Source organism: Lycium ferocissimum, chromosome 9 (assembly GCF_029784015.1).
Source record: "Lycium ferocissimum isolate CSIRO_LF1 chromosome 9, AGI_CSIRO_Lferr_CH_V1, whole genome shotgun sequence".
Lineage (NCBI taxonomy): Eukaryota > Viridiplantae > Streptophyta > Magnoliopsida > Solanales > Solanaceae > Lycium > Lycium ferocissimum.
Genome location: NC_081350.1, coordinates 12175036 through 12247124, shown reverse-complemented (window position 1 = coordinate 12247124; position 72089 = coordinate 12175036). Strand labels below are relative to the sequence as shown.

At 37.2% G+C, this 72089-nt stretch overlaps 2 protein-coding genes and 1 long non-coding RNA gene across 6 annotated transcripts; 1 reads left to right on the top strand and 2 right to left on the bottom strand.

Annotated features, from left to right (window-relative positions):
• Positions 1–24: 24 nt before the first annotated feature.
• On the bottom strand, positions 25–737 carry LOC132069216 (uncharacterized). The gene is made up of 3 exons (XR_009417701.1): positions 560–737; positions 248–383; positions 25–154 (listed from the first exon to the last, which is right to left on the bottom strand). It is a non-coding gene; the product is annotated as an uncharacterized LOC132069216 (long non-coding RNA).
• A 29347-nt stretch (positions 738–30084) lies between these two features.
• On the top strand, positions 30085–33928 carry LOC132069214 (transcription factor KUA1-like). Its single transcript, XM_059462633.1, has 3 exons — positions 30085–30609; positions 32780–32976; positions 33379–33928. Exons 1-3 carry the CDS (start codon positions 30297–30299, stop codon positions 33736–33738), a joined length of 870 nt encoding a protein of 289 aa, XP_059318616.1. The 5' UTR covers positions 30085–30296; the 3' UTR covers positions 33739–33928.
• An 11182-nt stretch (positions 33929–45110) lies between these two features.
• LOC132029644 (K(+) efflux antiporter 4-like) lies at positions 45111–57453 on the bottom strand. 4 transcript variants are annotated; one of them, XM_059418943.1, is made up of 21 exons: positions 57120–57453; positions 56879–56884; positions 56537–56580; positions 55503–55564; positions 55290–55368; positions 55138–55199; positions 54986–55061; positions 54778–54852; positions 54287–54358; positions 54082–54165; positions 50946–51014; positions 50778–50855; positions 50295–50383; positions 48994–49090; positions 48552–48605; positions 47860–47955; positions 47425–47613; positions 47260–47337; positions 47019–47063; positions 45781–45870; positions 45111–45665 (listed from the first exon to the last, which is right to left on the bottom strand). In XM_059418943.1, exons 1-21 carry the CDS (start codon positions 57328–57330, stop codon positions 45579–45581), a joined length of 1743 nt encoding a protein of 580 aa, XP_059274926.1. In that variant the 5' UTR covers positions 57331–57453; the 3' UTR covers positions 45111–45578. The 4 variants fall into 4 exon arrangements, with proteins under 4 accessions (XP_059274926.1, XP_059274922.1, XP_059274924.1 ...); XM_059418939.1 differs by adding an exon at positions 55799–55947 and having other exon boundaries at positions 55478–55564; positions 56537–57452; XM_059418941.1 differs by having other exon boundaries at positions 55478–55564; positions 56537–57452.
• Positions 57454–72089: the final 14636 nt, after the last annotated feature.

The window sequence follows — 72089 nt, the reverse complement described above, 5'->3', positions numbered from 1 at the left end:
GGTAGGGCTACATTGTTCGTCATTGTTGTTCACATTTTCAGTTCGAGGGATTCCATTAACTTGTTCGGGTGTTGAACTAATTCCATTCACACCAGTCATATTGAGTTAACCAATTTGAAAAACTTGATATACACAATATTCTTGAGGATATACTCTTTGTTCAAAAACTGGACAAGAACTGTAACTTTTAGAAACAGGATTTTGAGTTTAATTTCGCGGAAGAATTTGATGAATCTGATCGAATAACTGAGTTATTACTCACTGCTCTGATACCATGAAGAAGTTTGTGATTTAGGAAGAATGAAGAGAAGAATAATATTCAATATTGAAGAACACAAGAATAGAAGGAAGAAGGTAGTTTTAAAGAGAGGATTTTATCTTCTCTCATTGATATAATATGATGAAGTGATCATTTACAATACATGTTGATGTATATATATATATATATATATATATATATATATATATATATATATATATATATATATATATATATAGAGAGAGAGAGAGAGAGAGAGAGAGAGAGAGAGAGAGAGAGAGAGAGAGAAGATTAAATCACTAACTAATCCCTCTAATCTAACCTATAATCAGTTCACTAATCTGTGAACCTAACTGCCTCCTTAACTAACTTTAGGAAGTGTTAATAACTAACTTCCTGATTTCCAGAATTTACACTTTGACCCCCGATCTTTCTTCTTTGTTCTGTTCAACAAGTTTAGTTTGACTTGGCTTGGTGTTGAAAAAAAACCCGACCATAATTGGTTTGATTTAGTTTTAACTAAAAAAAAGTCAAACCGAACCAAACCAACCCGACATTACATATATTCAATTTTTAAAATATTTTATACATAAAAATATTTATTTGTAATGTAATTTATAAATTTCTTAAATTTTTTTCGTAGTTTTTTTTTATCTATTATCATATTATTCAAGCTTGAACTTAGAATTTTGAATGTCAATAAGTTTTATATCCTATGGATGTTAGTAACTCAAATAAAGTCCAAACCAAAACCAACTCAACACTAATGATAACAAAAGAAATTCAATTTACCACTAGGAATGACAATAATGTTGGATATCTATTCTTTAGTTTTGCATAATTGATTTAGAGAGTAAAAATACATAACTTAAGTTTTTTTTCTTTGTCATGTAATTAATACTTATTTTAGTATGACTTAGTATTTTTATATTATGGTCATTTTCTTTTATGGCTTGTTAATTAGCAATATTTATTTTAACCGATTATATTAACTTTTGTTGAATATTTTTGTATACGGCTAAAACCGAGGACATAGGCACGCTCGGTTCCCGTCGTCATGGTTATGCTCGGTCACAATACGACCGTCTCACCGGGAACGAGGCTTCGAGCCGGGGCCAGGATGAGGCGATAAAGGAAGGGCGATTAACTGCCATTAGTGGGAGATCGAAATATCCGTCCTCACTGGGATATTTCGGCGTCGATCTCGGCAATACAGCTGTCACCAGATTTACTTGCTTTATTTAAAATTGTACTAGGGTTGAAACTCCTCTACTATATAAAGAGGAGGTCATCATTCATGAAAGGAGTTGGCGATAGCAAGGAGAGAAATAGTTTACATCAACAATCATAAGAATCTTGTTAAATCAGTTCCCATATGTTCTTAAGTTCATTTTTATTCTACCTCGTGAGGGCTTGTAACAAAAGGGTATCGACCTCGGTTTGTATGCCGCCATACGTATTTAACATTTGGTTAGATCTGCTTCTTTGTTTATTTTCTTGACATATCTCGCTATTTAATCTTGAATTGAATTTAGCTACATATCTTTGGCATCACGTACAAATTTAATTGTTCTACGTTTTAAAGTTAAACAGTTTGGCGCCTACCGTGAGGCCTTAGATAGTAGTGGTGGTTCAATACAACATTCTGGTCACACTCGATATTTTACACTTGTTCTTTAGGGTTTGATTTCAGGTATATCATAAATGTCGAATTCTCATTCTGTCAACTTTCAAGTGGAACCAAGTTATCATGAGCATGACGACGGGGACGTACCAAATAACAATGCGCCCCCCGTTAATCCTGTTCAAGTCGGATCATCGGTGGGCAACGTACCGGCCGGTGAGAACAACGGGGCCACGCCGCAATGTGCCTCCAAACCGCTAGACATGGCCATGGCTCGGTTACAGGCCCAAAGAAGAGATCATAGCGCAATTGCAAAATCGGTCGGTGCACCGATGTTGCCCCATCGGAACAGACCCAGGATACGGAAGAAAGACATGGCTCACGGGGTAACGAGGGACACCCCGGACAAAGTACCGAATTGATAAGAATGCTCGAAGAATTGACCAAACGGGTCGAATCCGGTGAAAAGAAGATAGAGGCGAATGATAAGAAGGTGGAGAACTACAATTCAAGGGTCGATTAAATCCCGGGAGGCTCCGCCAGTGTTGAAGGGACCAGATTCGAAAAAGTTTGTTCAAATGCCGTTTCCGCCAAGTGCGGCACTGATGAAAATCCCCAAGAGATTTCGCATGCCTGATATCCCGAAGTACAATGGGACAACGGACCTAAATGAGCATGTGACTGCGTATACGTGCGCTATCAAGGGCAACGACCTCGCCGATGACGAAAGGGAATCAGTGCTACTTAAGAAATTCAGGGAAACTCTGTCGAATGGAGCTATGATTTGATATCATAACTTGCCCAAGCACTCGATTGATTCATTTTCCATGCTCGCTAATGCTTTCGTTAAGGCCGTCTGGGGCTATCAAGGTCGAAACTCGAAAATTGGACTTATTCAACGTTAAGCAATGAGATGACGAGACCCTCCGCGAGTTTGTGGCTCGATTTCAAATGGAGCGCATGGACTTACCTCCGATTCATCGACGATTGGGCGTTCAAAGCTTTCACCCAAGGGCTCAAGTCGAGGAGCTCGATCACATTTATGGAACTAAAATAAAACTTGATAGAATACCCGACAATCGCCTGGGCTGATGTGCACAACAGATATCAGTCGAAAATCAGGGTCGAAGACGATAAGATTCTGAGGGCCGCTTCAGTGTCATGGAATTCCGATAAAGGAGGTGATCGCTCAAGGAGAGTGATAGATCGAGATTCCAGATCGTCATATGACAGATACCAGCTGTACCCGCTCGATCGAAGGGGGAATGAGCGTAACAAAGAAATCGGGCAAGAATGATAGGAGAAACGATCGAAGGAATGATTGAGGCCAAAATAATCGTGGTTTGGTAAACAGAAATGTTGTCGATAGAGCTCCAGGAAACAGAGAAACTCCAAAGTTATTCGAGTACAACTTTTGCATTGATGTAGCAACCTTAGCGGCAGCCGTTATCCGAAACAAAGAAACAAGGCATCCGAGGCCAATCCAATCTGATCCAGAGAAGCGGGACAAAAGTCTTATTTGTAAGTATCATCATACTCACGGCCATCGAATCGAGGATTGTCGATAGTTGAGAAAAGAGGTCGCCCGTCTGTTCAATTTGGGGCATCTTCGAGAATTCCTAAGTGAACGAGCAAAAATCCATTTTAAAAACCTGGATTCCAACAAGCAGGATAGGCCGGAAGAGCCCCAGCAGGTGATACACATGATCATGGGAGGAACTGACGTTCCCATTGGACCGGTTATGAAGCGCACAAAAATTTTCATAACGAGGGAAAAGCGTATCCGAAACAATGACCCCGATGGCCCCATCACGTTCGATGACGAGGACATGGAAGGCATCGCCCAGCCGCATAATGACGCACTGGTAATATCTGTCCTTGTCAATAAGTTTAGAATTAAACGTGTGCTAATTGATCCAGGTAGCTCGGCTAATATCATCCGATGGAGAGTCATCGAACAGCTGGGACTACTAGATCAGATCGTGCCGGCTATATGGGTCCTCAATGGATTCAACATGGCATGCGAAATGACTAAGGGTGAGATCACTATACCGATCAGTATGGCATGAACTACGCAGCAGACGAAATTTTATATGACAGAAGGAGATATGAGATACAATGCATTCTTTGGGTAGACGTGGATTCACCTCGTAAAGAGCTCCCCGACTATGCATCGTGTATTGAAATTCCCGACTTAAGGTATCAAAACCGTCCGTGGTGAACAAAGAGGCCGCAAAAGAAATGTTCGCGGTTGAAGAATCTGTTAAGACTATAAATGCGCCAGATCGGAGTGAAGGGAAGAATACCAAATAGCAATCACAGATCCCGATCCCGGAATCTTCGGAAGATCGGACTGGAGACACGCTAGAGAAGAGTTAAAATTCGGAATATCGAGAACCTTTGTGGTGCCCAATGATTCTGACGCCACTAAGTCCACCGTTGAACTCGAGCAAGTCACACTGTTCGTCCATCTACCAGAAAAGAAGGTATACCTGGGCACGAGGTTAACCCCCGAGCTCAGGAAAAAATTTATTAAGTTTCTTAAAATTAACTCAGACTGCTTTGCTTGGTCCCATTTAGACATGACAGGTATTCCACCGGACGTGACGGCACAGAAGTTGAGCTTGGATCCAAGTTTTTCCCCGGTCAAATAAAAGTGAAGGCCACAACCCGAGGTAAAGCATGCATTCGTCAAGGACGAGGTAACCAAGCTCCTTAATATAAGGTCCATTCGAGAGGTAAAATACCCAGATTGGTTAGCTAAAATTGTAGCAGTGGCTAAGAAGGAGAATAAGTTTAGAATGTGCGTAGATTATAAAGATTTAAACAAATCCTGCCCGAAGGATTCCTTTCCTTTGCCCAAAGATCGATCGCATGATCGATGCTACCGCGGGTCACGACACGCTGAGTTTTCTCGATGCATATTCCGGGTACAACCAAATATAAATGGACCCGGAGGATCGAGAAAAAACATCCTTTATAACTAGGTTCGCACATATTGTTATAATGTAATGCCTTTCGGAAAAAATGGTACCACCTATCGCCGTTTAGTCAACCGAATATTTGAACACCAAATAGGAGATCCATGGAAGTTTATATAGATGACATGGTCGTTAAGTCCCTGCGAGCAAGAGGACCATTTGAACTTTTGCGAAACTTTCAAAGATATTAAGAAAATACAACATGAAGCTGAACCCGGAAAAATGTGCCTTCGGAGTCGGATCGGGCAAGTTTCTCGGATTCATGGTGTCAAATCGGGGAATCAAAATCAACGCGGATAAGATAAAGGCAATCGAAGATATCACCATGATAAATGACATTAAAGGGGTACAGAGATTAACGGGACGGATAGGCCGGAGCCGATTCATCTCTAAATCCTCGATAAGAGTCACCGTTTCTTCTCGTTGCTCAAGAAAAGAATGAATTTGCATGGACCCCGAATGTCGCGGCTTGCGTAACTCAAAAGATACTTATCAAGTCCACCTCTACTCCACACACTAAAAGCGAACGAGCAACAGTATCTATACCTCGGCGGTGTCCGAGATTACGGTGAGCGGTGTCCTGGTTCGAGAGGAGAATGGTATGCAATACTCAATTTACTATGTAAGTAGAATTCTCGGTGACGCTGAAACCAGGTACCCACATTTGGAAAAACTCGCTTTGGCTTTATTAAGTGCATTTAGAAAATTGAAACCTTACTTTCAGTATCATCCCATATGCGTCGTAACGTCGTACCCCCTAAGGAACGTCATGCATAAACCCGAACTCTCAGGCCGACTAGCAAAGGGGGGTTGTGGAGATTAGTGGGTATGATATTGAATACAAACCCCGAACTGCGATCAAATCCCAAATATTGGCGGATTTCGTGGCTAATTTTGCACCGGACATGATCCCCGAGGTCGACAAAGAAATGCTTCTTGCCTCGGGGATTAGCACAGGTGTTTGGACCCTTCACACAGATGGTGTGTCTATGTGAAAGGGTCCGGGTTAGGGATCGTTCTCAAACCCCCCTCAGGTGACATAATAAGACAATCTATTAGGTCCGCGATTTAACTAACAACGAACGGTTTTGTACGAGGCTATGACCGCAAAGTTTAGAATCTAAAAGCTTGGGAGCCGAGATTGTAGAGGCCAAGTACGATTCTCTCTTGGTGGTCAACCAAACGAACGGAACCTTCGAAATCAAAGATGACAGAATGCGGAGATACCAATAGAAGTTGCAAGTTGTCCTTCGCCGGTTCAAGGAGTGGACTTTGAAACACGTACCTCGGGATCAAAATAATGAAGCGGACGCCCTGGCAAATTTGGGATCTTCGGTCGAATCGGAAGGGTTCGCTCCGAGCCGTGGTACACGGACAAAATCACTATAGACACGGCCATGCCGAGATAAACTCGACTAACCTCACTTGGGATTGGAGGAATAAATACATAAAATATCTCCAAACAGGGAAGCTACCATCCGATGCCAAGGAATCAAGGGCGCTCTAAACCAAGGCAGCTAGATTTTGTTTGGTCGATGGCCAATTTTATCGAAGATCATTCCACGGCCCTCGCGATGCCTAGGACCGGGGAAACCAACCATGCTCGAGGAAGTTCACGAGGCACTTGTGAAACCATTCGGGAGCCGATTCATTGGTCCGCGTCGATCGCAGCAGATACTACCGGAACAAGATGGAGGGGGATGCCAAACCTTCGTTCAAAAAATGTAACGAATGCCAGAGCACGCCCCGTCAATACATCAACCCGGGAAGACCTTCATCCGGTCCTCTCCCCCTACGGACATTCATGAAATGGGGTACGGATATATGGGACCTTTGCCATGGGTCACAGTAAGACGCAATTTATTTTACTTACGACCGATTATTTCTCTAAACGGGGTCGGCTAATGTGCACCGAGAAAGTCGGGGAAAAAGAGAGGTCATGATTTCATCTACGACCATAACTGTCGATTCTGGTACCAGCGAGACCGCATGTGATAACGGGAAGCCGGCTCATAGGTAGCAAGTTCGAAGTTTTTTGAAGAATACAAGTAATCAAGAAAAATCTTATCAACCCCGTACCATCCAAGCGTAACGGTCAAGCCGAGTCTACCAATAAAACCATATCGTTAATTTAAAGAAGAGACCGGCTTGGTTCCAAGCACCGACGGGAAGCCGAGGTTCGCCCGAGGTTTTACGGGCCTACCGCACAACGGTAAGATCAAGCACGGGGAGACTCCATTTTCCCTTGTATACGGAGCCGAAGCCCCGATACCCGTTGAGGCGAGCCCGAGCTTGAGATTCCGTTATGCCATTAAGAACTCGAACCATGAAGCAACGACCGTCAATTTGGATCTCGTGATGAAAGAAGGAAACCGCTCATATCCGGATAGCCACACAAAAACAGAGAGGATGCAAAGGTATTATAACCGGAGGACAAACCTCGACATTTTCAAATTAGGGACTTAGTATTGAGGAAGGTCACACTTCATACGAAGAACCCTCACGAAGGGAAACTAGCCCCGAATCGGGGAAGGTCCGTACCGAGTCACCGGAATAACCTAAAGGGTTCTTATCAGCCTCGAGAATGAAGACGACACCGGCGAAAAAAACAACTGGAATGTGGCACACCTAAAACGATATTACTGTTAAAGATATGAATAACTTTCTTTTGCTTTCTTCTCTCTCGATCTAACCATGCAGGGATACAACCCGAGGGATAACAACACAAAGACACCGGATACTCGGAAGTCATAGACTTAGGACTGAAAGCACGTGCTGCACTCTTTTTCCCTTCGACCGTTTTGTCCCGAAGTGGGTTTTCGGCAAGGTTATTAATGAGACAGCGCCGAACAGCGTGCTATGCATATAGAGCATACCGATCAGAGATCGGAGATCGGGGATTGCACATTCCAGCCTAATAGTACCCGAGCCCTCATACTTCGGACTCGAATACTAGGGGACTACTATACCATGAGTTAAGTGAGAACTATGTAAAAGCCAAGGCCTGAACGATAGGATCATATGTAAGGACCAAACGATCGATTGAATCGTGTCCACTTAGTTTGTTCTTGCCGCGGCAACAATTGCGAATGCATCTCTGGCCGATTTTTTCAATAAAAAACTTACTTCGATCAAAAGGATCCGATGTTGCCAAATACCAAAAAATATGGCATAACAAGAAAGACTACGGTCTAAACTATGGCATAAACAGTTAAAGACTACGGTCCAAAAAATAAATGCAAGCTCGAAAGCTGCAACCTAAAACTGTTAAAGACCACGGTTTAGAAACGCAAAATTGTCACGATCGGGTATGTCTTGAAAATTATGAATAAAGAAACAACTAATGACAACACGGACTAAAACCCAATCGTGGGTCGTTACCATTTGAATTTTATCCTGGCTGAAACAATACGGCAAATTATAATGAAGGCATAAACCGAGCAAACATTGAAACGTGGACTACTTTGCAAATATCAAACACAAATTTTAATTCATTCATATATAAAGTAGATTTACAAAGGCTCGGATAGTGGCCTTAAAACAAAGATGCAAAAACAAAAGAAGGGGCACAATGCCCCGAACCTAATCTTCATCCGACCCCTCGGCCTTTTCATCGGCTGACTCGAGATCGATATCCGAATCTTCGGGGTCAAACGCAGCCTTTGCTTCCACTTCAAGCTTTTTGGCTTCCTCGATCAAATTTGATAAGTCCACACCAGTGGCTTGAACTTCTTCGAGGGTCTTCCTTCGGGAAAAACACCGCTCGTACTCAGCTTTAAGATTTTTGGCCTTTTCGGCAGCAGTCACATCGGCCTTGTACTGCTCTAACATGTCGTCATAACCTGAGATCTGATCAAGAGCCTTTCCATGCTGAGCTTGTAGATCGGTGATGACCCGGCTCAATCGATCCCTTCCACTTTCGCCGCAAAGCAGCGATGCGCTAAGGCCATTCATTTGTTCCACCGACGTCCGAAGCTGCTCCCGGAGAACATCACGTTCGGCCACAGCACCGATGGTCATTTCGTGGAGGGCATCAAACTCAGGCCTGATCCCATCAAGCTCTGCCCGGAGTTAATCGATCTGGCTAACATAAGCCCGGGCCTGAGAAGCAAGGACATTAGCACGCCTATTAAAGATTTATTGTAAGTTTTGAAGGCCTTTACCTTCTCTGCCAACTGGTCACGTTCTCGTTTGGCTTCGGCAGCTTCTTTTCGAGCCGCTGCTAAATCCGATTTAAGGATGGAAAGATCAGGGAGAGACGAGATATATTGCAACTTCGTTTCATATAGTCCACCTCCTGACTCTTACTTTTGAGCTCCTCCTTGAGTCGGCCCACTTCATGCCTAAGCCGGTGGAAGCTTGCATGGTGAAGCACGGAGGCCTATAAGGGAAAAGGAACGGTTATTAAAATGAGGCATGAAATTAAAAGTTGAGTAAAAAGAATATAAGGACGAGACTTACCCGATTCAATGCATGCTGAGCCTCGTTGAAAAGGCACGATTCGTCAACTTCGGCCATTTTCTTACGGTCCTCTTGGGACACCAGAGGGTACAGATAGCTGGACACCCCAACAGGACCCGATAACATGTTCATATTGGTCGACACCTTAAAAGTAATTAGCCTCTTCCGACTCGGGTCGATACTAGGGGCAGGAAATGATTTCTCCAACTCCGGGGACCGCACTAACCCCGAAACGGCCGGCTACGTGGATGGGCAAATGCTCGAAACCCGACATACCCGAGCGGGTATTTCATAACCCCCATGACCGGCCGCCTTTGCTCGGTCACCTTGCCTTTGGCTTTTTCGTCATCGGCGGGAATATCCACCAATGGCGGCGGAGAATCCTGTATGCAAATTATCGTTTCAGATGAGGCCACAACTTGTATCGAAAGGATGGAACCAATACCGTACAAAGGCGGAATAGTAGGTACCTTAGAGCCTGATACCGATGAAGTTGCCCTCGATCCGCGCCGCGGGCCGGTAATTTTTCGATTTCGAGTGTAAGCGATCGGAGACCCCGACTTTCGACCCGACCATCCCTGCATCCATCGACTTCGAGATACCACTCGACTTAGCCGAAATTCGACCTGAACTTTCCACCAACGGTGGAGTAATTGCAACAGAACCAGTTAAATCATGCTCGAGGATCTCGTCAATAAGACGATGCCCACCCGACACCTGATCATCGTCGTCAGAATGGTCCAATAATTGACTAACGACCTCAGCATCCAAAGCACGGGCCGAGATATCTTCCGACGAGGTCTCTTGAGTGACGACCCTCGATCTTTTCTTAGCCTGGGAAGGAGCTCGAGATGATTTAGAGGATTTTCTTTTCCTTCTTACAACTAGGTCTCCCTGATCGGGAGCTTCGGTATCCTTCTCATCAGCTGAGGTCTCGACAGTTTTCTGGCCCCGAATTCTAGTGGCCTTTGACAAACCTGTGAAGCAAAGAGAAGAACAGTCACTACCTAACTAACATGGCATACTACACGAGTGAAGGACGACGCCGGCAGGATAAGACTTACCATGGTCCCGGCCTCCCAACGGACGGGATAAACGCCTCTGTGTGCATTCGGCATAAGTAAGTTGGGAATATATTTTTTCAATCCACTGGTTGAGGTTAGGAACCGCACCAAGGGTTCGGATAAGCGCTGTATACACATGAACAAATAAAAAGTTCAGTATCGGTGCAGGCACGCGGCCGAATCGCATCGATGTAAAATTACTTACGTTTTGGGTTCCATTTCTCGGAAACGATAATTTACTAGGCAGATCGCATCCGCCGTCCCGATTCGACAAACCCGCCTCCGCCTCGGTCTTATCTTCGTCCAAACCGGAGAAGGGCGCTTTTTACACTCATTTTGAAAAGTTTTATCATTCCCCTCCGAAGACACGGGGTTATATAGTCAAAGTAGGAGGTGCACCATGAACGGAATGTTCACGTTTGTAGCAAAATAACGGAGGAGCACAACGATCCTCCAAAATGACGGGTGAATTTGGACGAGGGTGATCTCGTACCGCTTGTAGAAATCGACCACCACAGAGTCGAGTGTGGTGAAGCTGAAAGGGTTGGTATAAACACTCAAGTACCCTTCCACGTGGGTCGATATGGCTTCATCTTGATCGGGAATAACGACCTCCTTACCTTTTCACCCACAATCTTCCTTGACTTGTTCGAGTTTATTCGGGGGTATCGTGCACAAATAGGCTGATATTTCGACACCTCGATCCCCCTGTTGAGAAGGTTTCTCGACTTTGAAGTCCTGAATTGTCGAATTTTGAGGAACGGTTAGTCGGTTCTGGCTCGGTTTAGGAGTCAAGACGTCTCACCAAATTTAGCCTTTGAAGATTTGCTCGTCATTTTGAAAGTATGAAAATAAGAAGTTCTAAAATGAAGGTTTGAAGATTAAACTGGAAATTAAGAAGAAGATATGAAGATATGGAGGTTTGAAGGTTTGAAGATATCAAGATCAAAGTATTCAGAGCACACGAAGGTAAAAATTCCCTTTGGTAAAAGTCGGAAAGTGAAAAAAGAAGGGGAAAACTTGCTTTTATAGAGGGGATCGAGACGCTTTACCTTTCGCAACCGTTTTCAGAGCCAACGGGGCTTCAACTCGTGTCGATGTCAGACGGATGTGATGGATGTGACCTTGATCCTATCTAATCATAGGAAGCGTACGAGAGAAGGAACCTGGGCGTCCGCTCAATCAACAGATCGTGCTTGAACAGATTGACCTTCCGAAGAGACCTAGATCGGAACCTCGTACGAATACCTCCATGATCGAGTAAAGCTTCCGAATATTTCGCAAAGGGTGTTGTTTCGAACCGGTCATGGCCGAGTTTAATAACAAGATGCTCGATTATGGAATAAATGATTATGGATTATGGAATTTAAACCGGTAGCAAAAACATGTCGGTTCTTTCGAATTATGGAATAAATGATTACCGATCGAATACAACAAAGGCATATACGAAAGTTTGGGTACAAACATTATACATGGAATGCTCAATAAAGTCCAATAACAACCTATTGCAAGATTCCATTAAAGATTTTTTCCATTTCATAAAATTTCGACTGTGCCGGATACATCGGTACATCAGAAAAAGCAGAAGAAACCCTACTCTATGACCAGTAATTGGAAAACAAAAGTAAAGCAACCACACCCTTGCTCAACCTAACAAGTCGGGGGATGAGATCTCCGAGTCTATCCACGGGATGCGGCAATGACGGGTGATACCGATTAGCTGTCCCCATGACTTGCACCAGAGGTGGACGACCCGGGGATATCCAATTCCGGTAAATCTTCCTCATCGAGCACAATCACTGGTGTAGTTTCACCCAAAGGCATCTCCCGACGAGTCCCCATAATATGGCGAGTTCGAACTCGAGATCCAACCCCCGAATGCACAATGGGAAAACTTCCGGCCTCCCTGCATCTAGGTGGCCTCGATGGAGCGGGTGTTCTTCTTCCCCAAACTACATCCTCGGCTACTGATTTCCCTTTGGAAGCCCTCCTCGGCCGAAGTCCTGGAAACCAAAGGTATTGAGTTAAGATGTAATGCAGGGAAATAGGGATCGAAACATTTAGATTAAGAAGTTACCATGGTCCTTGCCTTTTCACCCTTCGGGTGCCATTTTTCTCCAAGAACGGCTTAAGCTACGAGAAGTCCGGAGAAGGGCAATCACCTATTCAAAAATAGCAGTTTCGAGCGTGGGCTCAACTGGATTCAGTGAAGGGTTCCACACTTCGGGAAAATTGACAGACGATGGATGGTGAAATTGAACCGTGCGTATCATCACGAACCGGTTAAGCCATCCTCGATTATAATCGTCTTCAGGATCGATTAGGCTTCGGCTTCCCCTGAGAATCAACTGAATAATTCTCCCTCGGATCACCCGAGGTATATATAAATGAAGCAAGTGATCGAGGGTAAAAGCGACTCCGGCCGCGTTGGCCAACTTCTCAATACAGAACACGAGCCTCCAAATTTGCGGGGCGATCTGCCCAATACATACTCGATATCGACAGTAGAAGTCCTCGATTATTCTATGAACAGGGAGGGTGAACCCTATGGCAAAGGGATATGTGTATGACAACGAGTAATCGGGAACGTGATGATTTATTTTTACACCCTCCCCAACGAGGAGAAGGTCGAAGTCCACGCCTAGATGGCAATCTTCCTTGACCGTAGTAATGGCGCTATCACCGACATAAGACTCGAAATCTTCCACCGGGTCAAGATGGTGAAGGACCTTGCAGTCATTCGTATAAATAAAACCCGACGGGACAATACCAGCAGCAATAGATTCTAACTCCCTATCAGAACCAGCGGCTCCAGCCGATGGCATGAATGAAGGCTGATCTTCACCCTGAGTCAGTAACGGTACGTAGGCCATGATCGTGGAAGGTCCTCCTTAACAAAGGGTATTCTCACCCTGGAACAAGAAGATTGAAGATCCGAAGAGTATTTTGGGCTCAATGCAGGAATATCAGTAGGTTTAGAGGTGGAACAAAGTGAGATTTGAAGATGTGCAGATGCATGGAAAAGAAAGAAGACATGGGCTTTATATAGAAAGAGATTTAAGAGATCCTGGAGCGTATCAAGAATTCTGATACAAGGAGGATTCCCCAAAAGATTTGGCGGCGGGTAATAATGACCCAAAGATCGAGGGTGCGAGTGAGATTTGACTTAAAAGGTCCCGTCCCGGGTAATTGAGAGCGGCCGTTTCGCTTTATTCAGGGTCCATTCCCCGCCGTCAGTAACTGTGCCTCGGGAAATGGGGGGACTATCTGTATACGGGTAAAATCGAGGATACAGGCATGCTCGATTTCCCGTCGTTATGGTTATGCTCGATCACAATACGACCGTCTCACCGGGAACGAGGCTTGAAGCCCGGGCCAGGATGAGGCGATAAAGGAAGGGCGATTAACTGCCATTAGTAGGAGACCGAAATATTCGTCCTCACCCGGATATTTCGGCGTCGATCTCGGCAATAAACATAAATGTCACATTTACTTGCTTTATTTAGAATTGTACTAGGGTTGAAACTCCTCTACTATATAAAGAGGAGGTCATCATTCATGAAAGGGATTGACGATAGCAATGAGAGAAATAGTTTACATCAACAATCATAAGAATCTTATTAAATTAGTTCCCATCTATTCTTAAGTTCATTTTTATTATACCTTGTGAGGGCTTGTAACAAAAGGGTATCGACCTCGGTTTCTATACCCGAGGCAATACGTATTTAACATTTGGTTAGATCTGCTTCTTTGTTCATTTTCTTGAAATATCTCGCTATTTAATCTTGAATTGAATTTAGCCACATATCTTTGGCATCACGTATAAATTTAATTGTTCTACATTTTAAGGTTAAACAATTTTAATATAATATCATCACTCTCCTCACATTTTGTGTTATTTTCTTAAGAGACACCTTAATTATATAGTTGTATCTTACTAGGACTAAAGAAATAGTTGAAGTAAAAGTTATATGTTTTGTATCAAGACTATTCCGAAAAAAAACCCCCAAAAACCCAAGAAAATCGAATAACCCGAGAAAACCTGAGGTTGAAAAACCAGAATTTTATTGATTTGGTTTGGTGTATAAATTTAAAAACCCGATGCAATTGATTTGGTTTGGTGTTTAAAAGATCCGAACCAACCGGTCCATGTACACCCCTAGGTGTTAGTATAATGTCAAGCCGGTGTAAATCTCACATTTGAGAGAATAATAAAAATAGTTTCTTACTCTTTTATGTTTGGGTAACTTCAAAGTAGTCTATTAAATATAAGTAGTGGTCCCCATCGAATATTTAACAATTTATTGTTAGATTTGATAAAAACTGTGAAGAAAAGGATTTAGCAGGCTCAGGTGCGATTTTTACAGTTTCTACTACTTTTAGTCTATTTTCTAGAGCATGTTGCAACTGTTTGAGGTGCAACTTCTGCCATTTTTAGTGTGTCTAGTGTAGTTTTCTGTAATGCGGTTTCTAGGATTTGATGGGACTTTTCTTGTGCTTCTAGTTAAATTCTTTTTTTTTTTTGCGGTCACTCCTCAAATCTAAAATACAGAGTTTGTTAGAATATTTGACGGAAATAAAAAATGCTTATTTTTAATAAACTTAAAGAACCAAAATTGGTCTGAAGTATATCTAAGTGATTATTAGTATGACCTAACCCCCGACATAAGGGGCCATTTTTATCATTTTTCTCACGTTTGACTACTCAGATTAATCCATTCCGTTAATATATGCTAGTGAAAGAAAAACTAGTTATATTTTATGTGAAATTGAGAAGAAGTTTCAACCAATCCCCACTCTAAAGGGAAAGTACCGAAGCTGAAGAAAAACGAGTTCTCTTGCGGGCCTTAGGGTGTTATTGGGGTTTAGATTTTTCTAGGAGAGACCTTTAAGGTAGTAGTATAAATACATGTTGGCTAGGGCTATTATTTTCCTGAGGTATTCCATCTGGTAACTTCTTTTCTCCCTTGATAGTAAAGTTATGACCGTGCTTTGTGGATGTAGGATCTCAACGATCTAAACCCCGTTACTTATTGTTTTCGCATTAGCATTGTCTAATCATTTGGTATTCAAAAGTCAATGACTTGACTAGTCCGGATCCTCACCGTATTTAACTCAGTAAGGAATATGTTCCCTAACAGTAGTTTCTTTATCCCATGGATCAAACCCATGACCGTTGTTATTGATGAAGGAATCTCATCTATCCCACCACACCCTTTGTGGTGAAAAACTAGTTTATTAGTAAAACAATATTCTTAATCATATGCCTTTCGGAAAAAGTTCATAATTTAAGTACTTAATTTAGATAAACCAACCGTTTAACGCACTTAATTAGAAAAAAGGTCATCTTTTATCCAATAAAAACAAAAAAAAATCATTTTTGTTATAAAACTATATATAATTGGAAATAAATACGAGAAGCAAACTAAAATAACTTTGTAGAGAGGAGGAAGATATTGTATTATCACTTTTCTTGGTGTTACAAATGAGAAGGCAAAGTTTCTTATTTTTAGAAGAATACAACTTGTGCAAGTTGATGGATACAACTTGGTACAACTAAGATACAACTTGAAAGTACAAGTTGTATTTATCACTTTAAGTCAAGTGGTACAATATACACTTAGTTTTATATTCATTAATAATACATCCAAATTACAACTTGACAAATGGTTTATAACACTCCCCTTTGGATATTTATTAATAGATAATGTGTCTCGTTAAAACCTTACTAGAAAACACCCAAAGGAAAAAAATCCTAGTGAAGAAAAAAGAGTACACATATCTAGCAATAGACATTTCTTGCTGCCTCATTAAAAACCTTACCAGGAAAACCCAATGGGACAAAACCTTGATTAAGGGAAAAAGAGTGCAGCGCGTATTTTACTCCCCCTGATTAAAGCATCGTTTAATCCTTGAAGATGATGTACTCCGATCTTGAAAATCAACTTATTGTATGTTGAGGTTGGCAGTGCCTTTATGATCAAATCTGTCAAAATTATCATTTGAACGAACTAGTTGATCACCTATGCCACCATCTCTTGATAGAGTTGCATCGTTGTCATATAATATTGTTGGAACCACATCAAGACTATTCCTGGCTTGCTTTATAAACTGTTGTTATCTTGTCATCATGAAACATGATATGACAGTAACCTCTCATGGGTATAAATAACATGTTTGGATCAAACATTTACGTCGATCATATGAATAACCTGTATACAAGCTGGACAATATGTGTTAGGATAAACACATTCATGTTAGGACTTTCACTGCAAGATGCAATTGATCTTACTTCAATATCTCCATGTAGGAGTAAAAACTATATCATGTTCATAGTTATAGCAAGATATTTAAATGCATTAATTGCACAAAGATATGATACTTCAGGACCAATTCAATTTTCTCAGTTCTTTTAGCAGACAATCTACTGCTTTTAGAAACTCTTCAAGAGCTCAATAATATTTAAGTCATCAACTTGCAGAACAATATGAAATATTTTGATTATTATAAAGAGACAAGGGTATACAGAGTCATCTTTGTACCCTTCGTCAATGAATAATTCATTACGAAGATTAAACATCAGCCTTGATTCATTTAACCCATTTAAGGATTATAATAAATTTTCCAAGAACTTGTATATGCTTTCAGGCATTTTGAATCCCTTAGAAATTTTCATATAAATTTTGTCAAGTATGCCATATAGGCTGAGACAACTTTCATTTAGTATATAAATGACATGACATCTTCTGATACCTGGCTTGCAGGTTTAATAAACTTTATGCTTACCAAGATGCATCATTTCACTTGGTAATTATTTCTACGTCAGCATGCTTTAATAGACGTAGAACTTAGATCCTCACAATTTTTATAACATTGCGCTATATTGTATTAAAGATATCGTCGAGGAGATACCATTTATATCGGTTCACAATTCGACATAACTTACTGAGATATCATCACTTTATTATTTTCAGGTACCTGAACCTCTTATGAGGTTTCATGAAGTGTTATGTCATAGGCTCTTCAAGAGCACATTGCCTTATTATTATGATCCTTTAGATCATTTGCTTCTCACCTTTTTCAAGGTTATTGTAGTTGGAACCGATTCGTCTACCATGCTTCATGCATGTTGTAGACTTGTCCTTCAGGGACATTCAATAGGAGCATTTGCAGCAGAAATACGAGATTAACTTTGGGTCAAGAAATGCTTTCGACATTTGACTTGAATTATCTTTTGAATGAGGATCATACTGATGATAATTCACAACATATTTCTTAGCTGCTTATATATCTCCCCCTCATGTTAGAAAAACTAACATATAGCCCCACGTTATTCGGAGAATCATCTGTGTGGATCGTGGTAGATCCATTAATCACATACCACACATCAAAATTGATTAGATGGATAACCACGGTACCTGACCCTGAACCAATTAAAAGGGGGTAATTAATCATAATTTATTGATCTGTTGTATATAAGTGTTGTTGTATGCAATATATCATTTCTCAAACCAACACATGAAATTTTGTTCTCATAAGTAATGGTTTAGCCATTTATTAGAGGCATTCAACACCAAACCAGCTTTGATATAAACCAAAGATTATCGTGATGAATTGTCTTGATTACATAATCTGGAAATTGTGCTCTTAACTCAATTATTTTGAGCAAGCAACTTTGTAAATGTCAAATTGCCGGTTGATGATAAACGCACATGTGACGGTCTCATATATGCATCTATTTAATATATCACATTACAGGTGAACCGGCCCATATTCACCTTCGATATGTTTAAGAATTTAGGGGATTCAATCCCAAATTAGCCGGTATAATCAACTTATCATGAGAACAAGCAACACAAACAAATTATTAAAGAATCTTCTAGTTCTTCAATATATGTGTAATACTCAATATGCACATCATATTTAAATTGGATGATAAAATTGCTCATGCCAATTGATAGAATTATTTATACTAGTAAACTTCATGTTTACACATGTGCTATTTGTTTTGTAAACTTCTGATTTACTATTGCATAAGATTTAATATCAATAAACTTTTGGTTTATTGTGACATATGATATTATTATGCTCACGTAACATTTCACATACATATTTCTTACCCGTTATTTGGAGATATATAATCTTCCAATCATTTGTTGTCTCAATATGGTAATCATTTTTATTGTCAATAAACTTCAGGTTTACTTCAATTTGTGTTTCGATCGTACCAATTATGATCTAGGATGAATGGTGCTATCATTTATAACCTCTTCAAGAGACTTTAATTTATATCATAATCAGATATTATTTGGACACTACTGGTCATGTCATGATTCTTGTAAACAAATAATTAGCGCTTCTGGAGCCCTTGGAAGATATATTTGTATTACCAAATATTTCTTAGATACGGCTTGTATCATGAAAGAAAATTTGGTTAGATACCACTGGTGTCATGAAAGAAAACAACAATCAAATGAAAATTTAAAGACAATTTTAATTTATAAAGTACAAAAAGTAAAAATTAAGTTCTAAACTCCAGTATTTCAAATATCTCCTTCAAGGAGATTAGCCATTAACATCTGAATATTTTGCATCAAATCGACAACCATATAGTAATCACATCCTTCAGGAAAAGATACATTAATTGTTATATCCTTCGAGGATATCAATAACAACTAACCATAATGTATCGACGTGGTTATAGTAGAAACTTTATACTAATCTGATTTCTTTTGTCTTAGAATGATACTTAATAAAATTATTCGTGATGTTCTACGTACGACAGGTACATGTTGCGATGACTTTTATACCACATGTATTTTCTTTGTTATTTTATCACTACAGGAAGTAGATTGCAGTATATCTTCATTAGCTTCAGGAAATGAAACTAAATTATTGCGCTTGATAAACGATGTTCATTTTTAGCTCATTATTTTGCTCAAGCACAAGAAGTCATTGCTTTAGAAAATTTCTCAAATATTTTACCAATTCTTTCTGCGCCAAGAGTAAAGTTTAATGTTTTACCACTTCGGGAGTATATTCCAAAACTTACCTCTTTCGGGAGTAGATTTCAAAATAGTTACCACTTCGGGAGTAGATATCATAGTTCTACTACTTCAGGAGTAGATCTCACAGTTTTACTACTTATTGTCACATTCACTTCAGAGAATGGAGCTGCATTTGTAATATTTATCATAAGTTCTCATTCTTCAGGAATGGAACATATTTGAATGTGCCTTAAGCATATCAAAATATGATAGCTTAGAACCTCTTTTGAGATATTGCTACTTTAGGAGCAAATTGAGGCATACATATAATGTAGAGAATTTTTCTCTAATTTATCTCAAATTGTAATCGCAATAAGTGTATGAAAATATTAACACTTACGTGGTTATAGGCGTAAATATAATTTAGCCAGAACAAAACTTAGTTATGAAATATTGCAACTACTGGTGGCCATATATTGCTAGTTAACTCTACAGGAGTTCAAGTATATCCCTCAATGGGAGATATCCAATTTATGTGATTATTGTAGAATAAATTCTACACTTATAACATATACGTAGTAACCAAACAACATTAGCAATATGAGATAGGACTTACCAAAGAAATAATCTCTACTAGATTTATTTGAGGTGTACAAAAATAAATTTAGGCGATAGAAAAATACTTACCTTCAAGGTGATCAACTAAATTATAAATCCAAAGTTCAAACCTTCTCTCAGCAAAGGTTTTCGAGAGAGAGTATCGATCAATAGCATACCCCAAACAACTCGTCAATTATGAATTACTGGAATCCAACTCAGTAGTGGAGTCTCGTGCTGATAACGTGTTATAAAATTATATATAATTGGAAATAAATAAGAGAAGCAAACTAAAATAACTTTGTAGAGAGGAGGGAGATATTGTATTATCACTTTTCTTGGTGTTACAAATGAGAAGACAAAGCTTCTTATTTATAGAAGAATTTTGCCTCTCAATCTACGATATACAACTTGTGCAAGTTGATGGATACAACTTGGTACAACTAAGACACAACTAAGATACAACTTGCAAGTACAAGTTGTATTTATCACTTGGAATCAAATGGTATAATATACACTTAGTTGTATAATCATTAATAATACATCCAAATTATAACTTGACAAATGATTTATAACAGTTTTGGTTTTTTTGCATTATTAATGCTCTCTGCCACAATTTACCCACATGGAACTTTGATGGTGTTTGGCTTAAGATACCCCACTATGATAATGCCAAACGTGGAAGAATATCAGAGGTGAAGAGTCTTTCTTACTTTAAATATCTTCAAACAGTGAGTAAATTAAGCTTTAACAATGATTAACATAACATGGGTTTCACCAATTTAAAAATTTAAAGTTTAAAAAAGAATATGAAAGCAAGCAAAAGCAGTCGTAACAGAAAAGCTGGCCATTTTCATCATATCGCTTAATGACACAAAAATAAGTACATCAGTATACTGTGCTGGCCAACTGTGAAATTTCTAGTATGGTATGTGCTCTTAATTTGTTTTAATCATTATTTAATTTAGGATAAAGGTGCAAATATATTCCTTATCTTTGCGATTTAGAATTGATATACCTCTCATTATAAAAGTGATGTATATATACTCCTGTCGTTATAAAATAGTGCAAATAAACCCCCTGCCGTTGCAAAATGGAGCAAGAATACCCTTTTCGCTGACGGGAGTTTTTTTAAAAATCATTTAGGTTATTTTTAATTTAAAAAAATGCCACATAACTTTAAAAAAAGTCTACCTATTTTTTTTTAGTAGACATATTTTTCTAAAGCCATGGTAATTTTTTTCTGGTGTGTCGGGTATGGTTCGTTTAAAAAAAATATCTCCGTGACTTTAAACAAAATAAGTCTACCCATTTTTCAAACGAACCAGACCCGATTCATCAGAAAAAAATTATTATGTGGCTTTAGAAAAATATGTCTACTAAAAAAAATGGGTAGATTTTTTTTTTTAAAGTCACGTGGCATTTTTTTATTAAAAAATAACCTAAATTATTTTTTTTAAAAAACCCCCGTCAGCGAAAAGGCTATATTTGCACCATTTTGTAACGGCAGAGATATATTTGAGCCATTTTGTAACGGCAGGGATATATATACACCACTTTTATAACGAGGGTTATATTTACTCTAAAAGGGGTATATTTGCACCTTTATCCTTTAATTTAATTCGTTTTGGTACATCCGGGATTGCTTCGATAGCTTTAAAAGGGTAATTAAAAGATCTGAACCCATTATTTTATCCCATGTTTTACACGCTTGCATGTCACTTGGTAATGCAATGAGCATTAAGGTTAAAAGACACACTAATAATTAGTATTTCGAATATCACACGTTGGATATAATCTAATTTGTATCAACTCTACAAATCCGCCGCCCCCTCCCCACACCCTATAGGATAAGAATTTGCTTGCCGTTTTTAAACCAAATCAATGGATATGACATGTCGTTGAACATACATTAATTACACTTAATTATGATTAATTAATGTATATATTCACTTCATAAATCACTTAATCATGGTAACTTGATTTGATTTGGTACAAACACAGGTGGATGGGGCTCCTATCCAATTCCACTCTCTCCATTTTCCCCAAGTTTCTACTTAGATGAGAGACACGTGTCATAGTTAAGAATTAAAGGTTAGGATTTAATTTGTCCAAACAAAATCTTAATCATGGTTAGAATAATAATTATTTTCTTTATTTATTCTAAAAAAATTTGGTAATCCCACAATTCTAGCAAAAATATTATCTCATTCATAAATATATATGTTTAATTTTTTTCTCACTTTTCCTTCTTTATCACGAGTTCCTTTTTTTTCTTAATTACACGTATCATGAATATCTACATTTGGTCAAATTGTGTAATAACTCATTTATAATTACATTTTTTTCGTAGGACGTTTAAGACATGGCAGCACTTACGATTCTTATTCTATTCATTTTTATAGCAGTTTTATTGCTAAAAATTATCTGTAACTATGAGTTATATCAAAAATAAAGAAAATTAACATCATACAGATTCTTTTTAATTCAAAATTAAAATATTAAATGTTGATTTAATTTGGTCTTACTGTTCCCACTTCCCACTAAACTAATGATGCTTATTTCTCTTATATTTGATAGGAATGTAAAGGTGAATTAGGGAAAAGAATATAGAAATTGTAGCTTAGTACCTGTACAAAAATAAAAATAAAACCTGTTAAAAAAAAAAAAAAGGAACTCGTAATAAAGAAGGAAAGTGAGAAAAAATTAAATATATGTATGAATCAAATAAATATTTTAGCTTAAATTGTGGGATTGCCAATTTTTTTTAGAGTAAATAAAGGAAATAATTATTATTCTAACCATGATTAAGATTTTGCTTTGTACAATTAAATCCTAACCTTTAGTTCTTAACTATGACATGTGTCTCTCATCTAAGTAGAAACTTGGGGAAAATGGAGAGAGTGGAAATGGAGAGGAGCTCCATCCAACACAGGTGTCGACTCGGAGCCAAGATTTTTAGTTTATAGGTTTTGAATCACAATTGTTTTTATTTATTAAATTCTGCATAGATTATCTACACATATTAAATGAATTTTTAATACAAATACATGATTTGAGCCTAAGCTACTGGGTCCTGCCACCCATAACACAATGTTGGCTCCTCTTGAGGGTATGGGTGGCATGGGTCCCGAGGGGTTCAATCAGGTGCATTTTAGAACGCTTGAACCTAAACTAGAAACTTGGAAAGTTAAAATTTGACCAAAGTCAAATATAAAACTAAAAAGGTTCAAATTCATGATTTGGAGGTTCCTATAGGTTTGTATAACAATTTTGGACTTGTATGTATGTTTGGATTGTAACCACAGGGGTTCAGGTGAGTTTCGAATGCAAAAATATCACTTCAGTTGCACTAGATATTTCTTTGGTGTAGCATTTTTGGCCTTCATGAGGCTGTTGGAGGTACGTGGTCGGAGAGTTGGTTGGTCCAAGTACACGGTCCCATGAGGGAGGTCACGGTCGTGTGGTCCCTTCCTGGATTGTACTTTATGATCGCGAGGGGCCCCATCACATTTGTCAAGGGAATACAATGTTTTAAATTTCAGATCGGGGTTCATTTGTTCAAAAGAATCAGTTTTGGGGAGACTCAAAGAGTGATTTTCATCTTGGATTATTGGATCAGTGATTTTCACTTGATTTTGAGTTATTAACATGCATGATTATCCATTAATTTAACGCCTTGTTTTGCGAACTTGATTTGAAAGTATTGGGGTTTTTTTACTAATGCTTACGAGATGATTAATTATGAAATCGAAAAGTTGAATCAATTTCGACAGATTTAGAAATTGATTACGAATTCGAACTGGTGGTTGTATGAGCATCGAGAAATGGTATCAAAGTTACGATTTTGACCTCGGGGCTTGATTTGACTTTTTGTTGACTTTTTAGTTCGGCCATTTATATTGCAATATTGGTAACGTTAGACTCGTTTAATTCTGTAGAGTGCACTTTTGAATATATTAGGATTATTCAGAGTTTCTAAGAAAAGGCAAGATCATTTGGGGTGTTTAGCTTTCTCTTGGGTTTGAGGTAAGTTAAGATTTTGACTTCGATATGGGGAGTTTCCCCAATTAGATGATAAATGAAGTGATCTCAGATTAAAGGGCGTATAGGTGAGGTGACAAGTTCTTATGCAACCATCGGGTGACATGTTAGGGTTAATTATCTATTATGCCTTATTTAATTGATGACTAATTCATTGATTAACTGAATACAATTTCATGCTAGAAAGGATATCATAGATGATATTTCTATGTTAATCATATTTTGAGTTATGCTTATGTAGATTACATGTTTAGCTGATAATCATGCTTTATTGATATGCCATACACTTGTATATGTGATTTTGATTTTATTATTATATGCTTGTGATCATCTGTGTTAGGTATATGTTAGGCATATTGATATCTCTTGTGCTAAGTGTTGATATGTATGTGGAGATCGTATGTATTGTACGTGGAGATTATCCATGAGGTGTATGATCACGTGTGAGAAACGTGGTTGTCCCACATACGTTAGTATTCCTGGGCACCCCCAGCTGAGTCAGTATGCAGGCAGGTTGTGTTAAATTGTGTTGATATAGAGTCAGTATTGCATCGTTGATCCATTGACTGCTATTTGTGTATATTACTGGTTGTCTATGTGCTTAACTACTAAGCTGGCTTGGTAGAGTACTTGTACTGTTGATTATCCTTTTAACTGTTGAGACTATATAAATTGTACAGGTTGAAAGCAAGTATTTCTAATTAAAGGTCAACCCTTGCAACTACCTTGTTGGGTTCGGTCGATGATACTTGCTGAGTATGGATTGATAATTATACTCATACTACATTTATTTATTTATTTGCAGATGCAGATATTTTGGCACTAGCAGAGTCTGAGGCCATGTTTAGAGATTTGTACTCAAAGAATCAAGATGAGCAGCTTAGCTGATGCACATCACTAGATTCCTTCTCTACCTTTATCTTCCCATCTTTTCTCTTCAGACAATGTACTTATTATTATTATTATTATTTTTTTTTTTTTTTTATGACATGGGAGCCGCAGTAGCTACTTCTTCGAGTGTGCGCGGAAGTAAATCATTTCTCACAAGAATAAATGTTCATAAAACCACACAGAGAGATAACCCGACTAGGCAGTTCCGTATGCGACTAGTTCGGCCTGAAGGCAAATCCCTCATCTTCAACGTAAGTAGGCAATGTATTTATAATGATAATTGTATTTCTTTATGATCTCATATCGTCAGATTGGGTTTATGTATTACTTTTGCACTTATGATATTCAAGACATATGTTATGACTTATTAATGAAAATTGGTTAAAACTGGAATTGTTAAACCTACCAGGTTGGAGTGTAGGTGCCATAACGACTTCGTGACAATTATCAATGGGTGCATACATATAAGTTCATTCGCTTTGTTTTTTTCTTTTTTTATATTTTCCGGGGAAAAAATTAAGTACGGCAAAGAAATTAGGTGAGCAATATTCTCGTGTGGTGGTAATAATCATTTCAATGTACTTAAGTTGTCCTACTAAATTTGTTATATTTTGTTGTTTTGTGCCATGCTCTTAATTAATTGGTCTTGCTATCCAAAGAGTTCCATATAGGTACATTAACTGAGAGTTTTATGCTTAATTAATGATAATCATATAATAGAATGGACAGATCTACCTACCAAAAAAATATATTAAAAGAAAATGATAATGTTCATTGGAAGAAATATATGAATATCGTTTTACTAAAAGATTCAGATTTTGACTATTCATACTGCATTTTTATTTCTAATATTATAAGGTGGTACTAAAATAATCAAGTTTGATAATGAAAGGTGGTAAGTGGTGACGCTACACTTCACAAAGATTATTGATTGGAAGGGTGCGTAATAACAACCAAAGTCACTTTTTTCCAAGCCTCCAACTAAATTACGCTGGTTGATCAACATCTCATCAACATTAGAAAATTTACCATCCACAGCAGCATTTCCCATTTATTTTTATAATATAGAATTTGTTTAGAGAAACATTTACTATCACATCCTTTAAATATTTTTTAGAGGCCAAGTATCTTAAGTTCTTAACCCATTTTAGTGGTGCTAATGAGTCAGTGGGACCATTAACGAAGCAGAGGGTTGAGATCTTGTAACTTTCAATTGAAAATAAAGAAAAGGGCCTAAAATGCCCTTGGACTATCGGATTTGGAACAAAAATGTCATCTGTTTATCTATCGGGTTAAAAATGTCCTCATCGTCAACCTTTTGACTCATATGCCCTTATTTCTAACGGTCCTATTTAAAAACATAATTAAAAAATTAATTTATTACGTGGCAGGATTCTATAGGCTAATTTAAAATAAACCTAATTAATTAAAATCCCAACCCAAAGCCCTGATCCACCTAAAACCCATACCCGCCCCGCCTAAATGCCTCATTAAACTAAAATGAATTGTCAATAATCTTCCTTGTTCTTCATCTTCCTCATATTGTTTATCATCTTCATCACCAATTTATTGAATTAATCTCATCAAACGGAAAATTCCAAGAACCAAAAAAAAAAAAAAAAAAAAGTACAAAGAAACCCATATCCGTAAAAAGCAGAACGATGAAACTCATAACCAAAAAATTAGACTAGAACAACAGTGCCGATTTACTGAAAACTTCACTCCGCTGATGCATCGCAAATTCATCCGTGTTATTAGCAAGAAATCTCTACCCTTTGTATTCTCCATCAAATGTCAATGATTTAAGCAAATTTACATAAGAAATAGCATACATTAAACAAAAATACTCCTTGTTTAAACTCATGATAAAATTCAGACGTCCATTGATGAACATAGAGCTCAATTTGAAAATATGATTTCGAGATTTAAACCCGGTCATTGGAATTTGGTTCTTAAGCTCAAGTGTGATTGAGCATGCTTGGAAGAAAAAAAAACTCCATTGAAGAAGTGAACTAAAGTAGCCATTGAAGGAGTTTTTCGAAGCTTGCCTCGGAATTTCAAGATTTGTGAATTTGGGTGTTAAAATCAGTTGGGTGATAATATTTTTTAAGTTGGCAGCATGAATAATCATATAATTGGAGCTTAGAACCTGAGTAAAAAAGTTGAAAACTCCGTGAAAGCTACTAATGAAGCTTGAAGCTTCAAGTTAGTAGAAGACCCGATGTTATGTTAAAAGAAGATGGATTGGATCTTCGACATAGTGGTGGTAGAGATTTTTTCAGACGGATCGGGTCAAAATACGGGTCATGGGTGGATTTTTTTTAAATTTGGGAAGGGTTTAAATTTGGGCCAATCAGATTAGGCCACGTGTATTTTATTTTAAGGGACCGTTAGATAAGGGAATTTATGAGCTAAAAGGTTGACGACGAGGGCCTTTTAGCCCGATAGGTAAACGGAGGGCTTTTTGTACCAAATCCGATAGTTTAGGGGCATTTTAGGACCTTTTCCATTGAAAATAACAATGAAATGGAAAATGGTATTCCCCGTCTCAATTTATGTAAATTTAAAAATGAAAGAAAAATTTCTGAAATTTGTGGTCTAAAATAAATTATAAATATTTGTGTGGTTATAAATTATCTCATTAAGGGAAAAATGAGAATTTTAAAGTCAAACTGCTATCAAACATTGAAAGACGTCATTTTCTTGGAATAGACTAAAAAGAAAAGAGTGACATATAAATTGAAACAGAACGAAAGATAGTTTTTCCATATGAAGCTAAGATATTCCATGCTCCATTGAATTGTCCAAATGTCAGACACTTGCTCCTTTCATCTCTAAGTTATACAAATGTCAGACACTTGCTCCTTCCATCTCTAAGTCATCTCTCTTCCCAACCACCGTTCTTAATCCATGCATGACCTAAACGTGCTCAAACATTAATCAATGTAGTTTATTGAACCCTCTCTAGAAGCCTTCCAAGCTTTATTCAAGAAAAGATATGGTTTTGATACCTTGTATCTCTTTAAGTATATCCTACTCTTCAAAGTTCATGCGCCACCCCTCAACCCCCCACCCTCACCCCTCCCCGCAACAAAAGTCTTTTTTCTTTTCTTTAAGAATTTAAATTTTATATACTGAAACTGACAATATAATCTATTATAGCCAGAAGCGGATTCAGGATTTAAATGTGGCGGGTGCCACAATTTTCTTCAATGTTCATCTTGTTAGGAACGTGTATTTGGGTCGGGTCCATCTCTTTTTAGTTTATTCGGATCAACTTAATAGGCCTTTTTTTATTTATAAATATGAAAATTACATCTCAAAAATCAAGAAACAAACATAATTAGCATCTTAAACAAGGAATCACACCCATTAACACCCATTAACAACAAGGCAAAATCAACATTTTCACCAGGGGACTTGCATCTTTTATGTATATTAAAAAATGAACTTGCACAAGTAAAATACATCTTCAATAAGGGAATTACACCAATCAAAATAAGATAAATAATAGAAAAACTCTTCAATAGGTAATTACACCCCATAAGTAAATGTAGAATTAGATAAACTACAAGTTCTCAAAAATAAATCATAAATTTCATGTTTTTTCTAAGCAATGCTTACGAAATTTCCATCACAATTTAAGTAGTAAAGTGATTTAAATTGAATTTAACAATTATAGAATAGCACAAATTTTTATAATACACTCCCTCTGTCTATTTTTATTTGTCCATTATACTAAAAATACAGGTCCACTTTTACTTGTAAGTTGTATATAGTATAGTTTGAAAAACCAAGACATATTTTACCATTTTATACCTGTTTACCCTTATTATTAAGTACTCCAATTCATTTCTTATTTTATTTTATTGTTTATTAAGAGTGTCCCAAGTAAAATATAGGCAAGTAAAAATGGACGGAGGGAGTAATAAACAAAAGAAATTATAAAAAAAAAATTAAATTTTGATCTCAATCCAAAATTCCCATTGAAACCCAAGTTTTTTGATTTAAATATTCTCAGATTTGAGATTAAGAGAAATGCTTAATTTAAGAGATTTTAAAGTTTCTATTTGTGTGTTCTCACTAGACATCATAGATAAAATAAAATAATAGAGGAAATGCAATATAAATTATAAAAAGAAGAAAATTGGGAGAGCCGAAAAGGGAATTACTGGTACAAAGGAACTAGAAAGCACAAAGAAAAATGGGAGTCGGAGAATGTTCAAGATAGATTCAAACTTATGTCTACCAGCCATGACACCTTTGTCTAATTTGGGACTGGGGCGTGACAGGATCAAATATTTAACCTAGTTTAAGCAAATTGCAACATGGGTATATAAAAAATTTATCAATCTAGGGAGTGTCATGCCACCCTCACCCTAAAGGGTGGATCCGCCCCCGATTATAGCATGTCTGTTATTCTCTCCATCCACTTTTACTTGTCCAGTTTGAAAAACTTAGAGGTAATTTATCATTTTATATCTATTTTACCCTTATTATTAAGTAAGAGTAATTATTACTTCCAATTCATTTCTCAATATTAGATGACTTATAATAATTAGGAGTTATATAGTAAAATTATCATTGTATTTATTACTTCTTAATAGATGTGCCAAGTCAAAATAACAAGTAAATATGAACGGAGGGAGTATTAATTTTATCAAGTTATCAATTACTAATGTTTATCATTAATATTTACTTGTAATTACTTTATACTTGACCAAATTATATAGATAACTTTTACCCAGTTGGTACATCTAAATTAAACACTTTAAGTACATGGTGCTCATGAATTTTTTTTTTTTTTTTTTGCAAATTCACTAACCGGGATGCCTAGGGCTAGTTTTTTATTTATCTAATAATAGCGAAATGCAAAGGAAAAGTACAAGCAAGGGAGTTAGGCCTTACCTTACTAATCCTATTAAGGCGTAAAACTTGAAACTTGAAAATCATCCCTTCCCGAAATTTACTTTTTTAAACCCGAATTTTATTTCAAACTTCATTAAAAAGCGGTAGCGCAAAACCTCTTTGCTATTTCGTATAGTACCTATGTCTCATAAAATAACCCTAGTAAAAGTTGTACTAACTAATAGCAGTAACTATAGTAGATGCCCATTATGTATAGTACTAATACTATAGTCTATAGATAAACAAACTTTTATCCTTGACCATAGAGAGACCAACAATAAAAAAGAGGGTCAACAATTCATTAATCAAAACCATGGCGGAAAATATCCAATAAATTAAGAATAGTTCGTTTAAATACTCTATTTATGATTCAAACTTTAGCCCCCACTCCTTCATATTCTATTTACATATGCACCAAATATTTTCATATACAAATTAATTAGCTCTGTCCTCTCTCCTTTTGAGCTTTCATATTTGTTAATGGGGAGGAAATGCTCACACTGTGGCATAACAGGTCACAATTCAAGAACCTGTAAAACTCATAAAACAAAAAATGATGAAAAAAGTATTGGTATGAAACTTTTTGGAGTGAAGCTTGAAATACCTCCTTCTTCCATGAAAAAGAGTTTTAGTGTTGGTTGCCTTCCGAATTCATCTAAAATTTCATCGTCAACAGATGGAATTATGGCATCTAATTATTGTGACATGTTTACTGAAGAAAAGCAGGATTACAAAGTGTCAAATGGCTATGTTTCTGATGTATTGGTTGGAAGAACTTCATATAAGAAAAAGGGTTAGTATTCTAATTACTATCGTGATTTTTTTTTTCTATTTCTCTTTATTTCAAAGTGTAAGATATGTTAGATGCTGCTTGCTTTGATTTCTTTTGCAAGATTCGATCTTTTACAAAATATCAATTTCAACTTAATTTCAAAAAAGCTTTTATGATTTGGGTCTCTCTCTCTGTCTCTCGAGATGTACACGTAGGAGGACACTAATTAGGTTAGAAGGTTAGAATGCAGTTGAGTGTTGTCCTACTTATCCGTTTATACTAGTAATCGTAATATTATTCTTGTAGTTTTTTATCCTTCAATTTCTGCTACTATTTGTTGTTTCTCATACTTTGATTATCGTAATATTTTGCGGTAGTTAAGACTCTTTTTTTTCAGTTAGATTTTTCATGTTTTTTATAGTATCTTGTCATGATTTTTTATACTTTGAATTGCCTGTATTTGTGCCGAGGGTCTACTAGAAATAGTCTCTCTATTTCTCAAGGTAAAGGTAAGGTTTGCGTATACTCTAGCCTCTCAAAACCTCTCTTTGTGGGATTTTACTGGTATGTTGTTGTATAACGTGTCCTATGAAATCTAGAAAAGATTTGTTTTGTAAGGACTCTTTTTCCGTTCTTTCTTTTTCCCTTATCTTCTTTTTGGAGGAAAATATGGGTTAAATTTTTGTGAGAAATTTCTTTTCTATAATTACTTGATCTTTTTTTCGTTAGGTCCAATAATTTGATATAATTTCTAGAATTTCTGTTTTATTAGAAGAAAATTTATCAGTAAAATGTCAAAGAAATTGCAATCTGGAAGTATAGATCTGAAAATAGCAATTTCTTAATCTTTCTTCTTTCAAACCAAAAGCCGATTAAAGAGAAGAAAAGAAGTTAATTTTGTATTTTAATTTTGTATTCCGATTCATATTGTCGTTAATTAGAGTTGAAACTTGGTTATGTGACATTCTGGCTTCTCCAGTTGAAGTTTATATCAACAGAACTAGTATACCAGTAATGGTAGAATGATAATATTCATGTGACATTCTGGCTTCTCCAGTTGAAGTTTATATCAACAGAACTAGTATACAAGTAATGGTAGAATGATAATATTCAAACCTGCTTTAAATAACGTTTTGCTTGAGCGGAGGGTTCATTACAAGAAAGAAGACATTTGCCAACCAAAACATTTTTATTGTCATAGATATACTATTGTTGCAAAAATTACTTTTCACAACAACATTTTTTTTTTTTGTTGTTGTATAAACTTTTTCCATCGGCTGTTATTGCAACGACGTGCAACAACTTTTTTGTTGTTGCCAAAAGTACTTTTTGCAACAACAGTCAATACTATGGCAACAAAATTAAATTGTTTAGCAACAAAAAAATTTTTTTTTTAAAAGATTCATCATCTATGTCAACAGTAAAATTAAGTTGTTGTCAAATATTGAATTTTGCCAACTATATTATTTTTGTTGCCAAAATCGTTGTTGTCATTTCTATACTTTCTTCTAGTGGTTTATTAAAAATAGCCTTTGTGCCCCCATCAAAGGTAAGGATAAGATTTACGTATATCCACCTTCCGTGAACCTCACTTATGAAGGCATGTTGTTGTTATTATGTTTAAATTATATTACAATCAACACAAAGGAATTACCATCAAATCACACGTGATAAATTAATTGCTATTTGTTTTTTAAATTGCCAAACGACCTCAGTGGGAGTTGCGGCTCCTCAAAGAGAACATAAAAAACGAATGGTATGTGCGCAATTATCTCCAATGTTATAGGACTATACTCATGAGTAAAGTCAAGAGTTCAATCTTTGAAATTAGGATTTAAGTTATATATATTGATAATATGAATTATTTTTTTATATTATCACTATAATTTAATTGATAATAGAATATTAGTTACAACTTACAACTTAGAAGTACCAGGTTTATTAGATCACCAAAATAATGCTTATCATAGAACTTAGTTGTAATAATTTATAAGTAAATTGATTGTGTAAATATTTTTTGTATTGTCCATGTATAGTACCTAAATTTTCTTTAAACAAATATCAAGTTCCATTCATTCTTACTATCAAAACTATGGTTGAATTATTCTAACTTTATTCGGTTCGTTTACTTTTACTAGTTTATATATATTCAACATTTTTCAAATAAGAGATTTTGTGGAAATTTCCATAGGAGTTCCATGGACAGAGGAAGAACACGGGATATTTCTAGTTGGATTGGAAAAACTTGGTAAAGGAGACTGGAGGGGCATTTCTAGGAACTTTGTCACCACAAGGACACCAACCCAAGTCGCAAGTCATGCCCAAAAGTATTTTCTTCGCCAAAATTCCCTCAATAGAAAGAGGCGTAGACGTAGTCTCTTTGACAAGGTAACATCCCTCAAAATTTATTGGTAAAACTGTGCAAAAATGATTATCAAAACGTCTGGTGGGATGATTAAAATTTCTTCATCTTTAATCAGAGTTTTCGGATTCAAATTTTCAAACAAGAATTTCTTGATAGGAAGGGCTTCAGTACCCTTACCCGTCTTATCCGATACGAAATCGGATTAGTCGGACCAATAGATTTCAAATCAATATATACTTGGTGGCTAAAGAAAACTCTAAGTTTGAATACCCTACACCTTTCAACAGTTTCATTTTCAGATTTTATAAATTTAAAAGCTCTAATTTTCCAATCTATAATTTCCTAAATTCTTTCACTTTGCTTGTTTTTAAAATTCAGCTAGTTGCTTCTTTTTCACTCATTTATAATAACCTAATATTGATCAGGTTGGGATGGATAAATCAACTATCTTACTATTTGATAAAAGGATTGTCAAGACAAATGGAGCCACATCCACTTCATGTGAGAAGACACCAGATGACAAAACAAATATTTCCATGATAAATTTCAGTACTACTTCATCAAACAAAGATTCAAAGTCCAGCAGTCAACAATATTCCAATATGCCAGCAACATTAGTTGATCTTTCATTTATTAATTCAAGTACTTTTACAAGTGATCCTATTTCAATTCAAGATCCACCAAAGCCAGACTTAGAGCTCACACTTGCTGCTCCAAGGCCACTCAATATTCAAAGAAGAAAACCAGGTGGACTTCTTGCTGGAAGTACAATTACTGTCGTTTGAGTAAAATATAAGTGCTGCTCATATTTCATGTAAACCAAATGAAACAACATATCAGTACTTATAACGTATTAATTAGGAAATTAATTAATTAGTAGAGAATAGAGATGTCTATAAAAATATTACAATCTGATATGGCTGATATGTAACCTCATAAATGTATGCCCTACCAGCATCACCCTTGGTCCCCCCCCCCCCCCCCCCCCAAAAAAAAAAAAACCCCCCACAAGCTTACCACAGATACATTTTTCAATTCTTTTAAAATTTTAAATGTTCCATAAATGATAAAAGATATGAATTAAGTTCCACAAGTTGCGAGCAAACTAATTCTAATGATTTGTCGAAGGCTGTTTTACTACTTCTCATGTCACATCATATCCTACTAAGTATCATATCACTAACTACAGTATTTTAATTAGATGTCGACATTTTTTTAGTAGATTAAACTTGTGACAAATTTCTAACCATTGTTCGAGTATTTTCTTCGCTAGGCATGTTTGTCCGCCATTATTAGTAAGGCTCTTACATAGTGATAATGTTTCTTACATCAAAATGAAAAATTTACATCTTAGGACTTGAGCAACTTCTTCCTAAAATTAAACTTGGGATGTGTAACAAAACATATCGAGAATCTCGCATTTGATTTTAGTGCAACCAAGTGTGTGTGCAATCCTTGAAATCGTTCAAGCATTTGAACTGAAACCTCCATGTTGGCACGTACTTTATGAAGCAATATAAATTCAGAATAATATACTGATTGATTGTGGTCAAATTAGAGTCCTGTAGTCTAGTGTCTCTGTTGGAGGAGTAGATAGGAAGTCCCGCTAATATTAAAAATGCAATTGAATGCGATTTCATTGGCAATTTTCTATCAGGGGATGAATTGTCTGTTTCACTTAATTTTTAGATTTTTTATATAACATTTAGTCAGCTCACACAACTTTGAAGTAGGCTCAAATGTTTTTCCAGTAAGAGCAACTTTTGGAGATGTATCCTTTTCCAAGTAAATACTGAGTTTAAGACTGAAATAAACCTTGACTCACTTGTTATAAGGTTTGAAAGCAGCGTATATGAAACTTATGAAACTCAAATTATGCAAATCAGCTCAAGCAAACATTGAGAACAAAATAAAAAAAATCCCTTTTTGAGTATTTGCACATCGTTGCATGATTTAAGGCTTCCTATAGGTTCATGTTATGTTTTTAGATTTGTGGGTATGTTTGTTTTGGGACTCAAGGGATCGGGGGTGTTTCAGCACATTTAAAGCAACTTGGATAGTTGCAGATATTTGCTGGTCCTACTTTCCTTCTTTGCAATAGAAGGAAAGGGAGTTGTGACCGCGAAGGTCTAGCACGTTTGGTCATTGCAACCGCAGGAAAAGGGATCGCGACCATGAGGGACAATAGCCTGATCAAATCAGGTCAAGCCTCTTGCACGAACCATGAAGACAAGGTCGCGGTCACGATCCCAAAGACCTGAACATCAGTTGCATGTGAAATTTTAGCAGGTTCTAAACAAAGAATTAAAGATTTTTGCGCAACAGCTTTTGATCTTGAATCGCAAAAAGGTGGAGTTTCAACCCCATATTTGAGGTTGATTTCTTACGTTGGACTTCCGATAATTTTCATTGAACCGCGATTTTTACATAAACCCAGAAGGAGAAAATTGGACTTTTAACATAACAATTAATATCAAAATCATATATTAGTTACAGAATTGAATGCCTTAGCTAGTGGGTAATGCCTGCACGTAATTTATTTCATATTTTGACCCGTCGACGCAAGAGGTGATTTTAAGCTAACCAATAGTTGATTTTGACCTCGAAGTCTCCTACAATTATAAAATTAGTTCCCCTACACTAATTTGAATTTAGATCCCAGTCTAAAGGAATATAAAAAATACTATAAGATAAACCAAATTTGTCTTTCATATATATATATTTCCGCGTATAACGTGGGTGATCCACGTTGTATCCCAACTTTTTTTTGCAATGTCAGAATCACAAACGAAAAAAATAATAATATTTTTTTGTATAACGTGGATCCACGTTATACAAAATTATTTGTATAACGTGGATCAGTCCACGTTATACCTTTCATTAATTTTTTCTCCCCAACGTTTTACAAATAGTTTGTAAGACGTTGCCTCTATTTAAATCATATTCGGCTGTGTTTTTAATAAAAAAAATTTATTGATTTTTTTAATTTTTAAAGCATATAGTTAATTTCAGTGATTAACTCAAATAAATATTTTAACACATGCAATAATTAAATATGTGTTATATATGCGAACATAAATAAAAAATAAAATATAAGTTAAATAAACGTCACACATTAATCGAGTAATAAATGTTAAATTACATACTAACTATTAAACGGCACAAGACATGTTATATATTCTTGGAAGATTACATAAGGAAACAACAATCGTACAACTTAAGAAAAAACATAAAAACCAACAAGCAACAACAACTACCGATTTTACGTCGGGCGCCGATTCTTGTTATGACCTGTTTGCTTGCACGTACTACACTTTCTAGCCATGCGAGCAGGAGCTATATCCATTTCATTCCTCCTTCTAGTTGTAGTCCGCGCTCCTGAAGTTCGCTCGTATTCAGTGTTTGCAATTAAACTGAAGGGAGAAGGTGGCCAATATGCCTCATCACCCTTCGACAGAGACTTTATGGATATTTCTGCCCTTACCTTCGTGTGCAAATGTCAGAATCTCAAAGACCCCTTCAGTTGCATTGTATTGTTGCATGTCAGTATGCTTTAGGGACCTCTCCCAGTATTCATCAAACTTCTTTACAACAGTGCGCGGCCAAAACTTTTTATCCACAATCAACAAATCAGCAAGGGTGCTTCTCTCAACAAACCGATCAACAAGATTTTTAAACGTATAACGGACCATGGCAAAGAACGGGCAATCCACGAGCTTTCTTCAATAAACCGCTATAATACTCGGAGACATTCGTTGTCATAGCCCCCCACCTATGACCGTTGTCCTTATGCAATATCCATTTCTCCTCCGGAAGAGATTTTAACCACAGATGCGCTGGAGGTGACATTGTTTTGATTTGTTCCATCCTCATTTTATAATTCTTCTCTCTCGGTGCTCTCGTCGCCAACCACATTAGCTTCTCAAGGTTACTGTTGAGGAACTTTTTATTTAAGTTGCTTTTCAAATGCCGAACGCAAAACCTATGGTGTGTGGATGGTGGTTGTAACCAATCATGTGTTTGGACACATTGCGAGATGCCCCGATGACGGTCGGAAATACGTCCACCCTTGTCTCTTACGAACAATATGTCTCCACAACAACACAAGGAACCACGTCCAAGACTCAAAGCTCTCACGTGCAACAATAGCATATGCAAGTGAAAAAATGTTATTGTTCGCATCAATTCCAACAGCAATTAGCAGTTTTATCTCATACTTACCGTAAGATGAGTACCGTCTATTGAGATGACAGGCCTGCAATTTTTGAATCCATCGATGCTTGGTTTATAAGCCCAGAAAAGAAACTTAAAGATGTGTTCACCTTGCATTGTAGTTGATTGGTGCTCCCACTCAACAACGGTCCCCGGATTGAAATATTTTAAGGCGGCATGTATCGGGGCAATGTCTTGAAAGAGGTTTCAAAATCACCAAATACCATTCCAATAGCTTTCTTACGCCCCTTTTGTGCTTTTCTATAACTAGGAGTAAACGTATGCAATCCTTTTATTTTTTGCTGAACTGACTTAATAGTGATGTATGGATCGACCATAATATATGGTATCAACGTAGTAGCAATTAGGTGACTGTTCAAATTGAAATGATCCTTTCTGTAATCATCCGTGAGACAACTGCGGTGGAGAACCGCTTTGCCTTCCACATACCACTTGAAATTTCTCTAAAACGGATCATCCACTCACATCCCAACATATGACGCTTGCAAATAACCCTCCAAAATTTACCTTTGGACTGATCACAAATGAACTCTTTCTTTTCTTTGAGACAATATTGTCTCAATGCGCCTTTTATTTCCTGCTTGTTCTGAAATAACATACCTAATTGCATAATACAAGGAAAATTATCAACCCCCTAAAAATGGGCCAACAAATAAAAAGAATATTCATTGCCACCATACTAAACTGATCTGATAAATTCAGGTTTTTTACAATCCCAAAGTGCAAATCGAACTGGATCGTCATCTCTCATGAAGGCAAAATCATCCGGGCCTTCTTCTGTGTTATCCAAATATGGAATCGCATTAGAATGGTAGCTAACGTTACCATCACTTCGAGTAGTAATGTCTTCGCAAGAATGACCATCATCAGATGAGTGATCATCGTCTGTTTCTGTGTGATCTAATGGGATATCACTATCTGACTCATCGGAGTGATCATTAGCTACATCATTATTACTCACAATTTGTGTGATCTGAGTTAATACGGGGTTTCTTCAAAATCGTTACCCCTACAAACATAGGAAAATTCAAGGGGTTCAAATCTCAGAAATAATTAGTTAGAAGTCTCCTAGTTTAAGCGAAAAAAACATCGTTATATTTACCTTTCTGTAAATGACTCCACTTGAGTAGGGCGATATCGAACTATACTCCCGCCACCTAATTCACTTGTATCTGGAGCACTACTCGGTCCAGGAATATCACAGCTCTGCATAGTCCAACCAAAGTTATGTGACTGGCTACCAACTCCTACCATTGTTTCTTGTTGAAGTGTACCTCTTTGAAGCCCAATATTCATAGCGGGAAGATACGTAGTACCCCGAATATCAAACTCATCGTCAGTGGGTGCTTCAATATTAGTAGAGCGTTCAACAGTTGCATACATGTCAAGTGTCGCTATACTGATATGATTGCTAAATATATCAGGACTTCGAAGAAATAAGGATAAGGAGTCATCGTCCGAAATAAGAGTTTCCTCGTAAATGGGAAATCCCCTAGCCGTAATTGATGTTGGATATCGTCCGTTGATAACCACCGAAAGGTTAGGATCGATTATGGCCATTTTGCTTATGAAAACACGTTGTAGACGATCGTATTTGAGGGAAATTAGAAACCTTTGTACGGCTCCCGAACGACGGTCATATCTCACTGAACCATCTTCGTACACAACTTCACCACCCCAATATAAATTAACTCTTACATAATTTTCCGCCATATTATTTTCAACAGAATACAAATGTAAAAATTAATGGAGAATGCAAGAGAGAAGTGGAGAATTCTTGAAAAATGCGGTCTACAAGGGAGAAGTGGAGAATTCAGAGAGATATACAGAATACAAATCTTAACTGGTATATAAAACAAATGATTCACGGACCTTTGAATGTCATAATGCTGATGTTGAAAAAATATATTTACTGTTTGATTTTACGAATGCATGCTTGATTTGACGATTGCATGACGATTGTATTGCATGCATTCGCGCTTTAACAACAAAAATTTTACAAATTATTTTACTATTTTTCTTTTACAACTGCATGCGTGATTTGACGACTGCAAGGATTCTTTGGCGTAAAAAAAATTTCAAGAATCAATTGCATGGCAGATTTGACAACTGCATGCATTCTGCGCTTTAATAACAAAAATTTTACAAATTATTTTACTATTTTGCTTTTACAGCTGCATGTGTGATTTGACGACTGCAAGGATTCTCTGGCGTAAATTTTTTTTTCAAGAATCAATTATTGCTACGTTGGCCGGCCAACGTTTTGCAAGCAACAAAATGAATTGTTGCAAAACGTTGGCAGATTTGCAGTAATTGATGCATGAAACTTTTTTTATGCACGTTTTAGCTGAGAATCCATGCAGTCATTAAATCTGCCATGTAGTCGTAACATCAAGAATGCAATTGTTTTTGTTGTAAAACATTGTCAAGCATTCAAATCTAACCTTTATTTATTGTAAAACGTTGGCAAGCATTCAAATCTAACCTTTATTCAAAACACAATATGTATTCTTGAAAGATTACATAACTATTGAGATTTGAGATAAATTCAATAATTAATAAAAATTCAATTTTTACAGTGTCCCTTTTTTCCCCCGGTGCCACACATAGTTTGCCGGCGCTCTCGTTTTGATCTACGTTGGTGAACCTCCTCTTGTATCACACTCGCATCCTGTAAATGCCATAAAAAATAGAAGTTATTTTTGTATGATTGGATTCGTTAGATAAATTTTCTTGACAATTACTTTGATTGTCTACGTAAAATCGGACAACATCTACTCTTGCTGTAATGGACTTCCTCCAATACCATATACCAACACAAACAACCAAAGCAACCAAGACAAAACACCACATAATAACCACAAGTCACCAAATATTTTTAATTAAAAGCTCTTGTGGCTCTAAAGTCTGTACATCCGTGGGAATGTGTGAGGATCCAACATCAAATGCCATGGAAGACTATGAAAAATAAATAATAGAGACACATAAGGTAGCCATTACATTAATGAAATTAAACAAGATACAAGCTATTTGAGTGGTTAGAATACTCACGTCGGTAAAACTCAGTCTCCTCCCAATTGAAGAGCTGCGTCCGGTGAATGCGGAGTAAGGCCCCTCGGTCATCCCATAAGAGTCCCCGAACACCAACCGTTGTTGGCCATAATTGCGAGGCTAATAGGCTCGACGATGTGAATGCTCGAAAAAGCCCTCGGCTTCTAATTACGGCGGTGATTGGACCTCGGGAGCGTACGTCGATGAGCCGGACATACCAAAATCTATTATTGGGTAATATGCGTCATCGGTACGCGCATCGTTGAGCTGGGCATATATTGATCAAAACGAACCTCTTCCTCGTAAACCAATCGGTGATCCACGGACCTCGACCCCGTCCATTTACACGATTGGCGTCCTCTAACACGCGCTGCAGATCTTGGTACATTAGGACGTTGATGACGAGGCACTTGCACAGTAGGCGGCTCAACATACTCTGCCGATGGTGTATAATTGGGAGCGAAACTCAACATCGTCCCCAGAGAGGCAGCAGCCATGGACTCTGTATTAATATGGCTAAACATCTCTGCTATTTCCTTCACTTCATTAGACTTAGTTGGATCTTGGATAGTCTCCTGAGCTAACCTGTACGATTCTTGATGTCCTAAAGCCTAAAAAAAAAATTAAATTAAATTACAAGATTTGATAGTGGTCTAAGACACATAAAGACATCAAACATCTAATGGAATGTAATGTACGTACTAGTGCCTCATGCCTGCCTGCCATGTGTTGGTATCCTCTATGCACATTATGCGTAGGATTTCCTATGAAATTGCGCGAGTGACGTCGATACCAACAAAAATATATAATGACTGCGGGTCTTGAGTTTCATACTCGGCCAGAATTACCCTTTGTCGACGATTTTCCCACAAAAAGTCCGTTTATGCAAAATTTTGTTAATCCTCCACTGTTATAGCATACCGCTTGTCACATTTGTAATGATAAGGATCAATCTCAGCACATGGTCCCAGAATATGTTGCTTCCTACCGAACTATCTGAGAACGCGGTCTACCATGTGCCACTCTCGATAGATCCCACAAATAAGGGAACTGCGCCATCAAATAACTCGGCCACGCCGACACCCTCGGGAGTCCATTAATGATGGCCTGCGAATAAAGGCTGCCACACAAACTACGATAGAAAGAACATAAAATTACATGATAATAAAATAAAAAAAATTACACATAAGCGTAACTATTATATCAAAACGCCATTAACAACCATAATTATGATAAAATACCTGACCATCATTAGGTTGTCCACTATATCCTGCATATGGGTAGCACAACGATTGCCTCATTTTAGCGAGCTTTACGATGAGTCCACTTTCGTGCAAGAGCCGTGTGTGGTGAAGGGTGGCCTCGGGGGTGGCTCGGTAAAAAATTAAATCCCAAGCCCAAACCTATATTAAAATTTTAAAATAAATACATAAAAACCTTATAACTATCAAATAGGACAACCAAATAAAATTATATAATTTTAAAGGTCACGTACACTTCAACGAAGCGCGGCATAAACAAGTATACAAATATGACAATACAGCCGCTCCCTAAGCTTGTCTACTCATTGCTCGAAGGTCACGCATGTCAAGCAAATAGTCTAAATTAAGTAAGCCACCGGACTTATCCGGAAATATCGTGCCGCCACAAAGCCATAGCAAGTACAACCTAACCCGCTGTTGCACAACAATTTTTGGGGGTCGATCTGTAATGTCATCTAAGCCTCTAATATATTCAATTAATTTACTTAGTTCTAACCTAGTAACACCATTAAAACAATCCAGACCGGGTGCCCAACCAATAAGCTCATGGATTAATTATTGTCACCCAACAATACTTATATTTCTAGCATTAACATCATTCAAGGGATTACCATCAACAACCATGCCAAACATGAGCTCAATATCTTGTAATGTGATGGTCGCCTCACCCGTACGCATGAAAGGTGTGCGTCTCGACGCCTCTCTCACTATAAGTACATGATGACCGCCTCATATGATACACATCCTACCTCTACTACTCCCCTAAATGCACACGGGTCAAAGTAGTCAAGGATGTGAGGATGAAAAGGATGACGCTTCACGTGCTTCCAAAATTCGGTATCCGCGCGGCGTGGAAACAGGCATCCGGTCGGTCCTCTCAAGGCACCATCCCACACAGCCTGTGATCGATGCTTCTCCTGAAGTGTTAACACATCGTACACTTCTGGCCCCGGATGTACGCATACCCGTGGAAGCTCCATACCTTAGATAAAAAAAAAAAAAAAAAATTAAAGTCCAGATCAAGCTATTTGGAGTAACTTACTATTAAAAAAATATATTATTCCAATTTCGAGCGAGAACAAATATGCCTTTGGCTAGATAAAGTCAACTTCCATTCGCCTTTTATTTAAAACCATGATAGTGGACCACATTAATACCTATAAGGTATAGACAAAATAATTGTCCAATCACTTAGACTTAGGTCCCATATAATAAAGCATTATCATGACATTTTAAGTATCTTTTTTTTGGGCTACTGAGGCATCAATTAAGTTTCACTTTTCTGGCTATATAAATATCACATTAAAGGTACAATGAAAAATAATTAGTTATTCAGATCTTTTATATAACAATTCACAAAAATAACAGTAACATAACAACAAATTTCTTCAAAAGTGCTACTAAACAACTCAGACCTTTTATATAATAATGCTTCTAACAATCATATCTTAAGGTCAAATTAAAATAACACAAATAAGACAAACATATATCTTATAAGTATTAAAATAACACAAATAAAAAATAACAATTAAGATATATAAGACAAACGATGATATTCTACATCTACTATAAATATACAATATTATATGAGCTAGAAAAAATACCTTAATTTAGATAGCAACAAAAGATAAGGATGAAGAAGTTGCTCCAAAAATTAGACTGTAACACAAGGTTTAAAAAGAAAATAAATGGAGGAGAAGGAAAAGGAGAAGGAGACGGAGGCGAAGATGAAATTCTGCAACTTCAAAAGGATGGAAGAAGAGGCGGAGGAGAATGGAGAAAAATTAGGGCAACAATGCAGAATGAGTCGTGGTCAGTACTACGTTTTACAAATGTATGTTGTAAAACGTGGACTGATCCACGTTATACAAAATTATTTGTATAACGTGGATCAGTCCACGTTATACAAAAAAATATTATTATTTTTTTCGTTTGTGATTCTGACATTGCAAAAAAAAAGTTGGGCTATAACGTGGACTGGGATATAACGTGGATCAGTCCACGTTATACCCGTTTTGGTATATATATGAAAGGCTACCCCTTTTGGTTTATACTGTGTATTTTTATACCCTTTAGGCTCCGGTCTCAATTTGGACCCTGTCATTTGTGATTCTAAATTGGTTGAGACTTGAGATCAACCGAGATCGTTTCAGTGGACTTCATCCAAGTAAAACCTTAACTCTTAATTTGCTCGTTTTTTCTTAAAAGCACAATGTACGTATATGTGTTTGCATTTAACCTATCTTATTCATGTTGGGGGGCGAGCATGAGCTTGGTCTAACTAATTTTGAAGCTTTATCTGACCGTGAGGGCCCTAACATATGTATCGGTACTTCTATGATACTTTCAACAGTTTACCTTATCTTTGTGATATTTGTTTGATTGTGTGACGCATTCTCACACTGTTAGCAAAAACACACAGCGTAGGCACGATGTATGTTCTCAAGTGTAGTCAGCCAGCGGTTGACTCACTGTGAGCGCATTCATGGCCCCAGATTTGGGTTTGAGCTTGAGCGATGACTCATGGAATCACAACTTTAGCAGTTCATCAGCATGTAATAATGTTATGTCTACTTCAATTACCTATATTCACAATCAGTTTGTTTTACTTGTAAATCATGTATAGTCATAGCGTATGTATACATTAGCGCCTTCTAAAGACTTTCTCCGGAGGTAGGCTAAAAGAGCGAGTCGATGATCTTACTGGGACTTTTAGACTCACAATTACTGTGTGTGCACAGGTCAGCACAATGATCCAATTGCAGGGAAGTAATTCCAGCTTTGCCTCACTGTCATTCGGGAGAGGTGAGCCCCCTCTAAACCGGGGATGCACCTTCTTCTATTAGAAAACAGATTGGCTACTTATTTAGTGACATCATTCTGATGATTCTGATGATTCTGATGTGAAGTTAACAGAACCACAATTTAAGTAGTCACAGAAGTTCAAATAACAACGAGAAATCTTCATTTTAGCCTCAAATATATTAGATAAACATTTACCTATCAAAAGGGGGAAAACAGGAATAAATGAAGCAAGGACCTCGACCTCTGCGTAATACGTGCATCTAATCAAATGTGAGTGAGACAGTATCTTTCAACAACTTTTTTTCTGAGATTTTGGTTGCAAGTGCAGCCACTAAATTTAAAGACCGACTCTCTCATCTCCATACATTCGACAGTTCAGAATACAGATCTACTCTATATATCGCCATTAAAACCCTGTAAGCGAAAGGATAGAAGTAGGATAACCAGGAGGTAAATGCACTTGACTGTAGTGTTGAAAATGCAAGATTGCAAGTAGCGTGACCTGCACTTATCACGCAAACTTGAGTATTGGACAATTTTGATCAATACTTCCCCAAGTTATTTACCAACCGGTCAAACTACCATTTAACGCAAATGGAAGATTAAGATGATATAAACTGGCAAGCAAGCAAACCTCACAAGTTTCTGATTTTTCCTTCGTGAGCTAACTATGACAATAAGCTAATAGATGGGGCGTGATCATCAATAAAACAATACCACATTATTCTACCCGAAAGGGAAAATTTTCCAAGGAAAAGATGTTAAAGAAGTAAAGAACGACATCATCATTTTAACAAAACAAAAAATTTAAGGTACGACTTTTTCTATACAATTGACGTCGTACATAAAAACATGAACTGTTACATTCTGGAAACTACATGTGGATCATAAATGAAATAGGAGTGAGAATTCATATAGCAGTTACAATTACATCATAAACCAAAATTATTTTACATTGAGAAGGAACAAATAAGAAAGAATCAAATAACTTGGAAAACTATCTATTACCTTAGGTGAACATGATGCTCCGACTTGTTAGTTGTGTTTGCAGTTAGAATACCTCTGTATCCAGGTCTCTCCCAGCTTTAGAGGCACGTATAGCTTTGCCTTTCTCTAGTTTGGTCAAGATAAATAACAAGAAAAACATATCAAGTCCCTCGCATTAGGAAGAGGCAAGAATTAGCCAGAGTCCACAACCTCTGTAGCACCATTCAGGCTGTGAAGTGGGAAACACTTTTCCAAGTAAAATAGGTCATCTAGACCTTCCTCACAAATTAACCTTCATGAATCAGATCCTTGGATATCAGTGCAATCCTTTGTTTACCACTATCAGACCGGAAGTTGTCACTTTTGAATCCAAACTGCAAACAAATAAGTCCAAGAGAACATTTAGTGAAAACGACATACTCATGAGCCTAAACTAGTGCTAATGGTGAATCTTCATCCTCGTGGTATGAGCACCAAGGTTGTAATTACCTCACTTGGACTATCAGGTGGGAACCACCGAAGCAACACACCAAGGTGAACTACAGCAGGTATAAGCTTGAAAAGCAATGGCGTAGTCACCTGCCAAAACATTTGTCATAATTCAGCTAGAAAAACATAACTAAGGACTGACTGTGAATAGAAAATGATTTATTCTTCATATGCAAGCATGGAGACCCTTTCATTTAAGATAGTACTTCTATTTTGATTTCTCTATATCTTGCCCGCACATGCTTCCACTCGCACACGAAAACTATTATGGGAAGGCGTGTGTTTGTTCAAATTTCTTGCAAAAAGTGAAATTTTTTGGATTGCAATGTTTTTAAAAACTTCCAAAAGATTTTTTTGCAAAAAGTAGAAAAAAAAAATTGAATTTAAAGAAGTGCTAGGAGCTGGATTTTCACACAAATCTATCCACTAAAAAATCTTTTAAAAAAAAATTAAAACTACTCAAACACATTGTCAACTTACACAAACTTCTTTTAAAACCTTTTTTGGAAAATGTTGGCCAAATGGCTCCTAAGTTAATGTAAAATGCTAGAAAAGGACATGAGTATCCTTGCAATGTGCAAGTTTCCCCCAGGTATCCTCGATTGTAGAAGCATTATCTCTCTGTAATTGGTACTAAGAGACTGAGAATAAGCTGTTAGCACCCCTTTAGTGTACCAACGATTTACGCATGGATAGTTTAAAGAAATTAGGAAGTAGATTTTTTTAATTTTTCTATTATTTATGTTCCTATTTCTTTGTAGCAGTCATTACAGTAAAGAGGTTATTCCTCCAGATTCTCTTTTCAGTTTTAGTAGGAATTTATTTCCTTATTATTAGGTAGGTGGTTAATACTTGTATTTAAATGTACTTGAATTCAATGGAAGGTATGCAGAAAATTATCCAGTTTTTGAGTACTTAAACTCAAGAGATTGCAGGTTCTCTCTTAACAAACCAGCATTATAGTTCGGAAAAAGAAATCATTTTCTCCTAATTCTCTCTACGTTAACTCTGATTCTGTCTTACATCGTCCCGTAACTCGATCCATAACTGGGGAAGCCTTCACCAATAACAAGTAACTCAATATCCGAACATCGAAGTAAATAAGAGAAAGAAAAGAGAAATGTATTATGGGTCCTAATAGTCAAAGATAACTATATAACTCTAACATGGATAAGATTTGCAGCATCTTCCAGTACTGAGACCATAAGGAGATAAAAAAGAAAGCCAATAGCTCATACCAGACTGAGAGCTGTTGTCCCTAGAAGCAGCAGGTACAATTTACCCTGAAAGTTGTAATCATACATTCATCCATCAAACAAATGAATTCCATAGAAGTGCTGGGGAAGATATTTATTTTGAAAGTAATGGCAGGCAGAAAGGATTTAATGTGTGAGTTCTCTTTCTATCCTATCAGGCTCTTTCTAAAGTTGGATAGCAATCAGAAAATCCTGTCGCATAGAGAACAGTAGTATCAATTACCTCAACCAGATGAACATTAGAAGCACGACTGAGCAAAACAAAAGCGAATTCTCCTATTTGTGCTAAAGACATTCCAACCTACAAAATGTCAATCTACCTTTGTTAACAAAAGTCAGTTACTTATACAACAAAAAGTTAAAACTAAATAGAGCAGTGGAGTCATACTAGCAGTGAGGTTTTGTTGTTGTAGCCAAAGGCTTTAACAACTGCAGAAGTCACAGCAGTTTTAACAATGACCACTAATATCACTGATGCGAGTAGGATATCAACATGGTTCCAGAGGAAATGAACATGGATGAGCATCCCAATACTGGCAAGAAAAAGCGCCGCAAAGAAGTTGCGTATGGGTTCAACCTGCATCAATATAAACCTTAACCAGATGTACCCAGAAGAGAGAGGCAGAAAGAGTATAAGTCCTATCTCTGCACTAGATTGTACGACAAGACAATGAGTTGGTCTTTTTGAAGTGGACCAAAAAGAAACTTTTATTCAAATATCAGATAGGCTTCACGATCTTATTTCCTAATGCCCATCGATACCATGATTGCTTCTTGTCCCTATGTTTGTAATGGCAAAACAAATATCATAATGAAGTCTTACTTGTTCAAGAGTATGTTGGGCAAGATCAGTTGTTGAAATCATCACTCCAGCAGCAAATGAACCCAACTCTAAGCTTAGACCTAGCTTATCACTACACTGAAATTGTACAAACAATAGAAAAAAATTATTGATAAGAAAAATGTAAAAAAATTAGTTCTTCGTGTGCACCAAAATAACCAAATTCAACATGCACCACTAAAAAATTCAAGAATTAAAATAATATGCACTATATAGTGAACACGTTATTAAAGCACAGATTAGTAAACATGACAAAGAATTTGGAATAAAAAAGCAAATTGATTTTGGAAAATTAGCAGACCAAGCATGAACAAGCTGTTCGGAGCTCTTCTTAACTGCAGCACAATTGAGGAGCTATTTGTGAAGAGCTAGAGAATTCTGAACTAGAAATATGTTGGCCATATGAACATATCTTTGTGAAGAGCTTTCTAACAAGGTTTCAATTCAAAAATGATAAAAACAAGCACATCTAACATTGCAGACATGTTGAGGAGGCCATAACAAATATTTACTCCAATTCCAGAAGTCCTAGTCCTGAATCTTTCTACCAGGGATGTAAAGAGAGGTTGGGTCAGCAAGAATTAATGCATAACCAGAAACCAGAGAAAAGACAATCCAAATGCATATTTTGTTACACAAGTTCGAAAGAGCAGAGTGATAGAAGAATAACCAACCCAAGCTACAAGGAGGCAAAATGCCACTGAAGCCAATTGATACAGTTCATTGGTCTGCAAAAACCAAGGACATAATTAGAATTCTCAGAAAAATCATAAGTACCACCAGTAACCACCATGCCCACAAGTAGTCATGAAGATCTCATGAAAACTGACAAACAATGTTCATGGAGCAGTTTCAGTCCAACCTAATTAATGGGCCAAGCAGTACAATAAATGTGCGACCATATAAATGAGTCAAGCATGCAATAAATGTGCGCTGTACTTTGTAGAGTAGGTTCTTAACTGATTCTGTACGTTCTACAGTCTAACCACACCTATAAATAGGTGTTTGGCGTATTTTGTGAAAATTCAATATTCTCTCTAATTCTTCCTCTCCCAATAGATCTAAGAAAGTGCTATTGCCTAACAGAGGGACTTTTTTAAGTCAGGAAGTTCATACCTGTGACGATAAGCTTATCATCAGCTTCAGGAACCATGGCACACACTTCCGTGATAATATTGACAGAAAAGCCAAAAATAAGAGCAACATGACCAACCTGGCTGATAGATGAATCAGTATAATGCAACAAATAAGTAGGATTGGTGCAAATAACGTCAAGGAAGAGTTTCAAACAATTTAAAGAATCGAAATTCCAGAAGTACTAGCTTAGTGCCTACTTCCCCCAATCCCACTTTCCACATTTCCCACAAGTTTAAAAATGGAGGACAAACAATACAGTGGTACACCAGTATTGGTATAACTATAGTACTCCTTCCGTTTCAATTTATGTGACCCCATTTGACTGGGCACGACATTTAAAAAAGAGTGAAGACTTTTGAAACTTGTGGTTCAAAATAAGTCTTGAATATTTGTGTAGCTGTAAATCATTTCATAAAGTGAATTTGTTTCCAAATTAGGAAAGACGTCATTCATTTTGGCACGGACTAAAAAGGAAATAGGTTCACATAAATTGAAACAAAGGGAGTATATATTATGTAATACACCACTAGGCAGTAAGTACAGTCTATGCTAACTACGTAATAGAATCAACCACCATCATAGGATACAAATGGAGTTATGTTGGTGTCTACTAGAATACCATAAAGAACTGGGGCACGTTGGAACTGACAATTCTGCTGAAATGCAATCACTCCAAAAAGAATTACAAAATTTAGTTGCATAGATAAATTTTTCAAAGCTCATTCCATTCAAAGTAAGTTTCTCCTTCACAAGGGTACCAAAAACAGTCCTCTTTACATGAGACCGATCAATAAGTATGTCATCCTTGCAAAACCATGCTAAGCATTTAGACGTTGTTCCTCATTTCACAACTAACAACAGTGTAAAAGCATTGCCTCTCAGCAAAAGTGTATGACAAAATATTAAGGATGCCAAAGCTACAGAATTTAGCACCAAATACACAGAAATACAAAAGCCTTGTTCTCATTTTAATTGCTCTGTGCACTATTTAAATTATTAAAGTGTTCCTTCATTCTTAAACTCTGTACCAGGTCAAACACCCTCACATAAATTAGGACGGAGGGAGTATCTTTTTTATCGTTACAATAAAGTCTATCTATAGTTTTCAAGAGACAGAGTCTAAATTATGTCTGAGAACACTCTTTTCCTTCCACTAAGAAGATTCTAAAGAGAAGGAAAGCAAACGGAAATCAACTAGCTTCTACAAATATACCTGACCTGCACCAAAGCATGTACAGAGAGGGAATAGGAAGTGGTCCAAGTCAAATAAGCAAACTTACGACTTTGTCATGGATATTAACCCTTGCAGAACATTGGACGTGCCTCCCAAGATTGGAAGCAAAGCAAACAGAAGACCTACAGCACAATCCTGAAAGAATGAGAAAGTACCTGGAATTTAGACACAACGTTCCTGTTCATTTGAGGGAAGGAAATCTATGAAGTTAACTCTGATCTATTCTAATGTGGTGATATCTTATGGGTGAATAATTAATAGCTTCACCGGGCTCCCCTAGTTTGATGTTTAGTGAGTGTTATTCTTGTGATGATGAAATAGTGGTGAGACTATATTTTCTTTTTGTGACCTTGAATTGGCCACGTGCCATTTAGACTTCTTTTCAACAATATTCGACTAGAACTTCAAATAGTAAATATCAATCAAGTGCAATAAAAACCCAAAATAGGTCTCAAACCATGACACTGGTTACTCATGCAAATGGTAAAGAAAGAAGGATGCGCAGGATATGAATCAGAGGACAAAGCACCTGCAAAATAAGAATGCCAATTGTAACCTGGCCGTGAAGTGCATTTGTACTATTCTTTTCCATCAAAAACTTCAACACCTATGGCAAAGAAAAAGGTCAGTTACCATCAGAGCCTCCAGAGTGCACAATACCCTAAAGGAAATGTAGACTGGATATCGACAGGCTTACCACTGCTGTAGAAGACATTGAGAGAAATGCTCCAACGAATACACCCTCTGAAGGTTTACCGCCACACAACTACAAAATCATCAAGTTGCGCAAGTTTATATTGCTATAAACGGGGAAAAACTTTTGGCATACACTAAACATAAAGGATGAGACATAGTACTGGTTTGGATCCGAGCAACTTTCTCCTATCTTACAACATGTATAGGTGTCAAACTAGTTAAGAAGCATGTTACAGTCGCATGGTATACATCTTCTTAATGCTCAACAATTTATTCAGCTGAGCTATTAAGCATAAAATGAGGAGCGAAAACTTCTACATTTTAATTGACAGTATTGTATATATTTTCTGTTAGTAAAATATAGAATGCTAATTAGATTTCACTAGTTCCATTATTGAACAGAAATAAAATTTTACACGTTAAAATTTACCAACAGATTTCCCCCTCGTAAGATAACTACAGCATTTTGATACTTTTAGTCTATGAATTGTACCATTTCATCAGAATATTTTATTGCCACATCCGTTTTAGAGGCAACCAGCCCGAAACTATTAGTCCCAATTAATTCTCTTCGCCCTGTGCACTTCAGGGTAGCAGTATAGCCAACAAGTTAAATCTGATTGGAGGAAGAATAATCCATTCCATTTAGCAGGAACGTTTCATTAATTGACTCTTGAAAAGTCAGTGGCATTACGGTTACTGAAACTAAGTTGCTAGCTATTGTTCCAATAGGGAAGTAAATTCACAACAATGTTTGAGAAACAATTTGTTTCACATAAGATACATGTGCTTGCTAGTGATTCACAACTTGTTGATCAAATGCACTAAGCTTCACATGATGCATTCCCTGCACGGCAATGCATCACATCCAAAGCATATGCTTATTCATCAAGTGACAATGTGTAGTTCACAATCTTAAAGAAAGTTCCTCTGAAGACTAACACTGTTATATGGGAATGAATGTTGGACCTCAAAGGCACAGCGTATCCGCAAGATGAGTGTCATCAAAATGTGAATGTTTAGGTAGATGTGCACTTATACAAAGTTAGAAAAGATTAGACAAGATCTGAAAGAAGGTGAAAGTTGAATACACGTGATAAAAGAGAGAATGTTATTTGTGATGATTTATCACATCCTACCTAGACATCCAAATGAACCAATGACCAATTTGAGGGTGTTAAATGGGGACAAGGTAGACCAAAAATCACATCAAAGGAAGTTGTCTCAAAAAGACTACAATCATTCGAAATCCTGGTAGACTTAGCAAAAAAACAAAACATAATAGAAGTAAAAAGATCCACATATGCGGTATAGGCAAATTAGGACTAAGACTTTTTCATGGCGTAGATTTACATAAGGTTCAATGTTTGGTAGAGTCTCTTTAGTTTCTTTAGAGATATGAACGTCACTGTAAAGTATAGAGAGCGCTTAGTGTAGAACCCCAAGATTTGAATATTGAAATGAAATGGTAAATGGAGCAAAATGGGTATTGAGGATTCAAATAGCTGGAGAGCTAGATGGGGATTAACCCATAGCTTCTTGTTGATGAGAAAGATGAGTTGGTCATTATTGATTAAGAACCAAAGATGTAAGAGCAAAGCAGCCCCGTCCCCCCCAAACATAAACCTCCCACCCTGCTTAGGCACCAAACTTTGCAATCCTTCCAATACAACACACATTAACACTATGTTTTCTAATTAGATGATCAATGCATAGAAACAACGCAATCATTAGAAAGGTAGTTATTAAATAAAGAGAAAAGACATCATTTGACCCTTGAACTTGGCACGAAAACTCAGTTTGGCAACTAAACTTAACTTGTATTTATTTACCCACCTTAACAACTTTCATCTTAATTAAATACAACCCCAAATGCTGACGTGGCAAAAAAAAAGTAAAAAAATAAATAAATAAGAGAGTGAAAAATATAAAAAGGTGGGCCCGCTGATATATATATATTATTGTATAATTAAAAAATAAAATAAAAATAATATATAATTAAAAAAAAAAATCAAAATGCACCCCCCACCCCACCCGCTCCTCTCCACCCCACCCCACAGCCCCGGCCCTCTTCTTCACCAAACAACCCCGCCCCCACCACCATCTTCTTCTTCACAACCCCCACCCCACCCCACAGCCCCGCCCCCTCTTCTTCACCCCACAGCCCCGCCCCCACCACCTTCTTCTTCTTCTTCACAGCCCCCCCCACCCCACGCCACGCCCCTCCCCCACCACCTGTCTTGTGCCACAACCCCCACCCCACGCCCCCGGCCGCTCCCACCACCTTCTTCCTCCTTCTTCTTCTTCACAAATTCCTCTTTCTCTCTATATTCTCATCATTCTTTTCTTACCATTTTCACCATTTTTTGGTTTCTTGATTTTGATTTTTGTTTTCTTTCAAAAATAAAGTTATGGAATAATGATTATGGAAGAAATGGGGTTGCTAATAATAATAATAATAGCCAACAATAACAACCAAAATAACCAATTTGGACGAATTTGAGAAGGAATGGGATGAAATTTGGTGGGGTGATGATGGTGGTGGTGGTGGGTGTGGGTTAAAGATGTGGGTGTTGTTCTTATGGGTGGTTATGGTAGGATGAGGAGAAAGAAGAAGAAAGAGAAAAATAAAAAATGAAGGGTTGGTAATTTTTGACATGGCAATGACGTGGTGAGGACGACGAACTGAGCTATGTTCAATCATGGCGGCGGCGGCGGCAGCGGCGGCGGAGGTGTGGCGGCAGCGGGGGGGTTGAGGAGAAAGAAGAAGAAAGAGAAAAGGGGGAAAGAAGAAGAAAGAGAAAAAATAATAAAAGAAAAACAAAAAATGAAGGGTTAGTAATTTTTGACATGGCAATGACGTGGCAACGACGTGGCAAATATGTGGCAATGACGTGGCGCGAGTGTAATACACCTCCCATTGTGAGAGTGGTATTATTTTTTCAGGGTGGTAAATAATTGAAATGAAAGTTGTTAAGGGGGGTAAATAAATACAAATTAAGTTTAGTTGCCAAACTGAGTTTTCGTGCCAAGTTCAAGGGTCAAATGATGTCTTTTCTCTTAAATAAATAATAAGAAATAGCGCACCTATAGTCATATAAAACCCAGACCGCATAAAAAGAAAATTTTAGACCTACCGAGGCTGTAATTCCACATAGACATATAAAAAGAAGAAGTTGAAGTAGGCCTCCAAGAACTGCAACTGCTCGAACAATACGAAGCTAGATAAAATACAAAAATCAGAGTCAGCCCACAGTTTGTATAGCATAAATCAATAATGATTGCAGAGTTATATCAAGAAAATGAAAATGAAATATGTAATGCTTTTTTTATTTTGCCAACCTTTGTGGTTGAGAACTCTAGCCCCAAAGCAAAAAGAAGAAAAATTACACCGAACTGAGCCACTGTCTCAACCTATAAGCAGAAACAGGTCCAAAGTGACATAAAACTTGATAAATGAATTAAAACCAAAGAAGAAAATTACGCTAAATTGATTATTGATAGGTAACTATCTTTCATTCAATTGCTAAACATCATTGATACTGTTCTTAATTGCAATTATAGAACCCACTAAGTTGAAACGTTCTTTGGAAATTGGACGTCTCCATCATCTTCCGTTTTCCAATGATTTAGAACCCATATGATCTGATTAAGCTAACAAAATTGAGATTCTCACTTAAGCAGGCCTAAAATTGTGAAAACAGGTCATTCCACATTTCTTATCAAGTACTACAAGCTCAGGTAGAACCTTTGGACTATAGCAAAGAACAACTCCACTGTATTAGGAAAAGAAATAAACAAACAATAAGATCCTTTCTGTCAAAGCTACATACTTGCACCATTTCACTGACAAAATTAAAGCCTCCAGGTCCAACAATAGATCCTGCCAGTAGGTATCCAGTTATAACCTGAGAAATATGAATTAAGAATCAGAAATTTGAATGCCTTGCAACAATGAAAAAAGAACGACAGAATGAAGAGAGACCAGTCATTTTCTTTATCAGTAATGAAGACAAACTCAGTTAAAGATAGTGATCCAACCGGTTGACCGGCACAAGCAAAAGCAATTCCACCACATGTTGCAGAGACAATGACCACTACCAGATCTGATATCAACCTAAACATTAGACATGTCAAGCAACAGTGAGCCACACAAATGCTTGTCAGTTTCCATATGAATGTAGAAAGCTTACCTCAAGTCTAACTGTAAAACCGGATACTTGGACTTGAAATTAGAGATGATAAAGACATTGTCCTGAATAACCAAAATATCAAGCATTACATTCCAAATATACGGATTTTTATTTTCAAAAATCATAACCAGCAAACAACACTAAAAGCTTACCTTCCTATCTATTAATGTTGGGGTTTCCTCTGCTCCATGGTCATTATCAAGTTTGAAAACATGATGAAGTTGAAAGGATCTACAAAGTAATTGAACAAAAATACAAAAATCACGAATCAAGGAGGAGCTGAACACTGTAGAAAGTTAACTTTTTTTTTTTTTTTTTTTTTTTTGAGTAGAAAGTTAACTTGTGAAAATAAACGAAGCATGTACTTGTCCTCTTTCTTCGTGTCATTTTTCTTGGGCTTAACTCTAGCCACAGTTTCCAACACCGCCTGAAAAAGAAAGGGATAAAACATTGAAGCAACACACATTCAAACAGCTATACACTAGAAAGGAGTATCAGCACAATGGTATAATAGTTATGAACGAGAAATACCGATCAGAATGATGGGTATAAGCAATTTAAATATATATAATCTTATTACTAGGTAAACCAAAAATATGCAACAAGTTAAAAACCAGTAACAGACCTCAGCAGAATAAACAGAGGAATGAAACTTATATACCTGAGTGTAAACAGCAAAAAAGACATCATTAAGTTGTTACAAGTTATAAGATACTCCATCCTTCCCAATTCAAGTGTCTTACTTTCCTTTTGGTCTGTCCCAAAGAAAGTGCCTCTTTCTATATTTAGTAAGTTGGCAATTCATACATCCTACATGGCAAGTTTATAACCACAAGATTCAAATAACATTTTAGTACATTTTACACATCTTTAATTTACGGCCACAAGATTCAAAAATCTCTCTTTATTTCTTAATCTCCATGTCCAGTCAAATTAAGACACTTAAAATTGAGACGGAGGGAGTAAGTAATTAGTTTTATTCTTCAGAACCGGCTGAGGACTAACCATGATAGCAAAAATAAGTGGTGAAGCATAACAGAAAGGCTATTTCCCAAACACTAACTGATGGAGACAATGATACTGTCTGTATCAAAGCCAAATTACGAGTTCGTGTTCTTTCATTTGAAGAAATATTATGATATTTTACTTATCCAATATATCATTCTTAAATCTACTCCCTTTTCATAGGAAATTCTTTAATTTTTTTACCTTTGGGATGACTTTGGAGTCCCACCGAGCACCTCTAATACATGAATAACTCTACCACGACAGATTGGAACAAGTAACCTTCTTTAATGGAATAATTACACATAGCAATTCAAACAAAACTTATAACAATCACTTCATAGAATATAAATTCATTGGGAAGGAGTGGAGAGATAATGTAAGATGTGCACACCTGCTGCTCGGCCACACTATTATTGAAGCTTCCCGCATCATTAGCTGCCAATTAAATAAGAAAAATACATCGCGCAATCCGTAAATAGCTGATTTTTTTTTCTACTTTACCAACCTTCCAAAATTGCATATGACAACTACAAAAGCAGATCTTCATACATATTACTCCCTCCGTTCATGTGGCACCTTTCGGTTTTCGAGATTCAAACTAGTCTTTCTTTTTTCATATATTTTAAATTGTCAATTATTGTGATTTATAGTACTTTTTACGTAGTTTCTAAATATGTAAATTGTATTTAAAAAACTTGAACATTACATGCCCCAATTCACGGTTAAAATAAACTTTTGTCTCTCGAAATCCGAACTATGCCACATAAATTAGGATGAAGGGACTAATTTATTTATTTTTACTAGATACAGCAATTAATGAAACTATAGACAAGGTCGCATCAATAAACAAAGTAGTCTATCTGAAAGCAGAAAATGAAGATTTACAGAGTTTAAACTCATATCTCCACTGTGAGTAGTTATAGGTTGTAAAACGCTGTGAGCAAGTTTATATAAAGGTGTGAGTAAATTGAAACCTTGATCATTTTCAGCGAACTCTTTTTCGAGAGCTCGATCGATCATATCAGCAAAACTATCCTCTTTAGGTCCACTGCTCACTTCACTACCTCCTCTAAACTGTTGATCTGGAAGCGCAAATGCAAGTGCTAAAGCAGAAACAAAAGCCACAGAAATAGTAGACAACTTGAGCTTTATAAATAGGGATGATCTCCTCGGACTAGTACTCATTGCACGCCGGCGGTATTTATTAACACAGTTTCGGTGTCGGTTTGTCTCTTTCCTCTACTCCGCTACTAGTTTCAAAGTTGTACATATATGTTTTTAGTATGTGGAACACACACTGACACACTACACTGGGTGTTGAAAATGAAATGCGAGACAAGAGGGACATAGATTGAATTTTCTAGGAAAAAGACAGTTGGAGGATAAATTAAAAAGTAACCATGGTTAGATTTTAACCACGGAAAGTCGTTTGGTCTGAATTATAATTCTTGGATTGATTTATTATACTTGAAAAATGGGATAAATTAATATCTAATTTGATAGGATAGGACGGGATATGATTAAGTTTGGACTAAATTTATACTTTATTTGACTGATTTATTTCAGAATAAATTTATATCTTCAATCAAATAAAATATAAATTTATATCCAAACGCATTCTAAGATAGCTGACCTTATCCATGAACCAAATGACCCCTAATTGAATTAATGGACAAAAATGAAAGGTGATAATCAAGACTTTAATAAGGATGATTAAGACAGTTGGGGGTTTTTTTTCAGGCGACCATGTGTAAGATGCCAATATTATAATGCAATTTGGCCCTATTTCATAATTATAAATAAATAAAAAGCGGTTGAGCAGAAATTCAATTCATGTCTCATAGGCATGATGTGGTAGTTAGAAAAAAATCGGTGAATCAATTTGTCCGCTATGAAGATTCCAGTGAGTAATTGATTTTTTTGAGTTACAATTAATATTAACACAAAATTTAATCTAATACTAACCTTTTTAGATTTAAAAGTTTTATTTATGGGTATACGCAGTCAAATTTCTTCTTTTTTCCTCGGAGAGAGGGGGTTGACTAATTAATTTTTCTTTAGAATTTATCTAGCCAAAGTAAAAGAAATGAGGATCAAATTAATAGACTTATCCAATAAACTCTCAATCAATCCCCCAATAGATTTTGGCTGGTAATTTAGTTTGTTGTTCGTTACATTATACACGTAAGATATTTGAAATGAAACACAAGAATTTTTTACAATTTGTAAGACCCTTTTCCAATTCAAATTACGACGTGTTATGTTGTACCATTTCTGCTAAATCCTTGATAATTAATGTGTCAGAGAAGGATATTAAAGATGTAGTTTAGAAGTTTATCCGGTGCAGTATCAATCAATCCCTTAATAGATTGGACAATTAATATGCAGTGACTTGGGTATGAATATGCAAATGTGAACTTATCTTAACCAGTAAGATATCTTTTTTATTGCTTAGACCACCTCATAATACAGGACTCTTGCCTTTTAAGCAAGGGGATTTAGAGAGCAGGGAGGGTGTTCACCCGAACATCCTCATCAAAAAATTACATTATATATATAGGGTAGATTTTAAATGCTTATGTAACTTTTGAATACTCTGAACAAATGCAAAAGGTTAGCTCAAGCGGTTCAGAATATTCAAAATTAGCTCTAGTGTCTTATGTTTGATTCTCAGGGACAACATTATATTTTATATTTAGCTTTTTTTTTTTTTTGAACCCCAGAGTGAAAATTCTGGATCCGCCACTATTTTTAAGTCCACTGATTTAATGGATTTTTTTTTTTCGTTGGTTATTTTGCTTAACCAAAATTATCTAAAATAGAAGAAGGACCTAAGAGGAGCATTGATGATTTGACTTCATGTAAAATCTACCATTTGAATTCTGTATCCTAGACCTTGAGGTAGTTTAGACTTATACACTATTTCAAATTCACCAATCACTAACTCCCGCATGCTAAGCTTTCATTGTCAAATTTGGTGAAGGTTCTCATGATACATTAAAGTTATTGACTTGACTAAAGATTAATAAATATGAGATGAAGGTTCTATTGATACATTAGCTATTGACCATGCGATAAATAAGCCTATAGCTAACTACTTTGATTTAGGTAAATGGATGTTAATCGAACAGTTAACCAAATAATTGAAGACACTTGTATACCAAAGAGATGCATTTTTTTTTCTTCCTATTTTTTGAAGGTACTAACAGAGGTCAATTTGCTATGGTCAATCTTCTTAGAGATGCTAACTATGAATACTAAATAAATAATGCCATGGGACAAGCTAATAGTAAAAGACAGTGAACATAGGTTTATGTTCAATTCATTACTAGCTCAAACCTATGTTCAATTCATTACTAGCTCAAATCATTGCTTACAAGACTTCTCTTCTAAGTGCTCAGGGACGGTGAGTTATGGAAAATTTTATTTGTGTCTCGTACGATTGACATTAATTATATGAGGCTTATTTTTGTCTCACGAATGCGGATTTAAAGTTTGTGAATCCAAAGTATAAAATTTAGGTTCATCCACTTATGAGACAAAAAAATAGTCTCACACAATAGTGTCAATTATGTGGGCGGCTTAAGGGTGTAACTGTTTACCCCTGAAAAGGGTACAGTTGAATTTGTTAGTGATTTAAAGGATACGTGGATCGATTTTTGATAAAATGAATATTAGCCGACTAATAACAACAGAACAATAAATAAATAAAGAGCTTGAATAGCTTAGCCGAAGTGATTCTCTCAGTTGGAGTCAGCCCATTCCTAGATGAAGCTCGATGACCGGATTGACAATTAAAATGAATGCAAGAAAACTGAATATACTGCTTAAGTAAGAAACTATAAAGAATATTGTGCACTGGAAATCTGATGATGTTAAATGAATAATAGGCTCTTAGTTATAGTACAAGAATCAGCCATTTGGTTGTGATTATCTAATAATTAAGACTAATTATGAGCCTTAAATGCTTATTCAATCCTAATCGTAATGTTCCAATCGGATTTACTCCGATTGAGTAACGGTTGCGAGCTGTATCCTCCCTATTTAATGACCTGATCCAATGACATCCCGTGACAATACCGGCTCAACAGATTTACTCCGATTAGACTCGGAGACCCTTATCCTGTTCCGACGAAATGGCTAATAATGCCTTTACCTGTGCTACCACATGTCCTGCTGCTAATACGCCACGTGTCAAGCTTTACTTTTCTATTTATACAGATAGTCCCTCCATTTCCCGGCGGAAAGCAATGACTATAGGGAATGGATTTGAAACGCCACCAGAACCACTTAATGGCGGGAACGTGAACCGTCTGGTTCGGCAAACTGAAAGACAACCGTTTAAAATTGAATTCAATGCACTATACACGTTGCCGGGAATCATCATTACACTAGACATAAAGCTAATTAGCTTTGCCTTGAAACTGTTGAACATTTAAATTCCCAACTTTTCAACTTCTCGAATTGAATGTATACAAGACAAGAAATTTTGCTTCTTCAACAAACCCTAAATTTGTAATTCCTACTCAAAAATTCAAGTTTTTCATCATGGCTTCTCTACCATTGCTAACTCAATTCCCTGAGAATTCCGCTTCTCCTAATCGTCGTTCAGAAAAAGCCCTAATGAATTCCTCCAATCCAAAAGAGGAACTCGAATTTCTTGCCGCCGATGTTCTTCCCGTCGACTTCAAATATCACGACGATTGCCATATCACGGCCCATCTTGAATCTGTTACTGAAATTGAATCGTTTATAGATGCAAAAATGATTCCCATTGTACGAAAAGACTGCAACTTTAATGATGATATTGACGTCGTTCATGTTGACGATCGAATGAGAATGAACCATCAAGTAGAAGGTTTTTCTAAGGTGTACACTTACCCATTCGCCATAGGGTTCTCTTTTCCCATTCCTCAGATAATCGAGGACTTTTGCCGTCGCTATAAAATTTGCGTCTGACAAGTTGCACCATAGCTTTGGCTACTGGTTTATTGTATTCAACTCCCAGCTGACATAGCCGGTGTTTCTTTCACTTTAGACCACCTGATTCATCTATACATCCCTAGGGTTATCCGAGGTGGACTGCTGTACCTATACCCTCGGAGGAAACACAGTTTGATTGACCCAGAAGATGACTACGATCGGGCTTGGCTGCACCGTTTCGTCATGATCCGAACAAACCAACTCCACTGCTCTTTATTCGAACCTTTCCCAGAATTATGGAATCCTGCTTGTAAATTTCTCTTTCCAATCCTTATGTATCTTAATGAAGTTTCATTCTTCCCTTGATTCAGCAAACTAAACTTCTTCTTTTTTTTTTATATATAGCGGTCTCAGTCGAACCGGCTCTAGTAATCAGAATTTTTGAATGGGTCGTTGCATTGCTTGATGCCTCGAAGGACCTAACCCGCTCTTGGAGGGCCATGTCCTCCGAGTGGTGGAAGGGCAAGAATCACGGTAAGCCCAATTATTTCCACCATTTTTTCTTGTTAACACTTTTAGTGTGTTTATAACAAAGACCCTTCTTACAGGTCTCTCAGTGAAGAAGCCAATTTCTAAAAAGACTTATTCCCAAAACGCTACTGCAGAAAAATTTGAATCATCCAACTGGAAACGTAAGCAAAAAGAAGCTTTTACCCCCTCCGTTAGTATCGGATCTCGACTCCGTGCCTGAGGTCTACTTTCAGAGGCGCCGAATCAAACTCAACTGAATGCATCACCCCCAATAATCATACTCAAGAAGATCAGCAGATTAATGAAGCTAATGCTCCAACACCTAACAGCTTCGAGACTGATAAATCCTCCGAGGAGCACAGGACCCCTTTCACTGATCAACCTTCAACTCCTCTGAGTTCCCCAATCAAAGGGTCAACTTCGAAGAATTCTGCTCCTCAAGATGAAACTTCTTCGGGATCATCACCCCGTCCCAAATCTTTTGCCCCCAAGTTAGAGTCACCCCTGACTCAATTGGCCGACGTTCTCCTTCAGGTACATATTTTTCTTAATTGAACATTTTCCTCTTAAAATTCCCTTCCCCTTTCTACGTTTCGTTGTGTGTGTGTGTATATATATATATATATATATATATATATATATATATATATATATATATATATATATATATATATATATATATATATATATATATATATACACACTACAGCAACCTCAGCTATTGAAATTGCTCGTTCCTTTGCTCCATCGCAATAAGAGATAAACCTACATTTAGGAAAACAAGTGCCTCAAGGCTAAAAATATAAAATTGAAGTCTGATCTCTGAGATTCCGACTCTCTCAAAGCCTCCCTAACAATGCGTTTAAATGACGCGACCGATTCTTTAAGGAAACGGAATGATTTCCTCCAATCCATGACCACTTCTTACATAGGTCTTTAAAATAAGAATGCTGAACTGGAAGCAGAGATTGCCAACATTCGAGAATAGCTCGTTAGTTTCGAAGTTTCCCGTGATCATTTCAAGACCTGGTGTAAAAAAACAACGTCTTCGTCATGACCTATCTGTGCTCGAAATGGGAAGGAAAACCTTCGAAGAAGCTAGCATTCCCAGATTTGACCTTGCCTTATCTCTTCACGAGACAAAGACCAAAGTAAAGGCTGCTGAAATGACCCTCGAAGACATGGAAAACTCCGGAGCTATTCAACTTAAGGAGAAAGACAGTTGAGATCGCTAGAATTGCTCCATAGGATTTACCTTTTTCTTTTAATGCTTTAGATTCTAAGAAAAATTGTTTTGACTTCCTTTTCATGTTTTGTCCGGTGTTTTAACCGGAATCCTTACCTAACTTTTGTAATAAATTCGGATCGATTTATGACATGTCAGTTGTCTTGCTGTCGAACTTCCTTTCTGAATATATGCATCCGTTTTTTTTTTTTTTGTTTAACTTTTATCCGACTACGATTTGCTTATGTACAAATCCTTCGGAATTAACTTCATTGAATCAATAACGAACCGAGTCAATTGCGTTGGTAACTTCTCTTGGAAGTTTCACTTTTTTCAAAAATAAATAACTTTTGAATTAAGCGGGAAAGCAAAACGTCTCCACTTCTCCATATTTTGACGCACGTCTTGTCACACTGCGACTCCAGACACGTGTCAACTTTTCATTGTCAAATGAAGCAGTGCGGGTTCTCGAAGTGTCACCGTAATGATGACAACTTCCACTATAAAAACCTTTCCACCATTTTCACTTTCATTATTTTAACTTCAACCTCAAAGTTTTAACTCTCCAAAACCTCTTCAAATTTTTCCGATCATCTCCTATCACAACCATCTTTCCGACCACCTCTTTTGCCGGAACTCTTTCACTGAATCTTCACATTATGGCAAAAGGCACCAAGAAAAGTACTAACGCCACTTCTACTTCGGCAAGAAACTCTTCTCCTCCTTCTTCTTCGTCAACAGCTATCGGTGCCGGCGGAACTTCTGAACCCAGAGCCTTCAACATGCTTCCTTCTTCCTTTAATTTTTCTAAAGAATTCACAGTTAATACGGCTAAGTCGAAAGGTGATCGAGGGGCAGCAATAGAAGCTTATCCTTCCTCTATTACACCTAACTTTGAGAAACAAGTCCGGGAGGACCATGGTTGGGAAATGCCATCGGAAGATGACTCTACTGCTGCTCCTCAGCCAAATTTTGGGAGGATAATTTCCCAAATTATTTTCCGGTCGGACAATGAATCTATCCTTACTCTCCGACCAGGTTTCTCCAACGTATATACTTACCCTTTCACTCTCAAATTTAACCCTCCAATTGACTCCATAATTTTGGACTTGTGCCGCACCTACAACGTGTGTTTAGCACAAGTTGGTCCATCCCTGTGGAGGCTAATAGCATGCCTTTGATTTTTTACCACAGAAGCTGGGCTTCTTTTTACCTTGGATCATTTGATCCTTTTGCATGCCCTCACACTTTTCTGAGGTGGTGTGATCCATCTTCTGAAATGGGGGAAAAACCCCATTATTTCCAGTCTCGATGAAGATTATGATCGGGGCTGGACAGAACGCTTCGTAGCAGTCCCGACTGTCGAGATCAATCCAACAACTCACATGCCTTTTCCAGAGGCATGGAACTTATCTCATAAGTAACCTCTTTTCTTCTCTTTTTTTTTTTTAAAAAAAAATTTCGACTTCTCTACAATAACCGCTTGGACCCCCGCAACCATCTCAAATCTACATGAGTGGGTTCAGGCCATTTTGGCCGTTTCAACCAAGACCGATCATTCTTGGAAAATTATTTCCAAAGACCGATGAAAGGCTACCAATCACGGTTAGTTTGGCCCAGAAGGGTATTTGGAAGAATTTATTTCCCTCTTTTTTTTTAACTTAAATTTTCTTTCACTTATCAGGTCTTCTGAAGGGATCTTCTATTCCATGGGTCATGGATGACCCTGAATTAGATATGGAATCCTCTTCTCTATTAATCTCTCAAGCTGTAGTCCCAAAGAAAAGGACTGCTAGACCACTTGTCGTACCATTTTCTCCTTCGGCTCCTAAGAGGAAAAGAAAGTCGAGAGCAACTGCTCCCTCCGAGTCTATCGCAGCAATCAATGAGTCAGCCGAAGCAGCTAAGCCTCTTCCCTAAAAGAGCCCATAGGCATTTTGCGAATTGACCAAGATAAAACGGATGATGACGTTACTCTTAAGAGGGTAAGAGCCTCTTCTTCGCAAACTCCTATTCCAAAAACTAGTCCGGCAGCTACTCCAACTGTCGTTCCATCAAATAAAGGTTAAGGGAGTTGATATCCCGAAAATCGCTTTTAGAACCTGTTATGGTTATTTTGAGTTTCTTTTCATATCCTTTGGGTTGACGAATGCGCCAGCAGCTTTCGTGGATCTTATGAACAGGGTCTTCAAGCCGTATCTTGATTTGTTTGTCATTATATTTATTGATGATATCCTGGTATAATCCCGTAGTGTGGCTGACCATGCAGAACACCTCAGAATAGTATTGCGAACACTTAAGGATCGCGAACTTTATGCAAAATTCTCAAAGTGTGAGTTTTGGCTAAAGTCAGTGGCATTCTTAGGCCACGTAATTTCAGGAGAAGGTGTTAAAGTCGATTATCAGAAAATTAACGCTATTAAGAATTGGCCTAGACCCACATCAATATCAGATATCAAAAGTTTCTTGGGTCTGGCAGGCTACCAGAGGGGTTTTATAGAGGGCTTTCCTCAATCTCAGCTCCGTTGACTAAGTTGACTTAGAAAAAGGTTAAGTTTCAATGGTCTGATGCATGCTAGCAGAGTTTCGAAGATCTGAAGAAAAGGTTGACTTCTGCTCTAATTTTGACGCTACCAAAGGGAACCGAAGGGTTCGTAGTTTATATTGATACTGTGGAGTTGGTCTCGGTTGTGTTTTAATACAAAGATGGTAAGATTGTAGCTTACGCATCTAGACAACTTAAAGTTCATAAAAAGAATTATCCGACTCATGATCTAGAATTGGCAGCAGTAGTCTTTGCACTGAAGATATGGCGTAACTATTTGTATGGAGTGCATGTTGATATCTTCACCGATCATAAAAGTCTGCAGTATATCTTCAGGAAAATAAAGTTGAATCTTAGACAGAGAAAATGGCTTGAATTGCTTAAGGACTATGATGTAGATATTCTCTATCATCCGGGGAAAGCGAATGTTGTAGCCGATGCTCTCAGTCGGCGTTCTATGGGAAGTTCAGCCCATGTTGATGCAGATAAGAGAATTATGACCAAGGAAGTTCACCGTTTGTCCAGTCTTGGGGTTCGGCTTTTGGACTCCGAGGATGGTGGCGTTACTGTTCAAGATAGATCTCAATCCTCCCTAGTCGTTGAAGCGAAGAAGAATCAGTTTTGTGATCCCTACCTGTTGCAGCTGAAGGAGGGGATCCACAAGCATAAGACGACGGCTTTTGAACAAGTGGGAGATGATGGTACCTTAAGGTACCGAGGCAGATTATGTGTTCCGATATAGATGGGCTCGCAGAGCGAATCATGTCGAAGCTCACGACCCTGTGTATTCCATTCACCCAGGTTCCACTAAGATGTACCATGATCTTAAGGAGATTTATTGGTGGAATGATATGAAAAAAGAATGTAACAGATTTTGTGGCTAAGTGTCCAACCGTCAAAGAATGAAAGCGAATACCGCAGACTCGGTGGCTTGGCTCAGAATATTGATATTCCTATCTGGAAATGAAAAATGATCAATATGGACTTTTTATCTGGTCTACCTCATTCAACTAGGAGGCATGACTCTATTTGGGTGATCGTTGACCGGCTTACCAAGTCGGAGCACTTTTTTCCCGTCAAGACCACATGCTCAGCAGAGGGAAATTGTTAAGGAAATTGTCAGATTGCATGGGACCCCAGTGTCTATTATTTCAGATCGTGGTGCTCGCCTTCACGTGAACTTCTCGAAATCTTTTCAGAAATGATTGGGTACCAAGGTGAACCTCAGCACAGCTTTTCATCCGCAGACAGATGGCCAAGCAGAGGTACTATTCAGACTCTTAAAGATATGTTGAGAGCATGTGTCCTAGATTTCAAAGGTAATTGGGATGATTACTTACCTCTCATTGAGTTTTCTTATAATAACAGCTACCATGCTAGTATTGGGATGACATCGTTTGAAGCTTTGTATGGGCGAAGGTGTAGATCACCAATTGGTTGGTTCGAAGTTGGTGAAACAGAATTGTTAGGGCCAAATTTGGTTTATCAGGCTATGGAGAAAGTCAAGTTAATACAAAAGCGTTTGAAAATGGCTCAGAGTGGCCAGAAATCTTACATAGATGTGTGGCGAAGGGACTTAGAATTTCAATTCAATGATTGGGTATTCCTTAAGGTTTCGCCTATGAAGGGTGTTATGAGATTTGGCAAGAAAGGCAAACTCAGTCCCAGATATATTGGACCTTACAGAATTCGGTCTAGTAGCTTATGAACTTGAATTGCCACAAGCCTCGGCTGCTGTACATCCAGTGTTTCATGTGTCCATGTTGAGGAAATATGTAGGAGACCCATCGTTGGTTGTTCCTGCTGATACTATAACAGTTAAGGATGGTTTGACCTATGAGGAGATCCCTGTAGCCAGTCTTGTTCGTCAGGTTCGCAAAGGAAGTGGCCTCAGTAAAAGTATTATGGAGAAGTCAGAAAGTTGCGGAAGCTACATGGGAAGCCGAAGAAGACATGAAGTCCAGATACCCCTATCTCTTTTAAGAGCCAACAGAACTGGTGAAGGTAACATACTTTCTCCTCTCAGATCTATCCTTATATAGTTTCCACGTTCTCAATATTCAGCCAGTTAGACAGTCAGCTTAATAGTTAATCAATTCAACAGAAAATTCAGTTCAGCCCCTTTCAGTTCAGTTTGCATGTGCTCATGCCAGTTAGTGTGCATATGTTTCAGAAGTTAACTTTAACCAAAATCTATAGAATGTTCTTGTAACACCTCAGACCGTTAACTTAAGTTTTGACCATAATTCTAGACTTAGAAAACCAGATAAAGAATGTGTGAATTGAAAATTTCTCTTCAGTTGTCAGATGCGGATTTACGCCCCAGAATATGAATCGTATTTTAGTATATGGCCTATATACCAATCGTAACTTGGCATCTAAATCATTGTGCATTCTGGAAATTGGCTCAGGAAATTTTATAGTTAAATACGGACTGTATTTTGAAATATGGCCCGTATTTGATGGTCGTATTTGGTAAGGAGTTTGTGCAGTGTTTTTATCCGTTAAACATGCTTAATTATGGTCCAAGTTTATGGACCGTAATTCATAATATGGACCGTATTTTGGTCCGTATTTCTCAGCCCATATCAGAGCCTATAAATACCTAGTTTCAGTTCTAATTTTATATTTACCAGTTCCTAAAACCCTAGCATGACTTGTTTCTCCTCTCCAACCCCAAGAAATCTAAGGTAAGCAAGTTCTACCCATTCCAATCAAATTCTATCATGTATTTAGATAATCTAAGATAGAATTTATTGTTTTTAACCTAGGGTTTTCATGAAAACCCACAGATAACGTTTGAGACACAGGCTTTTGGGTTCTTCTCAGAATTCAGGCTTTTGGATTGAGGATTGTGAAGCAAATAAGGTATGTGAGGCTAACTATCTACGTTAGGGAACGTTTATGATTCTCCCTACGCCTCATTCTACATGCTTATCGGTAATTTGATTGAATACAACGCTTTAGCCCTAGTTTTACTGATAGTTGTAGAACTGCTATCTTTTAGGGTTATAGTTTCATAATTCGTTCATGGTGATCATTTTGAATATCATGAACTCAGTACGTAATCAATATAGACTTGTAAATTGTATCCCATGAGTCTCAGTATGAATACTTAGAATTATTATGAACAGTTACCAGTTTCATCTTCATAATCAAGAATCGCATCATGTTATCGCATATCTCGGTCTCTCTTGTTATTGAATACCGATTAGGGCATCAGGCCCACAGATATGGACCTAAGGCCACAGATTATGTATACGTATACTTAGGCATCATGCCACAGATTTTGCATGCATATTATTATTAAGGGACCTAAGGTCATAGACAGTAAACAGGTTATTCATTAGTTCTCTGTTCAGTCCCGATTCATCGCATTTCGCCCATTTCGGTTCGGCTTTATTATTTTATTCGGTTGCTTTACATACCAAGACAATTCCCGGAAACAGACGATGTCCTATTTGCTCGGGGCGCATCTCATGACGCGTATACCGATATACGAGTGCGTACGCGGCTCGCTAGGAGGCTTTCAGATTCAGCTAGTCAGTGGCGAGCCTCAGTTCTCCGAGGCCCTACTTTTATCTTTATATTCAGTCAATAGTAGACAGTATTTCAGTATTAAATTATACCGAGAGCCTTGTCCCGGTAGTCAGTCAGTATTTCCTTATTCAGTAGAGGCTTCATAGATTACAGTCAGCCAGATAATTTAGTATTTTTTTGGATTATTGAGTTAGCCCTTTTGGCTGCTACTTATTCAGTATTGCAGACTTTTAGTATTTCTTCCGCATAGATATATTTCAGTCAGTTATTTCTCACTCGATTAGCATGTGTTTATCGTACTTAGATATCAGTATACCACATGTTGATCCAAAATTTTACCCTTGGTTCTTTCAAATACACACGTGCGTGTGCACCGAGTGCCGTGTTACGTCCAGGCCATGGTTCGGAGCGTGACAAAAAGCGAAGTCTCCTAGAAGTGTTTAATCAACGAAGGGATGCATGCATCAAACAAAGTAAGGTTCTTTTTTTGCATTTCTTCAGTTTACTCTTATGTACTTCTTTCACCTTTAATTGATTCGGCCTTTTCTACACATTCTTCTATTTTAATCGGAGAAGGTTTTCGCCTTTGTCTCGAAGAGAATGATGAGTTGAGGGCTCAGCTGGATGCCCAAGAGAGAGAGATTCTTCATCTGAGGCAAGAACTTGAGCGAAGAAATAATCAATTTGCAGAAGAGCTTCTCTCAGTAAAAGCCTAACTGACCAAGTTCAAGAACGATTATTCCCGAGCTATGGAAGATCTTGAACGAGTTCAGAATGAAAATAACACTTTGGAGAAAAAGGTTGATCAACTTTTCAATGACCTTGAGGACCTCCGAAGTGAACTTGATTTCAATGGGGAGGTTCTGTTTCTCAAAGAAAAGAATGAAATCTTTCTCTTTGCTGAGGTTGATAGTCTCTGCTGAGGTTGATAGACTCAATAATGAGCTTTCCGTAATTAATGAAGAATGGTCATCCGAGCTAGCCGATGCTGCTCTAAATTTCAAACAAAGCTTGCAGCAGTCCCAAGCCGAGAAGCGCCAACAAGCCAACATCATATCTAAGTTGAAATTTGATCTGCCTCCGTTCGGAAGAACGAATAAATTTCAACTCGTTTGGATCAGGCTCGTGCTGACTTAACGGCTGAAAAGGCTTTATCCATTCTAAGGATTGAATACGCTAAGTGAAATTTTTGTAGGTTTACCCTGGAACAAACTCGAAATGGCCTTCAGGATTAGGATGCAAAGATTGCCGAGGCCAAGAAACTCAAGGTTCAAGCCTACCAATGGATGTCTGCTACTGAAAGCTCCGAGGATGACCCCAAAGACTCTGACCCCGAAAACTCAAATAGTGAATTCGAGTGATTCACAATTTCCGCTTTTGTGTGTGTGTGTGTGTGTGTTTTATCTTTGTAATTTTCCAAACCATTTTGGTCTTTTATGAATGAATCTTTCCCAGTTTTTAATTACGATCGACTTTCACCAGTCTTTTGAACTTTATTATTTTTGCTATCTTACTCAGATATTCTTATGAGGCAATCTTCTCGCTTTAACTTAATCCGAAATTAATTCCCTCAAATTTTTTAATAAATGTATTAGGCCTTTATTTATGCTTGTGAACAAGACGTCTCTTGTTTACTTCGAGCATGATTCTATTTACTTTTGATTTTGGACGGTATAACGCCTTACAAACGAAAGATTCAAATTTCATTCTGACCTATTTTCATGTCGACAGTCCCTAGTTGAAGACTCGACGCATTTAATAAAAATTTCATGTAAATAGAATTTAACACAATCATTCGGAGGAAATAATTCTGATCAACATTTATTCATACTTCATGAATTTTCAGACAAGGTTCATTCAACCTTTATGTCTTTATAAAAAGTTAACATCGGGGCTAGATTTCTTCGATCTTTCATTCCCCTTACACTTGCAAAAATAAACTAAACTTCATTAAACTAAACACTTCTATCCGAGGGTATTCCCCCTAGTATTTGTGTTTGAAGTATGAAAATTCAAATGCTATGATAGACTGTCAATTGCTGTATAGTCTCGAGTTCTTCTTGATAGTAACGTGCTTTACATTGTTGCCTCGTTGAAAACCTCACCGGAAAAAATCCTCTTTTTGCTTGGGACAAAAATCGGTCTAAGGGAAAAAGAGTGCAACACGTGTTTTCAGTCTTGATTCGTCCTTATTTCTGTACCTTTCTACGAACTTTCAGTCGTTTTCCTGTAAAAATTCAAACCTTAAAATGCCCTTATTAAAAATGATAAACCATACTCTCCTTTCAGCAATAATATCATTTTAGGTGACTGACATTCTAATTGTTCAAAGAACTTTCGCTCGTTTCTTCCAATTGGTATGAACCTTTTCCTGTGACTCCTGATATTTTGTAAGGTCCCTCCCAATTCAGACCTAACTTTCCCTCATTAGGATATTTAGTATTGGGAGTTACTTTTCGGAGGACCAAATCCTCGTCACGACCCAATTTAGCTAAGTCATGCGGGCACTTACCTTTCCCACCTCGATAAGCGAACCCTCAACCCAACGATAGTAAAAACGTAAATAAATAATTAAATAAGCGAAAGAGAATAAATCACGTAAGTCTGACGGTAATAATATAGAATAAGTGCGAAAATAAGAAAACACACCCCAGAGTCTGGTCTAATCCATACAAGAGCATCTAGCTAGAAGTATATAAGTCTGGAATATCAATAATACATCAAGTCTGAATATGTCTCAGAATAGAAAATAAGACATAGATAAAGAAGAATCTTCAAGGCAGCGGACGTCTCGTGCTCAACCTGTAGACTCTAAGCAAATCTCGAAGCGACTATCAGCCACGAGAAACATAAATAGATCCAACATGGAATTCTGCATTCATAAAATAATGCAGCAAGTGCAGGTCAGTACAAAATCACAGTACTGTTAGGTATCATAGGTCGACTAAGTTTAGCTAACATAACCAAGACAATAAAGTAAGATAATCAAATAAATCAACAGGTATAAGTTAACACAAATCAGAAACCAAGTACACGTCGTCACCTAGGTTATAGCATCTAAACCCAAGTGTGCCAAGTCTCAATATAATCAATCTGAATCCAAATAACACAAGTATATCACCAGATCATCAACAAAGCCATAATGAAATGCAATGCAACAACGTATGAATTGTGGATGCA

Excerpts from the sequence above, each read along its gene's own strand:
- LOC132069214 (XM_059462633.1), top strand. The coding sequence starts at position 30,297 with ATGGGGAGGAAATGCTCACACTGTGGCATAACAGGTCACAATTCAAGA. Across the intron at positions 30,610-32,779 it reads AACTTCATATAAGAAAAAGG|GAGTTCCATGGACAGAGGAA; the intron begins GTTAGTATTCTA and ends AAATTTCCATAG. Across the intron at positions 32,977-33,378 it reads GACGTAGTCTCTTTGACAAG|GTTGGGATGGATAAATCAAC; the intron begins GTAACATCCCTC and ends AATATTGATCAG.
- LOC132029644 (XM_059418943.1), bottom strand. The coding sequence starts at position 57,330 with ATGAGTACTAGTCCGAGGAGATCATCCCTATTTATAAAGCTCAAGTTG. Across the intron at positions 54,359-54,777 it reads TTGTCAGTGAAATGGTGCAA|GTTGAGACAGTGGCTCAGTT; the intron begins GTATGTAGCTTT and ends TTCTGCTTATAG. Across the intron at positions 47,064-47,259 it reads CTAATGTTCATCTGGTTGAG|GGTAAATTGTACCTGCTGCT; the intron begins GTAATTGATACT and ends TACAACTTTCAG.